Source organism: Cornus florida, unplaced genomic scaffold, assembly GCF_030987335.1.
Source record: "Cornus florida cultivar Cherokee Brave unplaced genomic scaffold, ASM3098733v1 CherokeeBrave_3.0.0_Hap2_Chr07, whole genome shotgun sequence".
Taxonomy (NCBI): domain Eukaryota; kingdom Viridiplantae; phylum Streptophyta; class Magnoliopsida; order Cornales; family Cornaceae; genus Cornus; species Cornus florida.
In genome coordinates this window covers 25681308-25753396 of record NW_026775577.1, presented here as the reverse complement: position 1 = coordinate 25753396, position 72089 = coordinate 25681308, and the positions used below count along the sequence as shown (strand labels likewise).

The 72089-nt window shown below is 33.6% G+C and overlaps 6 protein-coding genes across 6 annotated transcripts; all 6 read left to right on the top strand.

Annotated features, from left to right (window-relative positions):
• The first annotated feature begins 3920 nt into the window (after positions 1-3920).
• LOC132266850 (patatin-like protein 2) lies at positions 3921-6112 on the top strand. The gene is made up of 6 exons (XM_059767850.1): positions 3921-4259; positions 4351-4532; positions 4656-4848; positions 4945-5106; positions 5268-5570; positions 5799-6112. Exons 1-6 carry the CDS (start codon positions 4080-4082, stop codon positions 6018-6020), a joined length of 1242 nt encoding a protein of 413 aa, XP_059623833.1. The 5' UTR covers positions 3921-4079; the 3' UTR covers positions 6021-6112.
• Positions 6113-21668: 15556 nt separating this feature from the next.
• Positions 21669-23890, top strand: LOC132266848 (patatin-like protein 2). Its single transcript, XM_059767849.1, has 6 exons — positions 21669-22007; positions 22099-22280; positions 22406-22598; positions 22695-22856; positions 23018-23320; positions 23549-23890. The coding sequence occupies exons 1-6, from the start codon at positions 21828-21830 to the stop codon at positions 23768-23770; spliced, it is 1242 nt and encodes a 413-aa protein (XP_059623832.1). The 5' UTR covers positions 21669-21827; the 3' UTR covers positions 23771-23890.
• Positions 23891-29733: 5843 nt separating this feature from the next.
• LOC132266847 (patatin-like protein 2) lies at positions 29734-31819 on the top strand. Its single transcript, XM_059767848.1, has 6 exons — positions 29734-29948; positions 30040-30221; positions 30486-30678; positions 30775-30936; positions 31096-31362; positions 31591-31819. Exons 1-6 carry the CDS (start codon positions 29835-29837, stop codon positions 31810-31812), a joined length of 1140 nt encoding a protein of 379 aa, XP_059623831.1. The 5' UTR covers positions 29734-29834; the 3' UTR covers positions 31813-31819.
• A 3193-nt stretch (positions 31820-35012) lies between these two features.
• Positions 35013-42108, top strand: LOC132316464 (uncharacterized). The gene is made up of 3 exons (XM_059814938.1): positions 35013-35730; positions 41495-41623; positions 41987-42108. Exons 1-3 carry the CDS (start codon positions 35013-35015, stop codon positions 42106-42108), a joined length of 969 nt encoding a protein of 322 aa, XP_059670921.1.
• Positions 42109-46065: 3957 nt separating this feature from the next.
• Positions 46066-48408, top strand: LOC132266846 (patatin-like protein 2). The gene is made up of 7 exons (XM_059767847.1): positions 46066-46410; positions 46502-46683; positions 46791-46868; positions 46948-47140; positions 47237-47398; positions 47558-47860; positions 48089-48408. Exons 1-7 carry the CDS (start codon positions 46297-46299, stop codon positions 48308-48310), a joined length of 1254 nt encoding a protein of 417 aa, XP_059623830.1. The 5' UTR covers positions 46066-46296; the 3' UTR covers positions 48311-48408.
• A 20891-nt stretch (positions 48409-69299) lies between these two features.
• Positions 69300-70127, top strand: LOC132316463 (protein BYPASS1-LIKE-like). The gene has a single exon (XM_059814937.1). It carries the CDS (start codon positions 69300-69302, stop codon positions 70125-70127), a length of 828 nt encoding a protein of 275 aa, XP_059670920.1.
• The last annotated feature ends 1962 nt before the right edge of the window (positions 70128-72089 follow it).

Here is a 72089-nt window from a genome sequence, read left to right as displayed (position 1 = left end):
GTATGCACTGGTTTTCGAAATTTGGAAAAATTTTATTTTCTTTAGTTTGCACTTTATTTTTGTTTTTTATTTTCTATTTTTATTTTTACTTTTCTTTTATACTTTTATTTTTATTTCATATTTTTATCTTTACTTATCTATCGCTGGCGTCCTTTAATAGTGTCATTTTTTATCATTTTATAAAATTATTTATTTTTATATATTTTTAAAAAATAGTTTAGTAAGGGTAATTTAGTCAACTTAAGGTTTAAATTTATCAAATGGACCTATTTGCACCAAATTAAAATTTTAAAGGTATTTTTTGCATATGAGGAGTGTAATATGTACTGTAAGCATATTTTAAGAGTGTTTTCTACACTTGCTCCTAAATAATACACATGATTTTCAATCAATTTTATGCATTGGGAGTTTGCACATAGTGGTTAATGAGTTCATAGTGGCTAATGGATGGTTTGATTTTTCGTAAAAACTAAATAAAAAATAAAATTCAGTAAGTTAGATAGGTGTGGGGCAGTCGTTGCATTGCTGCAGAAAACTAGTATTTTAAAGGGTAAAATGCAACACCCTCGTGGTCCTCATCACCGCTGGTGCTAGAGGTGGTCGGCGTCCTCATCGCCGCTAATGCTAATTTTCTTTAAAAAAAAACCCTAACCCACTTTCCTTTCCCCCTCCTCTCTCTTTCAGCGATGTCGCCAGTTCACCCACATTCTCTCTCAATTTCACCACCTCCGAACTAGCCGTCATCCATGGTGAATGTCGGACTATGGATTTATGATTTGCGGTGGTATCACCGATTTGCCTGATCGCCAATTTTAAAGCTGATTCGCTGTCGTCCTGAACCGCTGTGCAAGTTCCGTCTCCTCCCCCGAGCTCAACCCCCGTAGTTGCCGCCACAACACAACCACCTATCATCACCTTCACAATATCTTCTCGCCGGATTCGCACGCAATCTCACCGCCGAATAGTCTTCACCAGCTATGCTCACACATGATAACACGGTAAGAAAAAGCCGACCAATCAATACCCAACTCTCCCCAACGTGCGCTCACGCGCCATGTTTTTATGATTAATGTCTTCACAGAATTGTTCATGATGGTAGCTCTGTTCTTGGATTTGTCTCCGATTTTGTTTCTTTGGTCTGTTTTGGATTGATTTGATCTTAATTGGTGCATCGGATTGACTACATGAGTCGCCATCGGTCATGGATTTGCGCGAACTGGCAGAGAAGAGACTAGAAAAGGCGGACGCATTATGTCTAAAGTCTAGACCAGAGACTTGTCGGCGTCGGTGGCGAGATGAGGTTGTCGTTGCCCTTGGTGGCAGTGAAGAAATTAGATGTAGCCTGGACCTCCGAGGCTGGAATTTATGCATACTTTTCTAGCGATAGTTTAACTGTGAGTGTGCTGGTGATTGCGCTGGTGTTGTTGCCTGGAGTTGTCGGTGTAGTGGAGTCGGCTCAATTATGTTGCCCAGAAAACTGATTTAACATGACAACGCCAGCGCGTAGAAATGGGCATAAGAGATTACAAGCCCTCATCAACAACTAAGTTGGGTATTAGATAAAACGATGCAGTTTCTCGAAAGTCTCCGAGCTTTTATGTCTTTCTATCTTTCCTGGCCGCCTTCCACGGCAGCATTTGTGTCATACGACTTCCCGATCGTTGAATCTCAACTCTGAATTCGATTTGAAGTCTAAAATTTTCGACTTTGGCCTCATCGATTATTTGGGGTTTTGATTCGAATTCAAAGAAATAATTTTTAATAAATATATGTCTGTGTGTGTATATATAGATATATATGTGTCTGTATCTGTATATATAAAATATATATGTGTCTGTACGTTTGATTATTTGGAGAAGATGAACAGTATTCTATAAAACGGTGCCGTTCAATTAGAGGGTAATTTTGTAATTTTGGTTTTTCAGTGTCAAAGTCTTGCCTGATGCCCTTAAATGTAACTTTTTAGTAGTTCAAGAGGACATTTATTAATTCAGAGAATTTTTGTGTAATTGATTGATAATTCAGAGTGCATTTTACCCTATTTTAAAATAAGTTGGTCAAGTGGGTAATATTTCTCCCTTTCCACTAAAACTACCAGATTCAATTATCCACTTTGCCCCCTTCACTTTTTAATAAAAAAAACCCTGTTTTATTTGAAAGCGATGTTAAGTGCAGTCGCAACTTTGACAGTTGCGACCCACTCATATGATACTGATAGAATGAAAATGACATTAATATCACAATATTAAATTAGATTATTGAACGGACAAAATTTTATAATATTTTTCTTGTATTTACATTGACATGATGGTTAATACTCTTCCCTTTTGGTTAGGCGGCTAAAATGAAAGAAAAGAAGAAGTTGTATGATCAAAAGACGCCTGCGCTGACTGTGCAAACACGAAATTTCAAACATGATGTCGTGGGTGGGTAAAAATGAAATCTTTTAATAATTTTAGAGGTAATAATAATATTTTATAGGTATAAAATTAAAAAAGAATAGCAAGGCATATTAGTTAAAAAAAAATATCCAGGGAGGCAATTTCCCATATGCATGTAGGTCCGCTAGATGATGTGATGGCTGTTCAAGCCTTCTAATAAACCAACCATCATGAGTTGGTCTGTGACCATATGAATATAACTTTCCGTGTTGATTTAACTGCGTCATTTTTTCAAGTGAATATTTATTTATTTTTATTTTAAAATTGTAAGTGGGAGAGTTGAATAAAAATTGAATAAAAGGATGACGTGATTAAATATGAATTACAGAATTAAATCCTGTATAATTTAGAAATTTTTAAGAAAAAACCATTTTTCACGTACTCACGCATCCATTCATGATATACAGTCAAATCAAAATATTTTCTTTAACCAACCAATGTTATTTAGTCTTTCAATAATACATAGTCAAAGCAAAATATTTTCTTTAACTAACCAATCCTGTTTAGTCTTTTCTAGGTATTTGAATAATAGAAATTACATTGGATAATAGCATTTTTAGTCATTCATACCTGTTTGAATAATATAAAGTCACATCAAAATATTTTCTTTAACCAACAAACCCTGTTTTGTGTTTTCTAGGTATTTGAATAATAGGAGTTGCATTGGATAATAACATTTTAATATGATCATCAACAGCTTAAAGTATAATATGTTAATATTTGTAAGCAACACAATATATGAGATACATTATTATACGTGACTCTCACACTCATAATAGTCTCATAAATGATACTCTAGAATTTATTAGTTTTGGCATGAAGCTCATTAATTCTGATGAAATAGTATGCAGCTTAAATGTGTTTAATTTTTGTCCGGTTAACTTCAAATTTTTGTTGTTTAGTTTGTAATTTTAAAAATAATTTTTAAGAATTTAAAAAATATATATATAAGAGAATTATAAAAGTCTAAATATGCCTTTATATAATTAAAATTAAAAAAAAATTAAATAAAACATGATTTTTATACGATTTTTCAATTTTTAATTTTCAATTATAACCATTCAAAAAAAAAATTCAATTATATCTATTTTTAAGGTTACAAACCAATCAAACCTTTTTAATTTCTAGGTAATGATTTGGAATAAATACTGCATACAAACGGTAATCCTAAACCAATTAATTTATGGTGCGATATATATATATATATATATATTTATATTTCCGGTAAAATGTTAATTTAAACAGCTTCTCATCATCAAGTCTTCGTCAATGCCCTTCTTTTTTTTTTTTTGATAAGGTAAGTCTTCGTCAATGTCAATCCCATAGCCATCAAACTGGAGAGCTACTAAGAGAGACTAAAAAAAGGAAAAATGGAAATTAAGGTCTAGTTGATGACAAAGAAGCATGGACACATACCGATAATCTTCCTAAAGATTTCCAATGCACTTCAAAAAGGTGAGAATAGTTGACAAAATCAATAATGGTGTCTCTACAAAATGATCAAAGTTAGCTACACTCACATATATAAACAAAGACATCACAGTTGATGCATATGCGATTAATTGAAAGCTTTGTTTCTTCCATCAATTTTTCGTTATAAATATCCTCTTAGAGTACACCACAATCCTCATATATAATATGGAAAGAACAACTCTCTTCATTGCAGTCTGTTTCCTAACAACACTTCACTTTCTACAACCTCAAATGGCTTTTGGATTGACCAAAAGAAAGATGGTGACGGTGCTGAGCATCGATGGAGGTGGCATTAGAGGCATCATTCCCGGTACCCTCCTCGCTAATCTTGAATCAAAGCTTCAGGTGGTACTTCATCAAACATGTATTGTTTACACTTTCCAGTTTTGTCACTGTATTAATACTTATTTTTGTTCTTGTATAATTTGATTGTCAGGAACTTGATGGACCTGGTGCGAGAATTGCAGATTATTTCGACGTAATTGCTGGGACTAGCACTGGTGGGCTTGTCACTACCATGCTTGCAGCTCCCAACAAGAACAACCGCCCTATGTATGCTGCAAAGGACATCAACAATTTCTACTTACAACACACCCCCAAGATCTTCCCTCAGACCAGGTGGGTAAATTAGTATATAAGCTTAAATTATATACTTATGTCAATGTGTGTGTACTATATATATAATTATATATATATATATATGTTGGATGAATATTCATTGATGGGTGTTTCTCTGATCAGTCGAAGGAGCTTCATGGACACGGTGACAGGTTTGATTGGCGCGGTCTCAGGGCCAAAATATGATGGGAAGTACCTAAGGTCATTAACAAAGGAGCTACTAGGTGACCTTACTATAAAGCAGACACTAACAAATGTGGTCATACCGGCTTTTGATATCAAGTACCTCCAGCCAGTTATCTTCTCTACCAGTGATGTATGAAACTTGTGGATATTAATTTGGTCATTTGAATTTCTAGCTACAAATGTGAAGTGACATTAATTGTATGAACAAATTTTATACAATGTATAGGGAAAAATGAATGTTTCCAAGAATGCTCTGCTATCAGATATCTGCCTCAGCACCTCTGCAGCCCCTACCTATCTCCCAGCACACTACTTTGAGACTAAGGATGCTGACGGAAAGACACGCACTTTTGATCTCATCGATGGTGGAGTTGCTGCAAATAATCCTGTGAGTAGCTAATTTGGAGATTTGGATATCAAACTATAATTAATTTTTATGGTCTTTCTAAATTTACATTGAATATATATATGCATAACAAGTTGACACTATATTGGTTAGTGGGTACTATGTGAAAGCTAGGAAATAACCTTTGATGAGTGAATTTGCAGACTCTAATGGCCATAAGCCACATTACAAAAGAAATTATAATGGGCAACTATGAGTTCATTGAGATGGAGCCGGCGGAAAGCAAAAGGATGCTAGTCCTTTCACTGGGCACTGGTGCAGCCAAGCGAGAAGAGAAGTACAGCGCAGCCACAGCCTCCCAGTGGGGATTGCTCAATTGGGTGTATGACAATGGTGCAACACCATTGCTTGACGTGTACGGCGACGCGAGCTCTGATATGGTTGATATCCATGTCTCAACTCTCTTTCAAGCCTTGTATGCTGAGAAGAACTACCTTCGCATTCAGGTATATATCAAGAATTACATAAAGGGCTAGACAGTATGCTCCCGTTATGGCGGGATGTGAGGAGGTAAGATTTAACAGTCTTACCTCCACATAGAAAGAGGTGGCCAGTTTTCTATTTGAAACTTGTAACTTTCAAATCACAATAGAACAACTCTACGATTGAGCCAAGACTGCCTTGTATTTTATGACTATCATATGCTAATAATTTCTTATAATATGGATGGACAGGATGATACGTTGACCGGTGACTTAGCCTCAGTCGATATTGCAACAAAGGAGAATCTGGAAGGGCTTGTGAAAATTGCAGAGAAGTTGTTAAAGAAGCCAGTTTCAAGGGTAAATATGGAAACTGGACAGTTTGAGACAGTTGAGGGAGAGGGTACTAATGAAGAAGCTCTTGGGCGCTTTGCTAAGCAGCTTGCAGATGAAAGAAAGCTTCGTACCACTTAAATATCGATTGGGGAGATGTATGTCAAAGAGGTTTTGAGAAATTCCTCTAAATTAATTGTTCCATTTTTTTTCAATTACAATAGAGAATAATAAATTCTTATTCATTAATTTGTTTACAGTTATACAGATTATTTAAACTCACGTATTTATTTAAGGGTGAGGGTAGAAAACATCCTTAAAGTACGTTTAAAAAGAACATCACGGCTCAAACGTGCAAAAAACACTCTTTAAGTTTCAATTTGGTGCAAATAGATCCCTCTGACAAATTTAAACCCTAAATTAACTAAATTACCCTTACTGAACCATTTTATAAAATATATAAAAATAAATAATTTTGTAAAATGACTGAAAATGATACTATTGGAGGATGTCCCTCTCGTGCAATAGGCCCCTCTGATAAATTTAAAGCATAAATTAACAAAATTACCTTACTGAACAATTTTATAAAATATATAGAAAATGACAGTATTGAAGGACACCAGCAATGGAAAATAAAATATAAAAATAAGGGCAATTTAGAAAATAAAAATAGAAAGTGCAAACTAAAGAAAACAAATTTTTTTCCAAAAACCGAAAACTAGTGCACATTGATATTAGGATTTTTTTTTTTTTTTTTTTTTTGTTTAACAGTGTTGGTACGGAAAAAAATAATAATAATAATAATAGTAGGAAAGAGTGAACTGGAATCTCAGAAAATTCAAATTCTTATTCTACAAATTCTCAAAAAAAATTTAAAAAAATGTTTAAAGATATGCATAGAGAAAAAAGTTTTACAAAAAATATATATATATATATATATATATATATATATATATATATATATATAAAGTAATATGCACATAACACCCCTATACTATGAAGTTAGTAGTATATATACCCATTCGGCATTTTCAGAAAAGTAAAAAGGTAAAATTGATATTACAACACTAATTTATGTAGATAGGTATTTTTGAATGTGAAAAGATTATGAGTGTTTTTTGCACATTTTTTCAAATAGGAGGTAAAAATGCTACATAAAATATACTTTAGAAGTATTTTCTGCACTTGCCCTATTTTTTTATATTATGTAAAAATCAAACTTAGAATGCGGAAATTTACAGACTTAGTACAATAGTTAGAAATTCTACAGGTACAAATCCCGGAACACAAATGACTAGTAGAATTTTTGTCTTTTAATAGTATTCAATTCGACCACTGGCATGTTTGGCCTTTAGGTGCGAAAACAATTTTAATTCTTGTGAGACGACTTATACTTTTCAGGTCTTCGTTCCTGCAAATACAATAGAATCTTTTTAAGAATACCAAAAAAGTATTCTTATCCATTTCGTATATTCTTCAAGATTTTTTTCATATAGACCTAATCTTGTTGGGAGGAGCAATCTATGAATCACAGTACTGTTTGGACCGATGAAAAAATGGATGGAAGAGTAAGGTCAAGTAGGGATGGATGAGAAATATTTGGAGGGAAGGAAATGTGTTTTATTGCTTTTTATTTGGTTAAATAAAATAAATAGTAAAAATGATAGATGTAATGGAAGGATAATTTTTATATATAATTTTATTAATATACCCTCATTATGTTTGACATAATTTTAATAGGTTTAGCAAATTATTTAGTAAATAACTAACTATTAAATTTTAAAATATATTTTTTATTTTTGGGTGATTATTCTTTCCTATGTGACCCGAAAAGATTTTCACCTCTCACATTTAAAATTCGAAATGTGACGTTCCATTCTATCATTGAATCACATTAGTGGTTCATGGATCGATCACCTTAGCTTGAATCCAAGCTTCAGTTAGTCAGAGACCATGCCTTGATGGTTGGGTCGTTGGTCAAACACTTGGGCTTGTTTCTCAATTGCTGTTTGTTTTATTGGGCCACTTTAGTCAGGTCCAACTAAAATTTGTTCTTGCTCTAGCAAGCTGTTTGGGCCTCTAAAATATGGTCACTCTGTAAATATTTTACATATACTAGCAAAACATACGTGGCTCAGGGAAAATATGTGTATAATTGTAAATTAAAAAAATATATGTATATAGGAGAAAAAATTTGCATTATTATTTATTATATATAAATAATATTAATTAAGAAAATTAAAAATTAATAATAATTATTAGTAGGTAATTTGTGTTAGAGTTTTATAATAATTCTTTTAAAAACTCTTTTTATGTTAATAGATAATTTGTGTTAATATTTTATAGAAGATGTTTTAAAATTTATTTTATATTAATTAATAAAATCACTTTGAACTTTGCTCATTGGTATTCTTATTTTATTTTGGTTGGGGACCTTGCTTATTGATATTTTAGTATTTTATTTTAGTTAGACTTTGCATATTGATATTCAACTAAAATTAATTTACTTAACCTTTGGAACCCAAAAAAAAAAAAAAGACTTCGTTACTCATTCTGTCTTTACATCTATTAATTATTTGTGAATTCTCACACATTATACTTCCCTATTTTTTTTCCTAGGAACTAATTCCAACTATTTCTAAATCAAAATTACAAATCTATATCACCAGAGTAAACCAGATTGTATATAATTCTAACAGTGTTACGTATATATAATTGAATGGGGTCCACAATGAATCATGTCATCCATGACATCAAGGTTTAAAGCTTACAATGGAAGATTGCATCTGTGCCGTACCAGGGAAGCTTCAATGTAAGTCTATATAAGGCCATGTATGTGTACTGATTGTTGGATATATAAAATACAAGATTTTCATTCTCTTTCTCTGTCTCTTTTCGCTCTATCTCTCTGTCTCTCTAAAAGTTTTCCTTTTATTTCTCTAAATAAGTATTGTATTATATATATATATATACACACACATATATTTATTACACGTTATCGGCACGACGCTCTATCCATCTGAGATTTGAAGAAGAAGTTTTCTCTCCCTCTTTCTATCCCAACTATATATCTATTTTGTGATATTAGTTTTGATAAATTGTTGGATTAGTTTGCTTTATCGAAAAAAATAGTATTTCTAACTCCAAAGGGTAAGAAAATTTTAATTAGAGATTATTGTTCATAAAATAAATTGGTTCACTGAAATGATATATGTGCTTACACTATGGTCGGTTTTACCACATTTATTATTTAATAATTTAGGGCCGGTTTTACCGCCTTTATTGTTTAATAATTTATTCACTATGACTGGCTTTACCACATTTGTTATTTAAATAAATCATATTATGTTATTATTTCATTTAAAGCCATTTTATTTATTTATATACTATGCTAAATTATATTTTTATATTGTTGTCACATTTAGTAATTCTGAAAATGTCAAATTTGACAAAGCTAGAATTCGTGGCCCTGGATATTTCTGGCAAAAATTATTTATCTTGGATTCTGAATACTCGGATCCATTTAGATGCCATGGGTCTTGGAGACACAATTAAAAAAGATAATGATGCATCATTACAAGATAAAGCAAAGGCCGTGATTTTTCTCCGACGCCATATTAGTGAGGAACTGAAAACTGAATACCTCACTGAAAGAGATCCACTTTGTTTGTGGAACAATTTGAAAGAAAGATATGATCATCAAAAAACAGTTATCCTCCCAAAGGCCAGGGCTGATTGGCAGCTACTGAGATTGCAAGATTTTAAAACTGTGGCTGAATATAACTCTGCCTTATTCAAAATCAGTTCTACCTTGAAATTATGTGGTGATACTATTACTGATGAACTTTTGCTGGAAAAAACATTCACCATATTTCACGCCTCGAATGTACTCTTGCAACAACAATATCGTGAGCGTAGATTTAAAAAATATTCAGAGCTGATATCATGTTTGCTTGTGGCAGAGCAAAATAATGAGCTTTTGTTAAGAAACCACCAGTCCCGTCCAACTAGATCGATACCGATCTCTGAAACATATGTTGCCTCATCCCGTAGTCGTGGACGCGGACATGGACGTGGTCGTGGTGGTAGAAATGGCCACAATAATGAATATGGTCGTAGTAAAAATAACTACCACAATAATGACTATGCTTGTGGTAGAAATCATTCTTATTACCGTGAAGGATATCAATCCTCACATTTTCGCAATCATAGATCCACACCATATCCTAAAAGGAGATATTATAATGAAATGAAACAGGTAAAATGGAAGGATGTGGCTCAACCTTCCAAGGCTCATGATAATACTTGTTACCGATGTGGAATGACGGGGCATTGGCAAAGCATTTGTCATACACCTAAACATCTGGCTGACCTTTACCAAGCCTCAATGAAAGAAAAAGGGAAATAAAAGGAAATGAATTTCCTTGATCATGATGAGCCAGTTGACATCACAAATTTGGAAATAAATTTCATTGATCATAATGAACCAGTTAACATCACAAATCTAGATGTATCAGATTTCTTTTAGGACGGTGATGAAAAGATAGACTTCCTGATTGGTGATGGAAATGTCCACACCAATTAATCTTATTTTCTTTTCATATTCTGTGTACTATGTTTGTATTTTCTTTGTGTTAAAGTTTTTATTTTCTAGTTTGTATTAAAGTTTCTTTTGTTATAAAAGTTTCTTTTTTGATAAAGAAATTTGCATAAATAGGAATGGATCTGACTAGTTCCAAAGTAAATGGAGAACATATATGTCTTGCAGATAGTGGAACAACACATACAATCCTTTGAGATCAAAAATATTTTTCTCACCTAACTCTGACAGACACTAGTGTTAGTACAATATTAAGTCCCACCAACTTGATTGAAGGCTCCGGACGAGCCAACCTCATTTTACCACATGGAACAAGATTACAAATCAATGATGCCTTATATTCTACAAGATCTCGGAGAAATCTGTTGAGTTTTAAAGATTTACGTCGTAATGGGTATCATATTGAGACTGTAAATGAAAGAAATGTGAATATCTCTACATTACTTTCATTACCTTAGGCAAAAAGCTGATATTAGAAAAACTCCTTATTTTTTTCTTTTGGGTTATACTATACAACCATTAGGACAATTGAGTCAAATGCTGTGATCCATAAAAAATCTTGTGACCCAAAACTTTTTATGCTTTGGCATAATCGACTTGGTCACCCGGGGAGTACAATGATGCATCGAATTATTGAAAATTTGCATGGACACCCACTAAAGGATCAAAAAATCATCTTACCAAATAATCATTTATGCACCGCCTGCTCAAAAGGTAAGTTGATTATCAGACCATCCCCTTCAAAAGTCATTGTTGAGTCTCCCCCATTTTTACAACGAATTCACGGAGATATATGTGGGCCGATTCATCCACCCTGTGGACCATTTCGCTATTTTATGGTACTAATTGATACTTCAACACGATGGTCACATGTTTGTCTATTTTCTACTTGTACTGTTGCATTTGCTAAATTTCTTGCTCAAATCATCAAATTACGAGCACACTTTCCTGATTACCTAATCAAGACAATCCGTCTTGATAATGCCGCTGAATTTTCTTCTCAAACTTTTGATGATTTTTGCATGTCAATTAGAATTGATGTTGAACATCCTGTTGCACACACTCATACTCAAAATGGTCTGACTGAATCTTTTATTAAAAGATTTCAGTTGATTGGTCGTCCTTTGCTTATGCGAACAAAATTACCTGTTTCTGCCTGGGGTCATGCCATATTACATGCTGCATCATTAGTTCGTATATGACCAACTGCTTATCATAAGTACTCACCATTGCAACTTGTTTTTGGTCAACAATCAAATATCTCCCACATACGAGTTTTTGGTTGTGCTGTATATGTTCTAATTGCACCACCCCAGCGCACTAAAATGGTTTTTCAACGTAGACTTGGAATTTATATTGGTTTTGATTCTCCATCTATTATTAGATATCTTGAACCTCTGACAAGTGATGTCTTTAAAGCACGATTTGCTAACTGTCATTTTGATGAGATTATTTTCCCACCATTAGGGGGAGAAAAGGCACAGCAGTAACGTGATCTTACTTGGAATGCCCTGGAATTGTCTCATTTTGATCCTCACATAAATCAATGTGAACGAGAAGTTCAGGGGATCATTCACTTGCAAAATGTTGCAAATCAATTACCTAATGTATTTACTGATACAAAGAAAGTAACAAAATCACATATACCAGCTGCAAATGTGCTAGCACGAATTGTTGTCCCTGAGGGACCGTCTGTCAGTAATGCAGCAAATGCATCTAAAACACGCTTGAAGCGTGGTAGACCAATTGGTGCAAAATATATTGTTCCTCGTAAGAGGAAATCACAAAGAAAAGCGGTCATTCCTAAAGAGGCCATAAAGGAGCAACAGATATTATTGATCAATCTGAGATAATAACCTTTGATAAGGTAGAAGCTCTTGATGAGTCTCAGGTACCTAAAAATTATGAAATAATAAATGTTGATGAGGCAAAAGCAACAGGTAATGTGTAATACCCCTAGATTTAAAAGGATATTCCTGGTATTTAATGTATTGTTTAAATAGTATTTTAATTTAATTAATTGTTTAAATTGTGCTTTTATTTGATTAATTGATTGATTGCTGTTAATTTAAATTATTTGTGTGCATTTTTATTAAATTAATTGTTTAATTGCTTATTTTGTTTGATTTATTTGACCTAATTGGATTTTGTTATTTTAGTTGATTTATTTGGTAAATTATTTTTTTTATGATATGTATTTTCTGTCTTTAATTATTTAGTTGTATTTTTATTTGGCTTTTATTTATTTAAGGAAGTTAAGTTAAAGATTTTAGTTATTAAATTAGGATATAGTTTTAATTGTATAATGGAATTCACGTATGTAGCCGACACTGTTTTAAAACGTAGGTGTTGTTATGGGCCGACTACATTAGGGCTCTGTCTATAATTATACACGGATTAGGGTTTTAATGGTAAGCCTATAAATACTCTGTTGTGTCTTAGCCTAGGGTTTTAAAATTACCAAAAGCTCTGTCACGTCTCAAAATTACAAAGTGAAAACAGAGAGGGATTTTGTAAGGACAGAGCATTGTAAGGTTTGTCAAGGGAAGAATTGGGAGGACCAAGGAGGTGTAGTGGTGGTGGACTACCTAGAACCAGAAGAAGGTTGGATAGAGGGTTGTGTTGCCGGAACAAGCAAGGGCTAAACAGGCAAGTTCTTCTCTTTCTCCTTCCCTTTGGCTTGTGTTCTGTGCACCTAGATATTCTCTAGGGTTCAATCAATTAATAATTGGAAGCTACGTGATTAATATATGTTATTGACGATTTGTTTGTTTTAAAATCAAATCTATTTAAAATTCGTGCATGTCTGCTTCCAGTTTTTATTCCTTTAAACATGATACGTTCTGTTGTGATTTAGATTACTGTACTTGCTTTTCATCACTGTAAATAAATCGTGGGGATGTTAATGGGATGTTCTAATACCTTAGGTACAGTATTGAAGAGGAACCGAGGGGTTGGAATAAAACTGGTACTGCAAATTAGTTCAGTGTTATTCTTCAACAATGCTAGTTTAAATGGCTTTGTTTGAATTTCTGTAATTGATTTTGATTTATTTTGGACAAGCTATGGGAATGATTCTAGGCTTAAATAAGGCTCCTAAATTAAGGTAAAGACCCAACACAAAGGTTGCAACTGGTCGGAGTTGAAGCAGAAGTTAGAAACGGGCTGAAACGGAGCAGAAGAAGGCCGGAAGCTCTCAGAATGAGTGAGAGTCGGCTCCATAGAAGTGGGAGCCGGCTCCCACCCATTATAGAGCCGGCTCCTGAGCAATTGAGCCTGCTCCCAAAGTTATGGAGCAGGTTCTCTTCAATATTAGGCATTCTGATATATTTTTGTTACGAAGTATTGCTACTGTTGGAGCATTGGAATTGTTTTGAAACCTCTGGGAATTTACAGAGGGATTAGATAGTTTATTTTGGGTTTCATTAAGACCTTAAATTGATTAAAATTGACCTCTAAGTCTATGGGACAAACAGTAGAAAATTAGTGAACTTTCTATGCGGTTGACGGCCGGAAGGTAATAAATTGTCTGGTTTTAATTTGACAATTTAGGGTGCTAAAGCATGATTCTAAATTAAGTTTTAGATGAACGAAGAAGTATTTTAGTTAACAAATTAGACTTATGGATCAGTGTATGGCCCTGTGTTAAAAGGAATAAAACAGGGTACAAGTATACAACTTAGTACGCTGTTACCGAATGGAAGGAACTAAATTGCTTAAAATAATTTTAACAATTTATTGGACTATAATATGATTATAGAATGGATTTTAAATGCGTGATAGAGTCAATGCTATATTAGATTTGATCTATGCATATCTGGATGTTAATTGTTGAGTTATGAAATCACAATCTGCAACTATATGGTTTAATGCTTGAATTTAATTGCTGAAACTTTAAATGTTTTCCTGCAATTACTTGGATATTGGTTTTGGATTATATATATGTGGAATTTTAATTATTGAATTAATATATTTTGTCAATTATATGGTTATGGAGGATTGTATGCACCAGTATGGGACGGTGGCATACTAGCGACGGTTTAGCTCAAAATGCTAATACCTAACCTATCGGATGAAAGGGATGGATTGTAAAATATTGAATCCTAAACCTTGTTTAGTCAGATCGATTGATTAAGTTGAAAGACTATCTGGATTAATTGTGTTTGTGTGTAGTCGGATTGACTGATTAAGTTGAATGACTACCTGGATTAAATGTTGGTTGTGTTTAAGTCAGATCGACTGATTAAGTTGAATGACTAAACTGGATTAAAATTCTTATGTCAATTCAATAAACAATAAAATGGCATACCTTGGGTTAGACGGACTTTATATATATGTTATGGCACCACGATATGGGCATGAGTCTCAGAGTCGTTGGTTAGGGAGCGTATATGCATTGGGATGCATAGCTGGATATGATGGTTGAGGTGTACCCTGTTAGGTCTAGGTATTCATGCCCACCTTTGGGTGCGTTTTTGCATGTTGCCTTCTACTCAGGTTGAGACCCCATTATAGTCCAATGAAGGTCCTCTAGTGTGGATATATTTATGTATGGACTAGATAGATATTGTGAGGTATTTAGGTGTATTTGCGTATTGGGTCACTGTATGGATTGCAGTTAGATTAGAACTTGTTCGTAGGCCTGACCCACTGTTATTTTTCAGGTATTGGACAGTTCCAGTCTTAGGCTTGATCGTGTTGTGCAGGGATTATCAATCATTCCACTGACGACATAGGATGTCCTTCCATATTTTAGTATTTGGTTTTATGTCAGTTGTTTACGTTTTAGTTGAGATTTTTATTTAAGGGTCCACTAGATGGATTCCCGAGTTGTAATTCATGGAAGTTTTGGAAGTTGGATTTTATTAAGTTTTATCAGGCTATTGAGGATTTTATATTAGTATTCTGTTCAGCTTTTAATAGTTATTCTTATTTCATTTTTTTTTTTTCATCTGTGTTCGTTTTAAAATACTTTAATTGTTTGATGTCCCTCGGGTTTGGGCCTGGGCCTGATCAACCCATGTCTCAGATCCTAGGGGTATCACATAATGATATGGCCCTTGATGAGGCACATACTCTTGATGAGGCAAAGGTACCTGAAAATGATGAGATCTCATAAAATTATGAAACGAGATGGAATAAAAATGAAATTGTTGTCGACAACATATTCTCATATTTCGTTACTTTTGATATTAATAATGAGGATCCGGAACCTCAAAACGTCGAAGAATGTCGACGAAGAAATGATTGACCGAAATGAAAAAATGCAATACAAGCAGAGCTAAATTCATTAGCTAAACGTGAAGTATTTGGAACAGTAGTCCAGACACCTGAAGGTGTTAATCCTGTTGGGTACAAATGGGTATTTGCACGAAAACGTAATGAGAAAAATGAAATTGTGAGATACAAAGCTCGACTAGTGGCTCAAGGTTTCTCACAGAGACCTGGTATTGATTATGAGGAAACATACTCCCCGGTGATTGATGCACCTACTTTTAGATTCATAATACATTTAGCAGTCACAGAAAGATTGCATATGCATCTAATAGACGTGGTTACAACATATTTATATGGATCACTAGATAGTGATATTTATATGAAAATTCTAGAATGATTTAAAATGCGTGAAACAAAACCACGTAATATGTACTCGATAAAATTACAACAATCCTTGTATGGATTGAAGCAAACTGGACGAATGTGGTATAATCGCCTTAGCGATTACTTGCTCAAAGAAGGGTATGTGAACAATCATATTTGTCCATGCATTTTTATTAACAAATCAGAATCTGTTTTTGTTATTGTTGCAGTATATGTTGATGATCTGAATTTTGTGGGAACATTGGACAAGATCGAAAAGTCGACCACTTATTTAAAGAAAGAATTCGAAATGAAAGATCTCAAAAAGACAAAATTATGCCTTGGGCTGTAGATTGAACATTTTTCGAGTGGTATTCTCATCATCAAGCAATATATATAGCAAAGATTCTGAAACACTTTCATATGGATAAAACCTATCCATTGAGCTCTCCAATGATTGTCTGATCACTTGATATCAAGAAAGATCATTTTCGTCCTCGAGAGGATGATAAAGAATTTCTTGGTCCTGAAGTGTCCTATCTCAGTGCAATTGGTGCTCTTTTGTATCTTGCAAATTACACAAGACCTGATATAATTTTTCTAGTTAATTTATTAGCACGGTACAATTCTGCACCAACCACAGACATTGGAATGAAATCAAACACATATTACGATATCTTCGTAGCACAACTGATATGGGATTGTTTTATTCAAAAGTATCAAATTCTCAATTAATTCTTTGAGATGATAATCTTTGAATCAATAAACTCTTTTGCCAGGTTGGAGTAGCAAGGCGTACTCTCCTTAAGTGCTAGTTCTCAATCTCACCGAAGTTGAGTTCCGGACATAATTACATAAATAATAGGGACAAAAGCAAAAAAATATTTCTAAAGTATATTCATGTAGTACTTTTATTCCTTATTTTAAAAAGTGTGCAAAAAATATTCATAATCTTTTCACATTATGTAAAAAATACTCAATCTGACATAAATTAGTGTCGTAATACCCATTTTCTCATTTTACTCTTCCAAAAATACCTAAGGGGGTATATTTGCTACTAATCTCATAGTATAGGGATGTTATGTGTACATTACCTTATATATATTTTTTCAAACATTTTTCTCTATATATATCTTTAACATTTTTTTAAAAAAACTTTAAGAATTTGTAGAACTAGGATTTGAATTTTTTGAGATTCTACTTTACTCTTTTCTATTAATTTTTAAACCAAAAAATAAAAATAAAAAATAAAAAAATTCCCAATATCAGTATGCACTGGTTTTCGGAATTTGGAAAAATTTTATTTTCTTTAGTTTGCACTTTATTTTTGTTTTTTATTTTCTATTTTTATTTTTACTTTTCTTTTATACTTTTATTTTTATTTCATATTTTTGTCTTTACTTATCTATCGCTGGCGTCCTCTAATAGTGTCATTTTTTGTCATTTTATAAAATTATTTATTTTTATATATTTTTAAAAAATAGTTTAGTAAGGGTAATTTAGTCAACTTAAGGTTTAAATTTATCAAATGGACCTATTTGCACCAAATTAAAATTTTAAAGGTATTTTTTGCATATGAGGAGTGTAATATGCACTGTAAGCATATTTTAAGAGTGTTTTCTACACTTGCCCCTAAATAATACACATGATTTTCAATCAATTTCATGCATCGGGAGTTTGCACATAGTGGTTAATGAGTTCATAGTGGCTAATGGATGGTTTGATTTTTCGTAAAAACTAAATAAAAAATAAAATTCAGTAAGTTAGATAGGTGTGGGGCAGTCATTGCATTGCTGCAGAAAACTAGTATTTTAAAGGGTAAAATGCAACACCCCACAACCCCCCGAACTTTACTCCCCCCCCCCCCCCCCCCCCCCCCCGGCGACCGGAATTATTTTTTGTACAATTAACTCTTTGAACTATCAATTTTTTTGCAAATATTACACACCGGCGAATTTCCTTTGATTTCTCCGGCCAATTAGGCCCGTGATGAATACATGCCAATAATATATTTTGAAAATGACAAATCTACCCTTATACTATTAAGTGTATAAAATAAAAATAAAAAAAAAATAAAAAAATTCCAAATTAAAGCCCTAAAAAAATCACAGGCGTCGGTGCAGTGAGGGATGGATTTGAGAAAGAAATGGTCGTGGTCCTCATCACCGCTGGTGCTAGAGGTGGTCGGCGTCCTCATCGCCGCTAATGCTAATTTTCTTTTAAAAAAAACCCTAACCCACTTTCCTTTCCCCCTCCTCTCTCTTTCAGCGATGTCGCCAGTTCACCCACATTCTCTCTCAATTTCACCACCTCCGAACTAGCCGTCATCCATGGTGAATGTCGGACTATGGATTTATGATTTGCGGTGGTATCACCGATTTGCCGGATCGCCAATTTTAAAGCTGATTCGCTGTCGTCCTGAACCGCTGTGCAAGTTCCGTCTCCTCCCCCGAGCTCAACCCCCGTAGTTGCCGCCACAACACAACCACCTATCATCACCTTCACAATATCTTCTCGCCGGATTCGCACGCAATCTCACCGCCGAATAGTCTTCACCAGCTATGCTCACACATGATAACACGGTAAGAAAAAGCCGACCAATCAATACCCAACTCTCCCCAACGTGCGCTCACGCGCCATGTTTTTATGATTAATTTCTTCACAGAATTGTTCATGATGGTAGCTCTGTTCTTGGATATGTCTCCGATTTTGTTTCTTTGGTCTGTTTTGGATTGATTTGATCTTAATTGGTGCATCGGATTGACTACATGAGTCGCCATCGGTCATGGATTTGCGGAGTTCGCGATGTGAGCTTTGGCAGAGAAGAGACCAGAAAAGGCGGACGCATTATGTCTAAAGTCTAGACCAGAGACTTGTCGGCGTCGGTGGCGAGATGAGGTTGTCGTTGCCCTTGGTGGCAGTGAAGAAATTGGATGTAGCCTGGACCTCCGAGGCTGGAATTTATGCATACTTTTCTAGCGATAGTTTAACTGTGAGTGTGCTGGTGATTGCGCTGGTGTTGTTGCCTGGAGTTGTCGGTGTAGTGGAGTCGGCTCAATTATGTTGCCCAGAAAACTGATTTAACATGACAACGCCAGCGCGTAGAAATGGGCATAAGAGATTACAAGCCCTCATCAACAACTAAGTTGGGTATTAGATAAAACGATGCAGTTTCTCGAAAGTCTCCGAGCTTTTATGTCTTTCTATCTTTCCTGGCCGCCTTCCACGGCAGCATTTGTGTCATACGACTTCCCGATCGTTGAATCTCAACTCTGAATTCGATTTGAAGTCTAAAATTTTCGACTTTGGCCTCATCGATTATTTGGGGTTTTGATTCGAATTCAAAGAAATAATTTTTAATAAATATATGTCTGTGTGTGTATATATAGATATATATGTGTCTGTATCTGTATATATAAAATATATATGTGTCTGTACGTTTGATTATTTGGAGAAGATGAACAGTATTCTATAAAAGGGTGCCGTTCAATTAGAGGGTAATTTTGTAATTTTGGTTTTTCAGTGCCAAAGTCTTGCCTGATGTCCTTAAATGCAACTTTTTAGTAGTTCAAGAGGGCATTTATTAATTCAGGTGTGCAATTGACTGATAATTCAGGAGAATTTTGTGCATTTTACCCTATTTTAAAATAAGTTGGTCAAGTGGGTAATACTTCTCCCTTTCCACTAAAACTACCAGATTCAATTATCCACTTTGCCCCCCTTCACTTTTTAATAAAAAAAACCCTGTTTTATTTTAAAGCAGCCAAACCACGTGTTCCAGAGTGTTCGAATTCGGGTTTTGTGAATTAACGTGAGATGTTAAGTGCAGTCGCAACTTTGACAGTTGCGACCCACTCATATGATACTGATAGAATGAAAATGACATAAATATCACAATATTAAATTAGATTATTGAACGGACAAAATTTTATAGTATTTTTCTTGTATTTACATTGACATGATGGTTAATACTCTTCCCTTTTGGTTAGGCGGCTAAAATGAAAGAAAAGAAGAAGTTGTATGATCAAAAGACGCCTGCGCTGACTGTGCAAACACGAAATTTCAAACATGATGTCAATGGAATGGATGATGCAGGACGTTCCTAGAACATTAGGTGGGTGGGTAAAAATGAAATCTTTTAATAATTTTAGAGGTAATAATAATATTTTATAGGTATAAAATTAAAAAAGAATAGCAAGGCATATTAGTTTAAAAAAAATATCCAGGGAGGCAATTTCCCATATGCATGTAGGTCCGCTGGATGATGTGATGGCTGTTCAAGCCTTCTAATAAACCAACCATCATGAGTTGGTCTGTGACCATATGAATATGACTTTCCGTGTTGATTTAACTGCGTCATTTTTTCAAGTGAATATTTATTTATTTTTATTTTAAAATTGTAAGTGGGAGAGTTGAATAAAAATTGAATAAAAGAATGACGTGACTGAATATGAATCACAGAATTAAACCCTGTATAATTTGGAGATTTTTAAGAAAAGACCATTTTTCACATACTCACGCATCCATCCATGATATACAGTCAAATCAAAATATTTTCTTTAACCAACCAATTTTATTTAGTCTTTCAATAATACATAGTCAAAGCAAAATATTTTCTTTAACTAACCAATCCTGTTTAGTCTTTTCTAGGTATTTGAATAATAGAAATTACATTGGATAATAGCATTTTTAGTCATTCATACCTGTTTGAATAATATAAAGTCACATCAAAATATTTTCTTTAACCAACAAACCCTGTTTTGTGTCTTCTAGGTATTTGAATAATAGGAGTTGCATTGGATAATAACATTTTTATATGATCATCAACAGCTTAAAGTATAATATGTTAATACTTGTAAGCAACACAATATATGAGATACATTATTATACGTGACTGTCTCACTCATAATAGTCTCATAAATGATACTCTAGAATTTATTAGTTTTGGCATGAAGCTCATTAATTCTGATGAAATAATATGCAGCTTAAATGTGTTTAATTTTTGTCCGGTTAACTTCAAATTTTTGTTGTTTAGTTTGTAATTTTAAAAATAATTTTTAAGAATTTAAAAAATATATATATAAGAGAATTATAAAAGTCTAAATATGCCTTTATATAATTAAAATTAAAAAAAAAATTAAATAAAACATGATTTTTATACGATTTTTCAATTTTTAATTTTCAATTATAACCATTCAAAAAAAAAATTCAATTATATCTATTTTTAAGGTTACAAACCAATCAAACCTTTTTAATTTCTAGGTAATGATTTGGAATAAATACTGCATACAAACGGTAATCCTAAACCAATTAATTTATGGTGCGATATATATATATATATATTTATATTTCCGGTAAAATGTTAATTTAAACAGCTTCTCATCATCAAGTCTTCGTCAATGCCCTTCTTTTTTTTTTTTTGATAAGGTAAGTCTTCGTCAATGTCAATCCCATAGCCATCAAACTGGAGAGCTACTAAGAGAGACTAAAAAAAGGAAAAATGGAAATTAAGGTCTAGTTGATGACAAAGAAGCATGGACACATACCGATAATCTTCCTAAAGATTTCCAATGCACTTCAAAAAGGTGAGAATAGTTGACAAAATCAATAATGGTGTCTCTACAAAATGATCAAAGTTAGCTACACTCACATATATAAACAAAGACATCACAGTTGATGCATATGCGATTAATTGAAAGCTTTGTTTCTTCCATCAATTTTTCGTTATAAATATCCTCTTAGAGTACACCACAATCCTCATATATAATATGGAAAGAACAACTCTCTTCATTGCAGTCTGTTTCCTAACAACACTTCACTTTCTACAACCTCAAATGGCTTTTGGATTGACCAAAAGAAAGATGGTGACGGTGCTGAGCATCGATGGAGGTGGCATTAGAGGCATCATTCCCGGTACCCTCCTCGCTAATCTTGAATCAAAGCTTCAGGTGGTACTTCATCAAACATGTATTGTTTACACTTTCCAGTTTTGTCACTGTATTAATACTTATTTTTGTTCTTGTATAATTTGATTGTCAGGAACTTGATGGACCTGGTGCGAGAATTGCAGATTATTTCGACGTAATTGCTGGGACTAGCACTGGTGGGCTTGTCACTACCATGCTTGCAGCTCCCAACAAGAACAACCGCCCTATGTATGCTGCAAAGGACATCAACAATTTCTACTTACAACACACCCCCAAGATCTTCCCTCAGACCAGGTGGGTAAATTAGTATATAAGCTTAAATTATATACTTATGTCAATGTGTGTGTACTATATATATAATTATATATATATATATATATGTTGGATGAATATTCATTGATGGGTGTTTCTCTGATCAGTCGAAGGAGCTTCATGGACACGGTGACAGGTTTGATTGGCGCGGTCTCAGGGCCAAAATATGATGGGAAGTACCTAAGGTCATTAACAAAGGAGCTACTAGGTGACCTTACTATAAAGCAGACACTAACAAATGTGGTCATACCGGCTTTTGATATCAAGTACCTCCAGCCAGTTATCTTCTCTACCAGTGATGTATGAAACTTGTGGATATTAATTTGGTCATTTGAATTTCTAGCTACAAATGTGAAGTGACATTAATTGTATGAACAAATTTTATACAATGTATAGGGAAAAATGAATGTTTCCAAGAATGCTCTGCTATCAGATATCTGCCTCAGCACCTCTGCAGCCCCTACCTATCTCCCAGCACACTACTTTGAGACTAAGGATGCTGACGGAAAGACACGCACTTTTGATCTCATCGATGGTGGAGTTGCTGCAAATAATCCTGTGAGTAGCTAATTTGGAGATTTGGATATCAAACTATAATTAATTTTTATGGTCTTTCTAAATTTACATTGAATATATATATGCATAACAAGTTGACACTATATTGGTTAGTGGGTACTATGTGAAAGCTAGGAAATAACCTTTGATGAGTGAATTTGCAGACTCTAATGGCCATAAGCCACATTACAAAAGAAATTATAATGGGCAACTATGAGTTCATTGAGATGGAGCCGGCGGAAAGCAAAAGGATGCTAGTCCTTTCACTGGGCACTGGTGCAGCCAAGCGAGAAGAGAAGTACAGCGCAGCCACAGCCTCCCAGTGGGGATTGCTCAATTGGGTGTATGACAATGGTGCAACACCATTGCTTGACGTGTACGGCGACGCGAGCTCTGATATGGTTGATATCCATGTCTCAACTCTCTTTCAAGCCTTGTATGCTGAGAAGAACTACCTTCGCATTCAGGTATATATCAAGAATTACATAAAGGGCTAGACAGTATGCTCCCGTTATGGCGGGATGTGAGGAGGTAAGATTTAACAGTCTTACCTCCACATAGAAAGAGGTGGCCAGTTTTCTATTTGAAACTTGTAACTTTCAAATCACAATAGAACAACTCTACGATTGAGCCAAGACTGCCTTGTATTTTATGACTATCATATGCTAATAATTTCTTATAATATGGATGGACAGGATGATACGTTGACCGGTGACTTAGCCTCAGTCGATATTGCAACAAAGGAGAATCTGGAAGGGCTTGTGAAAATTGCAGAGAAGTTGTTAAAGAAGCCAGTTTCAAGGGTAAATATGGAAACTGGACAGTTTGAGACAGTTGAGGGAGAGGGTACTAATGAAGAAGCTCTTGGGCGCTTTGCTAAGCAGCTTGCAGATGAAAGAAAGCTTCGTACCACTTAAATATCAATTGGGGAGATGTATGTCAAAGAGGTTTTGAGAAATTCCTCTAAATTAATTGTTCCATTTTTTTTCAATTACAATAGAGAATAATAAATTCTTATTCATTAATTTGTTTACAGTTATACAGATTATTTAAACTCACGTATTTATTTAAGGGTGAGTGTAGAAAACATTCCTAAAGTACGTTTAAAAAGCACATCACACCTCAAACGTGCAAAAAACACCCTTTAAGTTTCAATTTGGTGCAAATAGATCCCTCTGACAAATTTAAACCCTAAATTAACTAAATTACCCTTACTGAACCATTTTATAAAATATATAAAAATAAATAATTTTGTAAAATGACTGAAAATGATACTATTGGAGGATGTCCCTCTCGTGCAAAAAACACCCCTATAGTTTCAATCTGGTGCAAATAGGCCCCTCTGATAAATTTAAAGCATAAATTAACTAAATTACCTTACTGAACAATTTTATAAAATATATAGAAAATGACAGTATTGAAGGACACCAGCAATGGAAAATAAAATATAAAAATAAGGGCAATTTAGAAAATAAAAATAGAAAGTGCAAACTAAAGAAAACAAATTTTTTTCCAAACACCGAAAACTAGTGCACATTGATATTGGGATTTTTTTTTTTTTTTTTGTTTCACAGTGTTGGTACGGAAAAAATAATAATAATAATAATAGTAGGAAAGAGTGAACTGGAATCTCAGAAAATTCAAATTCTTATTCTACAATTCTCAAAAAAAATTTTAAAAAATGTTTAAAGATATGCATAGAGAAAAAAGTTTTACAAAAAAAAAAATATATATATATATATATATATATATATATATATATATATAAAGTAATATGCACATAACACCCCTATACTATAAAATTAGTAGTATATATACCCATTCGGCATTTTCAGAAGAGTAAAAAGGTAAAATTGATATTACAACACTAATTTATGTAGATAGGTATTTTTGAATCTGAAAAGATTATGAGTGTTTTTTGCACATTTTTTCAAATAGGAGGTAAAAATGCTACATAAAATATACTTTAGAAGTATTTTCTGCACTTGCCCTATTTTTTTATATTATGTAAAAATCAAACTTAGAATGCAGAAATTTACAGACTTAGTACAATAGTTAGAAATTCTACAGGTACAAATCCCGGAACACAAATGACTAGTAGAATTTTTGTCTTTTAATAGTATTCAATTCGACCACTGGCATGTTTGGCCTTTAGGTGCGAAAACAATTTTAATTCTTGTGAGACGACTTATACTTTTCAGGTCTTCGTTCCTGCAAATACAATAGAATCTTTTTAAGAATACCAAAAAAATATTCTTATCCATTTCGTATATTCTTCAAGATTTTTTTCATATACACCTAATCTTGTTGGGAGGAGCAATCTATGAATCACAGTACTGTTTGGACCGATGAAAAAATGGATGGAAGAGTAAGGTCAAGTAGGGATGGATGAGAAATATTTGGAGGGAAGGAAATGTGTTTTATTGCTTTTTATTTGGTTAAATAAAATAAATAGTAAAAATGATAGATGTAATGGAAGGATAATTTTTATATATAATTTTATTAATATACCCTCATTATGTTTGACATAATTTTAATAGGTTTAGCAAATTATTTAGTAAATAACTAACTATTAAATTTTAAAATATATTTTTTATTTTTGGGTGATTATTCTTTCCTCTGTGACCCGAAAAGATTTTCACCTCTCACATTTAAAATTCGAAATGTGACGTTCTATCATTGAATCACATTAGTGGTTCATGGATCGATCACCTTAGCCTGAATCCAAGCTTCAGTTAGTCAGAGACCATGCCTTGATGGTTGGGTCGTTGGTCAAACACTTGGGCTTGTTTCTCAATTGCTGTTTGTTTTATTGGGCCACTTTAGTCAGGTCCAACTAAAATTTGTTCTTGCTCTAGCAAGCTGTTTGGGCCTCTAAAATATGGTCACTCTGTAAATATTTTACATATACTAGCAAAACATACGTGGCTCAGGGAAAATATGTGTATAATTGTAAATTAAAAAAATATATGTATATAGGAGAAAAAATTTGCATTATTATTTATTATATATAAATAATATTAATTAAGAAAATTAAAAATTAATAATAATTATTAGTAGGTAATTTGTGTTAGAGTTTTATAAAAATTCTTTTAAAAACTCTTTTTATGTTAATAGATAATTTGTGTTAATGTTTTATAGAAGATGTTTTAAAATTTATTTTATATTAATTAATAAAATCACTTTGAACTTTGCTCATTGGTATTCTTATTTTATTTTGGTTGGGGACCTTGCTTATTGATATTTTAGTATTTTATTTTAGTTAGACTTTGCATATTGATATTCAACTAAAATTAATTTACTTAACCTTTGGAACCCAAAAAAAAAAAAAAAGACTTCGTTACTCATTCTGTCTTTACATCTATTAATTATTTGTGAATTCTCACACATTATACTTCCCTATTTTTTTTTCTAGGAACTAATTCCAACTATTTCTAAATCAAAATTACAAATCTATATCACCAGAGTAAACCAGATTGTATATAATTCTAACAGTGTTACGTATATATAATTGAATGGGGTCCACAATGAATCATGTCATCCATGACATCAAGGTTTAAAGCTTACAATGGAAGATTGCATCTGTGCCGTACCAGGGAAGCTTCAATGTAAGTCTATATAAGGCCATGTATGTGTACTGATTGTTGGATATATAAAATACAAGATTTTCATTCTCTTTCTCTGTCTCTTTTCGCTCTATCTCTCTGTCTCTCTAAAAGTTTTCCTTTTATTTCTCTAAATAAGTATTGTATTATATATATATATATATATACACACACATATATTTATTACACGTTATCGGCATGACGCTCTATCCATCTGAAATTTGAAGAAGAAGTTTTCTCTCCCTCTTTCTATCCCAACTATATATCTATTTTGTGATATTAGTTTTGATAAATTGTTGGATTAGTTTGCTTTATCGAAGAAAATAACTCCAAAGGGTAAGAAAATTTTAATTAGAGATTATTGTTCATAAAATAAATTGGTTCACTGAAATGATATATGTGCTTACACTATGGTCGGTTTTACCACATTTATTATTTAATAATTTAGGGCCGGTTTTACCGCCTTTATTGTTTAATAATTTATTCACTATGACTGGCTTTACCACATTTGTTATTTAAATAAATCATATTATGTTATTATTTCATTTAAAGCCATTTTATTTATTTATATACTATGCTAATGGATGGTTTGATTTTTCGTAAAAACTAAATAAAAAATAAAATTCAGTAAGTTAGATAGGTGTGGGGCAGTCATTGCATTGCTGCAGAAAACTAGTATTTTAAAGGGTAAAATGCAACCCCCCCCCCCCCCCCTCCACCCCCAATTAACCCTTTGAACTATCAATTTTTTTGCAAATATTACACACCGGCGAAATTCCTTTGATTTCTCCGGCCAATTAGGCCCGTGATGAATACATGCCAACAATATATTTTGAAAATGAAAAATCTACCCTTATACTATTAAATGTATAAAATAAAAATAAAAAAAAATAAAAAAATTCCAAATTAAAGCCCTAAAAAAATCACAGGCGTCGGTGCAGTGAGGGATGGATTTGAGAAAGAGATGGTCGTGGTCCTCATCACCGCTGGTGCTAGAGGTGGTCGGCGTCCTCATCGCCGCTAATGCTAATTTTCTTTAAAAAAAAACCCTAACCCACTTTCCTTTCCCCCTCCTCTCTCTTTCAGCGATGTCGCCAGTTCACCCACATTCTCTCTCAATTTCACCACCTCCGAACTAGCCGTCATCCATGGTGAATGTCGGACTATGGATTTATGATTTGCGGTGGTATCACCGATTTGCCTGATCGCCAATTTTAAAGCTGATTCGCTGTCGTCCTGAACCGCCGTGCAAGTTCCGTCTCCTCCCCCGAGCTCAACCCCCGTAGTTGCCGCCACAACACAACCACCTATCATCACCTTCACAATATCTTCTCGCCGGATTCGCACGCAATCTCACCGCCGAATAGTCTTCACCAGCTATGCTCACACATGATAACACGGTAAGAAAAAGCCGACCAATCAATACCCAACTCTCCCCAACGTGCGCTCACGCGCCATGTTTTTATGATTAATTTCTTCACAGAATTGTTCATGATGGTAGCTCTGTTCTTGGATTTGTCTCCGATTTTGTTTCTTTGGTCTGTTTTGGATTGATTTGATCTTAATTGGTGCATCGGATTGACTACATGAGTCGCCATCGGTCATGGATTTGCGGAGTTCGCGATGTGAGCTTTGGCAGAGAAGAGACCAGAAAAGGCGGACGCATTATGTCTAAAGTCTAGACCAGAGACTTGTCGGCGTCGGTGGCGAGATGAGGTTGTCGTTGCCCTTGGTGGCAGTGAAGAAATTGGATGTAGCCTGGACCTCCGAGGCTGGAATTTATGCATACTTTTCTAGCGATAGTTTAACTGTGAGTGTGCTGGTGATTGCGCTGGTGTTGTTGCCTGGAGTTGTCGGTGTAGTGGAGTCGGCTCAATTATGTTGCCCAGAAAACTGATTTAACATGACAACGCCAGCGCGTAGAAATGGGCATAAGAGATTACAAGCCCTCATCAACAACTAAGTTGGGTATTAGATAAAACGATGCAGTTTCTCGAAAGTCTCCGAGCTTTTATGTCTTTCTATCTTTCCTGGCCGCCTTCCACGGCAGCATTTGTGTCATACGACTTCCCGATCGTTGAATCTCAACTCTGAATTCGATTTGAAGTCTAAAATTTTCGACTTTGGCCTCATCGATTATTTGGGGTTTTGATTCGAATTCAAAGAAATAATTTTTAATAAATATATGTCTGTGTGTGTATATATAGATATATATGTGTCTGTATCTGTATATATAAAATATATATGTGTCTGTACGTTTGATTATTTGGAGAAGATGAACAGTATTCTATAAAAGGGTGCCGTTCAATTAGAGGGTAATTTTGTAATTTTGGTTTTTCAGTGCCAAAGTCTTGCCTGATGTCCTTAAATGCAACTTTTTAGTAGTTCAAGAGGGCATTTATTAATTCAGGTGTGCAATTGACTGATAATTCAGGAGAATTTTGTGCATTTTACCCTATTTTAAAATAAGTTGGTCAAGTGGGTAATACTTCTCCCTTTCCACTAAAACTACCAGATTCAATTATCCACTTTGCCCCCCTTCACTTTTTAATAAAAAAAACCCTGTTTTATTTGAAAGCAGCCAAACCACGTGTTCCAGAGTGTTCGAATTCGGGTTTTGTGAACTAACGTGAGATGTTAAGTGCAGTCGCAACTTTGACAGTTGCGACCCACTCATATGATACTGATAGAATGAAAATGACATAAATATCACAATATTAAATTAGATTATTGAACGGACAAAATTTTATAGTATTTTTCTTGTATTTACATTGACATGATGGTTAATACTCTTCCCTTTTGGTTAGGCGGCTAAAATGAAAGAAAAGAAGAAGTTGTATGATCAAAAGACGCCTGCGCTGACTGTGCAAACACGAAATTTCAAACATGATGTCAATGGAATGGATGATGCAGGGACGTTCCTAGAACATTAGGTGGGTGGGTAAAAATGAAATCTTTTAATAATTTTAGAGGTAATAATAATATTTTATAGGTATAAAATTAAAAAAGAATAGCAAGGCATATTAGTTTAAAAAAAATATCCAGGGAGGCAATTTCCCATATGCATGTAGGTCCGCTGGATGATGTGATGGCTGTTCAAGCCTTCTAATAAACCAACCATCATGAGTTGGTCATCATCAAGCCTTCGTCAATGCCCTTCTTCTTTTGTTTTTTTTGATAAGGTAAGTCTTCGTCAATGTCAATTCTCATCATCAAGTCTTCGTCAATGCCCTTCTTTTTTTTTTTTTTGATAAGGTAAGTCTTCGTCAACGTCAATCCCATAGCCATCAATACAATCCTCATATATAATATAGAAAGAACAACTCTCTTCATTGCAATCTGTTTCCTAACAACACTTCACTTTCTACAACCTCAAATGGCTTTTGGATTGACCAAAAGAAAGATGGTGACGGTGCTGAGCATCGATGGAGGTGGCATTAGAGGCATCATTCCCGGTACCCTCCTCGCTAATCTTGAATCAAAGCTTCAGGTAGTACTTCATCAAACATGTATTGTTTACACTTTTCAGTTTTGTCATTGTGTTAGTACTTATTTTTGTTCTTGTATAATTTGATTGTCAGGAACTTGATGGACCTGGTGCGAGAATTGCAGATTATTTCGACGTAATTGCTGGGACTAGCACTGGTGGGCTTGTCACTACCATGCTTGCAGCTCCCAACAAGAACAACCGCCCTATGTATGCTGCAAAGGACATCAACAATTTCTACTTACAACACACCCCCAAGATCTTCCCTCAGACCAGGTGGGTAAATTAGTATATAAGCTTAAATTATATACTTATGTCAATGTGTGTCTACTATATATATATATGTTGGATGAATATTCATTGATGGGTGTTTCTCTGATCAGTCGATGGAGCTTCAGGGACACGGTGACACGTTTGATTGGCGCGGTCTCATGGCCAAAATATGATGGGAAGTACCTAAGGTCATTAACATGTCAATGTGTGTGTACTATATATATATATGTTGGATGAATATTCATTGATGGGTGTTTCTCTGATCAGTCGAAGGTGCTGCATGGACACGGTGACACGTTTCATTGGTGCGTTCTCAGGGCCAAAATATGATGGGAAGTACCTAAGGTCATTAACAAAGGAGCTACTAGGTGACCTTACTATAAAGCAGACACTAACAAATGTGGTCATACCGGCTTTTGATATCAAGTACCTCCAGCCAGTTATCTTCTCTACCAGTGATGTATGAAACTTGTGGATATTAATTTGGTCATTTGAATTTCTAGCTACAAATGTGAAGTGACATTAATTGTATGAACAAATTTTATACAATGTATAGGGAAAAATGAATGTTTCCAAGAATGCTCTGCTATCAGATATCTGCCTCAGCACCTCTGCAGCCCCTGCCTATCTCCCAGCACACTACTTTGAGACCAAGGATGCTGATGGAAAGACGCGCACTTTTGATCTCATTGATGGTGGAGTTGCTGCAAATAATCCTGTGAGTAGCTAATTTGGAGATTTGGATCAAACTATAATTAATTTTTATGGTCTTTCTAAATTTACATTGAATATATATATGCATAACAAGGTGACACTATATTGGTTAGTGGGTACTATGTGAAAGCTAGGAACTAACCTTTGATGAGTGAATTTGCAGACTCTAATGGCCATAAGCCACATTACAAAAGAAATTATAATGGGCAAAAGGATGCTAGTCCTTTCACTGGGCACCGGTGCAGCCAAGCGAGAAGAGAAGTACAGCGCAGCCACAGCCTCCCAGTGGGGATCGCTCAATTGGATGTATGACAATGGTGCAAAACCATTGCTTGACGTGTACGGCGACGCGAGCTCGGATATGGTTGATATCCATGTCTCAACTCTCTTTCAAGCCTTGTATGCTGAGAAGAACTACCTTCGCATTCAGGTATATATCAAGAATTACATAAAGGGCTAGACAGTATGCTCCCGTTATGGCGGGATGTGAGGAGGTAAGATTTAACAGTCTTACCTCCACATAGAAAGAGGTGGCCAGTTTTCTATTTGAAACTTGTAACTTTCAAATCACAATAGAACAACTCTACGATTGAGTCAAGACTGCCTTGTATTTTATGACTATCATATGTTAATAATTTCTTATAATATGGATGGACAGGATGATACGTTGACCGGTGACTTAGCCTCAGTCGATATTGCAACAAAGGAGAATCTGGAAGGGCTTGTGAAAATTGCAGAGAAGTTGTTAAAGAAGCCAGTTTCAAGGGTAAATATGGAAACTGGACAGTTTGAGACAGTTGAGGGAGAGGGTACTAATGAAGAAGCTCTTGGGCGCTTTGCTAAGCAGCTTGCAGATGAAAGAAAGCTTCGTACCACTTAAATATCAATTGGGTTATACAGATTATTTAAACTCACGTATTTATTTAAGGGTGAGTGTAGAAAACATCCCTAAAGTACGTTTAAAAAGCACATCACACCTCAAACGTGCAAAAAACACCCTTTAAGTTTCAATTTGGTGCAAATAGATCCCTCTGACAAATTTAAACCCTAAATTAACTAAATTACCCTTACTGAACCATTTTATAAAATATATAAAAATAAATAATTTTGTAAAATGACTGAAAATGATACTATTGGAGGATGTCCCTCTCGTGCAAAAAACACCTCTATAGTTTCAATCTGGTGCAAATAAGCCCCTCTGATAAATTTAAAGCATAAATTAACTAAATTACCTTACTGAACAATTTTATAAAATATATAGAAAATGACAGTATTGAAGGACACCAGCAATGGAAAATAAAATATAAAAATAAGGGCAATTTAGAAAATAAAAATAGAAAGTGCAAACTAAAGAAAACAAATTTTTTTCCAAACACCGAAAACTAGTGCACATTGATTGGGATTTTTTTTTTTTTTTTTGTTTAACAGTGTTGGTACGGAAAAAATAATAATAATAATAATAGTAGGAAAGAGTGAACTGGAATCTCAGAAAATTCAAATTCTTATTCTACAATTCTCAAAAAAAATTTTAAAAAATGTTTAAAGATATGCATAGAGAAAAAAGTTTTACAAAAAAAAAAAAAAATATATATATATATATATATATATAAAGTAATATGCACATAACACCCCTATACTATGAAGTTAGTAGTATATATACCCATTCGGCATTTTCAGAAGAGTAAAAAGGTAAAATTGATATTACAACACTAATTTATGTAGATAGGTATTTTTGAATGTGAAAAGATTATGAGTGTTTTTTGCATATTTTTTCAAATAGGAGGTAAAAATGCTACATAAAATATACTTTAGAAGTATTTTCTGCACTTGCCCTATTTTTTTATATTATGTAAAAATCAAACTTAGAATGCGGAAATTTACAGACTTAGTACAATAGTTAGAAATTCTACAGGTACAAATCCCGGAACACAAATGACTAGTAGAATTTTTGTCTTTTAATAGTATTCAATTCGACCACTGGCATGTTTGGCCTTTAGGTGCGAAAACAATTTTAATTCTTGTGAGACGACTTATACTTTTCAGGTCTTCGTTCCTGCAAATACAATAGAATCTTTTTAAGAATACCAAAAAAATATTCTTATCCATTTCGTATATTCTTCAAGATTTTTTTCATATAGACCTAATCTTGTTGGGAGGAGCAATCTATGAATCACAGTATTGTTTGGACCGATGAAAAAATGGATGGAAGAGTAAGGTCAAGTAGGGATGGATGAGAAATATTTGGAGGGAAGGAAATGTGTTTTATTGCTTTTTATTTGGTTAAATAAAATAAATAGTAAAAATGATAGATGTAATGGAAGGATAATTTTTATATATAATTTTATTAATATACCCTCATTATGTTTGACATAATTTTAATAGGTTTAGCAAATTATTTAGTAAATAACTAACTATTAAATTTTAAAATATATTTTTTATTTTTGGGTGATTATTCTTTCCTCTGTGACCCGAAAAGATTTTCACCTCTCACATTTAAAATTCGAAATGTGACGTTCCATTCTATCATTGAATCACATTAGTGGTTCATGGATCGATCACCTTAGCTTGAATCCAAGCTTCAGTTAGTCAGAGACCATGCCTTGATGGTTGGGTCGTTGGTCAAACACTTGGGCTTGTTTCTCAATTGCTGTTTGTTTTATTGGGCCACTTTAGTCAGGTCCAACTAAAATTTGTTCTTGCTCTAGCAAGCTGTTTGGGCCTCTAAAATATGGTCACTCTGTAAATATTTTACATATACTAGCAAAACATACGTGGCTCAGGGAAAATATGTGTATAATTGTAAATTAAAAAAATATATGTATATAGGAGAAAAAATTTGCATTATTATTTATTATATATAAATAATATTAATTAAGAAAATTAAAAATTAATAATAATTATTAGTAGGTAATTTGTGTTAGAGTTTTATAAAAATTCTTTTAAAAACTCTTTTTATGTTAATAGATAATTTGTGTTAATGTTTTATAGAAGATGTTTTAAAATTTATTTTATATTAATTAATAAAATCACTTTGAACTTTGCTCATTGGTATTCTTATTTTATTTTGGTTGGGGACCTTGCTTATTGATATTTTAGTATTTTATTTTAGTTAGACTTTGCATATTGATATTCAACTAAAATTAATTTACTTAACCTTTGGAACCCAAAAAAAAAAAAAAGACTTCCTTACTCATTCTGTCTTTACATCTATTAATTATTTGTGAATTCTCACACATTATACTTCCCTATTTTTTTTTCTAGGAACTAATTCCACCTATTTCTAAATCAAAATTACAAATCTATATCACCAGAGTAAACCAGATTGTATATAATTCTAACAGTGTTACGTATATATAATTGAATGGGGTCCACAATGAATCATGTCATCCATGACATCAAGGTTTAAAGCTTACAATGGAAGATTGCATCTGTGCCGTACCAGGGAAGCTTCAATGTAAGTCTATATAAGGCCATGTATGTGTACTGATTGTTGGATATATAAAATACAAGATTTTCATTATCTTTCTCTGTCTCTTTTCGTTCTATCTCTCTGTCTCTCTAAAAGTTTTCCTTTTATTTCTCTAAATAAGTATTGTATTATATATATATATATATACACACACATATATTTATTACACGTTATCGGCATGACGCTCTATCCATCTGAGATTTGAAGAAGAAGTTTTCTCTCCCTCTTTCTATCCCAACTATATATCTATTTTGTGATATTAGTTTTGATAAATTGTTGGATTAGTTTGCTTTATCGAAGAAAATAGTATTTCTAACTCCAAAGGGTAAGAAAATTTTAATTAGAGATTATTGTTCATAAAATAAATTGGTTCACTGAAATGATATATGTGCTTACACTATGGTCGGTTTTACCACATTTATTATTTAATAATTTAGGGCCGGTTTTACCACCTTTATTGTTTAATAATTTATTCACTATGACTGGCTTTACCACATTTGTTATTTAAATAAATCATATTATGTTATTATTTCATTTAAAGCCATTTTATTTATTTATATACTATGCTAAATTATATTTTTATATTGTTGTCACATTTAGTAATTCTGAAAATGTCAAATTTGACAAAGCTAGAATTCGTGGCCCTGGATATTTCTGGCAAAAATTATTTATCTTGGATTCTGAATACTCGGATCCATTTAGATGCCATGGGTCTTGGAGACACAATTAAAGAAGACAATGATGCATCATTACAAGATAAAGCAAAGGCCATGATTTTTCTCCGACGCCATATTAGTGAGGAACTGAAAACTGAATACCTCACTGAAAGAGATCCACTTTGTTTGTGGAACAATTTGAAAGAAAGATATGATCATCAAAAAACAGTTATCCTCCCAAAGGCCAGGGCTTATTGGCAGCTACTGAGATTGCAAGATTTTAAAACTGTGGCTGAATATAACTCTGCCCTATTCAAAATCAGTTCTACCTTGAAATTATGTGGTGATACTATTACTGATGAACTTTTGCTGGAAAAAACATTCACCATATTTCACGCCTCGAATGTACTCTTGCAACAACAATATCGTGAGCGTAGATTTAAAAAATATTCAGAGCTGATATCATGTTTGCTTGTGGCAGAGCAAAATAATGAGCTTTTGTTAAGAAACCACCAGTCCCGTCCAACTAGATCGACACCGATCTTTGAAACATATGTTGCCTCATCCCGTAGTCGTGGACGCGGACATGGACGTGGTCGTGGTGGTAGAAATGGCCACAATAATGAATATGGTCGTAGTAAAAATAACTACCACAATAATGACTATGCTTGTGGTAGAAATCATTCTTATTACCGTGAAGGATATCAATCCTCACATTTTCGCAATCATAGATCCACACCATATCCTAAAAGGAGATATTATAATGAAATGAAATAGGTAAAATGGAAGGATGTGGCTCAACCTTCCAAGGCTCATGATAATACTTGTTACCGATGTGGAATGACGGGGCATTGGCAAAGCATTTGTCATACACCTAAGCATCTGGCTGACCTTTACCAAGCCTCAATGAAAGAAAAAGGGAAATAAAAGGAAATGAATTTCCTTAATCATGATGAGCCAGTTGACATCACAAATTTGGAAATAAATTTCATTGATCATAATGAACCAGTTAACATCAAAAATCTAGATGTATCAGATTTCTTTGAGGACGGTGATGAAAAGATAGACTTCCTGATTGGTGATGGAAATGTCCACACCAATTAATCTTATTTTCTTTTCATATTCTGTGTACTATGTTTGTATTTTCTTTGTGTTAAAGTTTTTATTTTCTAGTTTGTATTAAAGTTTCTTTTGTTATAAAAGTTTCTTTTTTGATAAAGAAATTTGCATAAATAGGAATGGATCTGACTAGTTCCAAAGTAAATGGAGAACATATATGTCTTGCAGATAGTGGAACAACACATACAATCCTTTGAGATCAAAAATATTTTTCTCACCTAACTCTGACAGACACTAGTGTTAGTACAATATTAAGTCCCACCAACTTGATTGAAGGCTCCGGACGAGCCAACCTCATTTTACCACATGGAACAAGATTACAAATCAATGATGCCTTATATTCTACAAGATCTTGGAGAAATCTGTTGAGTTTTAAAGATTTACGTCGTAATGGGTATCATATTGAGACTGTAAATGAAAGAAATGTGAATATCTCTACATTACTTCCATTACCTTAGGCAAAAAGCTGATATTAGAAAAACTCCTTATTTTTTTCTTTTGGGTTATACTATACAACCATTAGGACAATTGAGTCAAATGCTGTGATCCATAAAAAATCTTGTGACCCAAAACTTTTTATGCTTTGGCATAATCGACTTGGTCACCCGGGGAGTACAATGATGCATCGAATTATTGAAAATTCGCATGGACACCCACTAAAGGATCAAAAAATCATCTTACCAAATAATCATTTATGCACCGCCTGCTCAAAAGGTAAGTTGATTATCAGACCATCCCCTTCAAAAGTCATTGTTGAGTCTCCCCCATTTTTACAACGAATTCACGGAGATATATGTGGGCCGATTCATCCACCCTGTGGACCATTTCGCTATTTTATGGTACTAATTGATACCTCAACACGATGGTCACATGTTTGTCTATTTTCTACTTGTACTGTTGCATTTGCTAAATTTCTTGCTCAAATCATCAAATTACGGGCACACTTTCCTGATTACCTAATCAAGACAATCCGTCTTGATAATGCCGCTGAATTTTCTTCTCAAACTTTTGATGATTTTTGCATGTCAATTAGAATTAATGTTGAACATCCTGTTGCACACACTCATACTCAAAATGGTATGACTGAATCTTTTATTAAAAGATTTCAGTTGATTGGTCGTCCTTTGCTTATGCGAACAAAATTACCTGTTTCTGCCTGGGGTCATGCCATATTACATGCTGCATCATTAGTTCGTATATGACCAACTGCTTATCATAAGTACTCACCATTGCAACTTGTTTTTGGTCAACAATCAAATATCTCCCACATACGAGTTTTTGGTTGTGCTGTATATGTTCTAATTGCACCACCCCAGCGCACTAAAATGGTTTTTCAACGTAGACTTGGAATTTATATTGGTTTTGATTCTCCATCTATTATTAGATATCTTGAACCTCTGACAAGTGATGTCTTTAAAGCACGATTTGCTAACTGTCATTTTGATGAGATTGTTTTCCCACCATTAGGGGGAGAAAAGGCACAGCAGTAACGTGATCTTACTTGGAATGCCCTGGAATTGTCTCATTTTGATCCTCACATAAATCAATGTGAACGAGAAGTTCAGGGGATCATTCACTTGCAAAATGTTGCAAATCAATTACCTAATGTATTTACTAATACAAAGAAAGTAACAAAATCACATATACCAGCTGCAAATGTGCTAGCACGAATTATTGTCCCTGAGGGACCGTCTGTCAGTAATGCAGCAAATGCATCTAAAACACGCTTGAAGCGTGGTAGACCAATTGGTGCAAAATATATTGTTCCTCGTAAGAGGAAATCACAAAGAAAAGCGGTCATTCCTAAAGAGGCCATAAAGGAGCAACAGATATTATTGATCAATCTTAGATAATAACCTTTGATAAGGTAGAAGCTCTTGAAGAGTCTCAGGTACCTAAAAATTATGAAATAATAAATGTTGATGAGGCAAAAGCAACAGGTAATGTGTAATACCCCTAGATTTAAAAGGATATTCCTGGTATTTAATGTATTGTTTAAATAGTATTTTAATTTAATTAATTGTTTAAATTGTGCTTTTATTTGATTAATTGATTGATTGCTGTTAATTTAAATTATTTGTGTGCATTTTTATTAAATTAATTGTTTAATTGCTTATTTTGTTTGATTTATTTGACCTAATTGGATTTTGTTATTTTAGTTGATTTATTTGGTAAATTATTTTTTTTATGATATGTATTTTCTGTCTTTAATTATTTAGTTGTATTTTTATTTGGCTTTTATTTATTTAAGGAAGTTAAGTTAAAGATTTTAGTTATTAAATTAGGATATAGTTTTAATTGTATAATGGAATTCACGTATGTAGCCGACACTATTTTAAAACGTAGGTGTTGTTATGGGCCGACTACATTAGGGCTCTGTCTATAATTATACACGGATTAGGGTTTTAATGGTAAGCCTATAAATACTCTGTTGTGTCTTAGCCTAGGGTTTTAAAATTACCAAAAGCTCTGTCACGTCTCAAAATTACAAAGTGAAAACAGAGAGGGATTTTGTAAGGACAGAGAATTGTAAGGTTTGTCAAGGGAAGAATTGGGAGGACCAAGGAGGTGTAGTGGTGGTGGACTACCTAGAACCAGAAGAAGGTTGGATAGAGGGTTGTGTTGCCGGAACAAGCAAGGGCTAAACAGGCAAGTTCTTCTCTTTCTCCTTCCCTTTGGCTTGTGTTCTGTGCACCTAGATAGTCTCTAGGGTTCAATCAATTAATAATTGGAAGCTACGTGATTAATATATGTTATTGACGATTTGTTTGTTTTAAAATCAAATCTATTTAAAATTCGTGCATGTCTGCTTCCAGTTTTTATTCCTTTAAACATGATACGTTCTGTTGTGATTTAGATTACTGTACTTGCTTTTCATCACTGTAAATAAATCGTGGGGATGTTAATGGGATGTTCTAATACCTTAGGTACAGTATTGAAGAGGAACCGAGGGGTTGGAATAAAACTGGTACTGCAAATTAGTTCAGTGTTATTCTTCAACAATGCTAGTTTAAATGGCTTTGTTTGAATTTCTGTAATTGATTTTGATTTATTTTGGACAAGCTATGGGAATGATTCTAGGCTTAAATAAGGCTCCTAAATTAAGTTAAAGACCCAACACAAAGGTTGCAACTGGTCGGAGTTGAAGCAGAAGTTAGAAACGGGCTGAAACGGAGCAGAAGAAGGCCGGAAGCTCTCAGAATGAGTGAGAGTCGGCTCCATAGAAGTGGGAGCCGGCTCCCACCCATTATAGAGCCAGCTCCTGAGCAATTGAGCCTGCTCCCAAAGTTATGGAGCAGGCTTTCTTCAATATTAGGCATTCTGATATATTTTTGTTACGAAGTATTGCTACTGTTGGAGCATTGGAATTGTTTTGAAACCTCTGGGAATTTACAGAGGGATTAGATAGTTTATTTTGGGTTTCATTAAGACCTTAAATTGATTAAAATTGACCTCTAAGTCTATGGGACAAACAGTAGAAAATTAGTGAACTTTCTATGCGGTTGACGGCCGGAAGGTAATAAATTGTCTGGTTTTAATTTGACAATTTAGGGTGCTAAAGCATGATTCTAAATTAAGTTTTAGATGTACGAAGAAGTATTTTAGTTAACAAATTAGACTTATGGATCAGTGTATGGCCCTGTGTTAAAAGGAATAAAACAGGGTACAAGTATACAACTTAGTACGCTGTTACCGAATGGAAGGAACTAAATTGCTTAAAATAATTTTAACAATTTATTGGACTATAATATGATTATAGAATGGATTTTAAATGCGTGATAGAGTCAATGCTATATTAGATTTGATCTATGCATACCTGGATGTTAATTGTTGAGTTATGAAATCACAATCTGCAACTATATGGTTTAATGCTTGAATTTAATTGCTGAAACTTTAAATGTTTTCCTGCAATTACTTGGATATTGGTTTTTGATTATATATATGTGGAATTTTAATTATTGAATTAATATATTTTGTCAATTATATGGTTATGGAGGATTGTATGCACCAGTATGGGACGGTGGCATACTAGCGACGGTTTAGCTCAAAATGCTAATACCTAACCTATCGGATGAAAGGGATGGATTGTAAAATATTGAATCCTAAACCTTGTTTAGTCAGATCGATTGATTAAGTTGAAAGACTATCTGGATTAATTGTGTTTGTGTGTAGTCGGATTGACTGATTAAGTTGAATGACTACCTGGATTAAATGTTGGTTGTGTTTAAGTCAGATCGACTGATTAAGTTGAATGACTAAACTGGATTAAAATTCTTATGTCAATTCAATAAACAATAAAATGGCATACCTTGGGTTAGACGGACTTTATATATATGTTATGGCACCACGATATGGGCATGAGTCTCAGAGTCGTTGGTTAGGGAGCGTATATGCATTGGGATGCATAGCTGGATATGATGGTTGAGGTGTACCTTGTTAGGTCTAGGTATTCATGCCCACCTTTGGGTGCGTTTTTGCATGTTGCCTTCTACTCAGGTTGAGACCCCATTATAGTCCAATGAAGGTCCTCTAGTGTGGATATATTTATGTATGGACTAGATAGATATTGTGAGGTATTTAGGTGTATTTGCGTATCGGGTCACTGTATGGATTGCAGTTAGATTAGAACTTGTTCGTGGGCCTGACCCACTCTTATTTTTCAGGTATTGGACAGTTCCAGTCTTAGGCTTGATCGTGTTGTGCAGGGATTATCAATCATTCCACTGACGACATAGGATGTCCTTCCATATTTTAGTATTTGGTTTTATGTCAGTTGTTTACGTTTTAGTTGAGATTTTTATTTAAGGGTCCACTAGATGGATTCCCGAGTTGTAATTCATGGAAGTTTTGGAAGTTGGATTTTATTAAGTTTTATCAAGCTATTGAGGATTTTATATTAGTATTCTGTTCAGCTTTTAATAGTTATTCTTATTTCATTTTTTTTTTTTCATCTGTGTTCGTTTTAAAATACTTTAATTGTTTGATGTCCCTCGGGTTTGGGCCTGGGCCTGATCAACCCATGTCTCAGATCCTAGGGGTATCACATAATGATATGGCCCCTGATGAGGCACATACTCTTGATGAGGCAAAGGTACCTGAAAATGATGAGATCTCATAAAATTATGAAACGAGATGGAATAAAAATGAAATTGTTGTCGACAACATATTCTCATATCTCGTTACTTTTGATATTAATAATGAGGATCCGGAACCTCAAAACGTCGAAGAATGTCGACGAAGAAATGATTGACCGAAATGAAAAAATGCAATACAAGCAGAGCTAAATTCATTAGTTAAACGTGAAGTATTTGGAACAGTAGTCCAGACACCTGAAGGTGTTAATCCTGTTGGGTACAAATGGGTATTTGTACGAAAACGTAATGAGAAAAATGAAATTGTGAGATACAAAGCTCGACTAGTGGCTCAAGGTTTCTCACAGAGACCTGGTATTGATTATGAGGAAACATACTCCCCGGTGATTGATGCACCTACTTTTAGATTCATAATACATTTAGCAGTCACAGAAAGATTGCATATGCATCTAATGGACGTGGTTACAACATATTTATATGGATCACTAGATAGTGATATTTATATGAAAATTCTAGAATGATTTAAAATGCGTGAAACAAAACCACGTAATATGTACTCGATAAAATTACAACAATCCTTGTATGGATTGAAGCAAACTGGACGAATGTGGTATAATCGCCTTAGCGATTACTTGCTCAAAGAAGGGTATGTGAACAATCATATTTGTCCATGCATTTTTATTAACAAATCAGAATCTGTTTTTGTTATTGTTGCAGTATATGTTGATGATCTGAATTTTGTGGGAACATTGGACAAGATCGAAAAGTCGACCACTTATTTAAAGAAAGAATTCGAAATGAAAGATCTCAGAAAGACAAAATTATGCCTTGGGCTGTAGATTGAACATTTTTCGAGTGGTATTCTCATCATCAAGCAACATATATAGCAAAGATTATGAAACACTTTCATATGGATAAAACCTATCCATTGAGCTCTCCAATGATTGTCTGATCACTTGATATCAAGAAAGATCATTTTCGTCCTCGAGAGGATGATAAAGAATTTCTTGGTCCTGAAGTGTCCTATCTCAGTGCAATTGGTGCTCTTTTGTATCTTGCAAATTACACAAGACCTGATATAATTTTTCTAGTTAATTTATTAGCACGGTACAATTCTGCACCAACCACAGACATTGGAATGAAATCAAACACATATTACGATATCTTCGTAGCACAACTGATATGGGATTGTTTTATTCAAAAGTATCAAATTCTCAATTAATTCTTTGAGATGATAATCTTTGAATCAATAAACTCTTTTGCCAGGTTGGAGTAGCAAGGCGTACTCTCCTTAAGTGCTAGTTCTCAATCTCACCGAAGTTGAGTTCCGGACATAATTACATAAATAATAGGGACAAAAGCAAAAAAATATTTCTAAAGTATATTCATGTAGTACTTTTATTCCTTATTTAAAAAAGTGTGCAAAAAATATTCATAATCTTTTCACATTATGTAAAAAATACTCAATCTGACATAAATTAGTGTCGTAATACCCATTTTCTCATTTTACTCTTCCAAAAATACCTAAGGGGGTATATTTGCTACTAATCTCATAGTATAGGGATATTATGTGTACATTACCTTATATATATATTTTCAAACATTTTTCTCTATATATATCTTTAAACATTTTTTTAAAAAAACTTTAAGAATTTGTAGAACTAGGATTTGAATTTTTTAAGATTCTACTTTACTCTTTTCTATTAATTTTTAAACCAAAAAATAAAAATAAAAAATAAAAAAATTCCCAATATCAGTATGCACTGGTTTTCGGAATTTGGAAAAATTTTATTTTCTTTAGTTTGCACTTTATTTTTGTTTTTTATTTTCTATTTTTATTTTTACTTTTCTTTTATACTTTTATTTTTATTTCATATTTTTATCTTTACTTATCTATCGCTGGCGTCCTCTAATAGTGTCATTTTTTGTCATTTTATAAAATTATTTATTTTTATATATTTTTAAAAAATAGTTTAGTAAGGGTAATTTAGTCAACTTAAGGTTTAAATTTATCAAATGGACCTATTTGCACCAAATTAAAATTTTAAAGGTATTTTTTGCATACGAGGAGTGTAATATGCACTGTAAGCATATTTTAAGAGTGTTTTCTACACTTGCTCCTAAATAATACACATGATTTTCAATCAATTTCATGCATCGGGAGTTTGCACATAGTGGTTAATGAGTTCATAGTGGCTAATGGATGGTTTGATTTTTCGTAAAAACTAAATAAAAAATAAAATTCAGTAAGTTAGATAGGTGTGGGGCAGTCATTGCATTGCTGCAGAAAACTAGTATTTTAAAGGGTAAAATGCAACACCCCCACCCCCCCGGGCGGAACTTTACTCTCCCCCCGCCCGGAACTATTTTTTGTACAATCAACCCTTTGAACTATCAATTTTTTTGCAAATATTACACATAAATTCCTTTGATTTCTCCGGCCAATTAGGTTGGCCCGTGATGAATACATGCCAACAATATATTTTGAAAATGACAAATCTACCCTTATACTATTAAATGTATAAAATAAAAATAAATAAAAATAAAAAAATTCCAAATTAAAGCCCTAAAAAAATCACAGGCGTCGGTGCAGTGAGGGATGGATTTGAGAAAGAGATGGTCGTGGTCCTCATCACCGCTGGTGCTAGAGGTGGTCGGCGTCCTCATCGCCGCTAATGCTAATTTTCTTTAAAAAAAAACCCTAACCCACTTTCCTTTCCCCCTCCTCTCTCTTTCAGCGATGTCGCCAGTTCACCCACATTCTCTCTCAATTTCACCACCTCCTAACTAGCCGTCATCCATGGTGAATGTCGGACTATGGATTTATGATTTGCGGTGGTATCACCGATTTGCCTGATCGCCAATTTTAAAGCTGATTCGCTGTCGTCCTGAACCGCTGTGCAAGTTCCGTCTCCTCCCCCGAGCTCAACCCCCGTAGTTGCCGCCACAACACAACCACCTATCATCACCTTCACAATATCTTCTCGCCGGATTCGCACGCAATCTCACCGCCGAATAGTCTTCACCAGCTATGCTCACACATGATAACACGGTAAGAAAAAGCCGACCAATCAATACCCAACTCTCCCCAACGTGCGCTCACGCGCCATGTTTTTATGATTAATTTCTTCACAGAATTGTTCATGATGGTAGCTCTGTTCTTGGATTTGTCTCCGATTTTGTTTCTTTGGTCTGTTTTGGATTGATTTGATCTTAATTGGTGCATCGGATTGACTACATGAGTCGCCATCGGTCATGGATTTGCGGAGTTCGCGATGTGAGCTTTGGCAGAGAAGAGACCAGAAAAGGCGGACGCATTATGTCTAAAGTCTAGACCAGAGACTTGTCGGCGTCGGTGGCGAGATGAGGTTGTCGTTCCCCTTGGTGGCAGTGAAGAAATTGGATGTAGCCTGGACCTCCGAGGCTGGAATTTATGCATACTTTTCTAGCGATAGTTTAACTGTGAGTGTGCTGGTGATTGCGCTGGTGTTGTTGCCTGGAGTTGTCGGTGTAGTGGAGTCGGCTCAACTATGTTGCCCAGAAAACTGATTTAACATGACAACGCCAGCGCGTAGAAATGGGCATAAGAGATTACAAGCCCTCATCAACAACTAAGTTGGGTATTAGATAAAACGATGCAGTTTCTCGAAAGTCTCCGAGCTTTTATGTCTTTCTATCTTTCCTGGCCGCCTTCCACGGCAGCATTTGTGTCATACGACTTCCCGATCGTTGAATCTCAACTCTGAATTCGATTTGAAGTCTAAAATTTTCGACTTTGGCCTCATCGATTATTTGGGGTTTTGATTCGAATTCAAAGAAATAATTTTTAATAAATATATGTCTGTGTGTGTATATATAGATATATATGTGTCTGTATCTGTATATATAAAATATATATGTGTCTGTACGTTTGATTATTTGGAGAAGATGAACAGTATTCTATAAAAGGGTGCCGTTCAATTAGAGGGTAATTTTGTAATTTTGGTTTTTCAGTGCCAAAGTCTTGCCTGATGTCCTTAAATGCAACTTTTTAGTAGTTCAAGAGGGCATTTATTAATTCAGGTGTGCAATTGACTGATAATTCAGGAGAATTTTGTGCATTTAACCTATTTTAAAATAAGTTGGTCAAGTGGGTAATACTTCTCCCTTTCCACTAAAACTACCAGATTCAATTATCCACTTTGCCCTCCTTCACTTTTTAATAAAAAAAACCCTGTTTTATTTGAAAGCAGCCAAATCACGTGTTCCAGAGTGTTCGAATTCGGGTTTTGTGAACTAACGTGAGATGTTAAGTGCAGTCGCAACTTTGACAGTTGCGACCCACTCAGATGATACTGATAGAATGAAAATGACATAAATATCACAATATTAAATTAGATTATTGAACGGACAAAATTTTATAGTATTTTTCTTGTATTTACATTGACATGATGGTTAATACTCTTCCCTTTTGGTTAGGCGGCTAAAATGAAAGAAAAGAAGAAGTTGTATGATCAAAAGACGCCTGCGCTGACTGTGCAAACACGAAATTTCAAACATGATGTCAATGGAATGGATGATGCAGGGACGTTCCTAGAACATTAGGTGGGTGGGTAAAAATGAAATCTTTTAATAATTTTAGAGGTAATAATAATATTTTATAGGTATAAAATTAAAAAAGAATAGCAAGGCATATTAGTTTAAAAAAAATATCCAGGGAGGCAATTTCCCATATGCATGTAGGTCCGCTGGATGATGTGATGGCTGTTCAAGCCTTCTAATAAACCAACCATCATGAGTTGGTCATCATCAAGCCTTCGTCAATGCCCTTCTTCTTTTGTTTTTTTTGATAAGGTAAGTCTTCGTCAATGTCAATTCTCATCATCAAGTCTTCGTCAATGCCCTTCTTTTTTTTTTTTTTGATAAGGTAAGTCTTCGTCAACGTCAATCCCATAGCCATCAATACAATCCTCATATATAATATAGAAAGAACAACTCTCTTCATTGCAATCTGTTTCCTAACAACACTTCACTTTCTACAACCTCAAATGGCTTTTGGATTGACCAAAAGAAAGATGGTGACGGTGCTGAGCATCGATGGAGGTGGCATTAGAGGCATCATTCCCGGTACCCTCCTCGCTAATCTTGAATCAAAGCTTCAGGTAGTACTTCATCAAACATGTATTGTTTACACTTTTCAGTTTTGTCATTGTGTTAATACTTATTTTTGTTCTTGTATAATTTGATTGTCAGGAACTTGATGGACCTGGTGCGAGAATTGCAGATTATTTCGACGTAATTGCTGGGACTAGCACTGGTGGGCTTGTCACTACCATGCTTGCAGCTCCCAACAAGAACAACCGCCCTATGTATGCTGCAAAGGACATCAACAATTTCTACTTACAACACACCCCCAAGATCTTCCCTCAGACCAGGTGGGTAAATTAGTATATAAGCTTAAATTATATACTTATGTCAATGTGTGTGTACTATATATATATATGTTGGATGAATATTCATTGATGGGTGTTTCTCTGATCAGTCGATGGAGCTTCAGGGACACGGTGACACGTTTGATTGGCGCGGTCTCATGGCCAAAATATGATGGGAAGTACCTAAGGTCATTAACATGTCAATGTGTGTGTACTATATATATATATGTTGGATGAATATTCATTGATGGGTGTTTCTCTGATCAGTCGAAGGTGCTGCATGGACACGGTGACACGTTTCATTGGTGCGTTCTCAGGGCCAAAATATGATGGGAAGTACCTAAGGTCATTAACAAAGGAGCTACTAGGTGACCTTACTATAAAGCAGACACTAACAAATGTGGTCATACCGGCTTTTGATATCAAGTACCTCCAGCCAGTTATCTTCTCTACCAGTGATGTATGAAACTTGTGGATATTAATTTGGTCATTTGAATTTCTAGCTACAAATGTGAAGTGACATTAATTGTATGAACAAATTTTATACAATGTATAGGGAAAAATGAATGTTTCCAAGAATGCTCTGCTATCAGATATCTGCCTCAGCACCTCTGCAGCCCCTACCTATCTCCCAGCACACTACTTTGAGACCAAGGATGCTGATGGAAAGACGCGCACTTTTGATCTCATTGATGGTGGAGTTGCTGCAAATAATCCTGTGAGTAGCTAATTTGGAGATTTGGATCAAACTATAATTAATTTTTATGGTCTTTCTAAATTTACATTGAATATATATATACATAACAAGTTAAAACTATGTTGGTTAGTGGGTACCATATGAAAGCTTGGAAATAACCTTTGCTGAGTGAATTTGCAGACTCTAATGGCCATAAGCCACATTACAAAAGAAATTATAATGGGCAACTGTGAGTTCATTGAGATGGAGCCGGCGGAAAGCAAAAGGATGCTAGTCCTTTCACTGGGCACTGGTGCAGCCAAGCGAGAAGAGGAGTACAACGCAGCCACAGCCTCCCAGTGGGGATCGCTCAATTGGGTGTATTACAATGGTGCAAAACCATTGCTTGACGTGTACGCCGACGCGAGCTCGGATATGGTTGATATCCATGTCTCAACTCTCTTTCAAGCCTTGTATGCTGAGAAGAACTACCTTCGCATTCAGGTATATATCAAGAATTACATAAAGGGCTAGACAGTATGCTCCCGTTATGGCGGGATGTGAGGAGGTAAGATTTAACAGTCTTACCTCCACATAGAAAGAGGTGGCCAGTTTTCTATTTGAAACTTGTAACTTTCAAATCACAATAGAACAACTCTACGATTGAGTCAAGACTGCCTCGTATTTTATGACTATCATATGCTAATAATTTCTTATAATATGGATGGACAGGATGATACGTTGACCGGTGACTTAGCCTCAGTCGATATTGCAACAAAGGAGAATCTGGAAGGGCTTGTGAAAATTGCAGAGAAGTTGTTAAAGAAGCCAGTTTCAAGGGTAAATATGGAAACTGGACAGTTTGAGACAGTTGAGGGAGAGGGTACTAATGAAGAAGCTCTTGGGCGCTTTGCTAAGCAGCTTGCAGATGAAAGAAAGCTTCGTACCACTTAAATATCAATTGGGGAGATGTATGTCAAAGAGGTTTTGAGAAATTCCTCTAAATTAATTGTTCCATTTTTTTTCAATAACAATAGAGAATAATAAATTCTTATTCATTAATTTGTTTACAGTTATACAGATTATTTAAACTCACGTATTTATTTAAGGGTGAGTGTAGAAAACATCCCTAAAGTACGTTTAAAAAGCACATCACACCTCAAACGTGCAAAAAACACCCTTTAAGTTTCAATTTGGTGCAAATAGATCCCTCTGACAAATTTAAACCCTAAATTAACTAAATTACCCTTACTGAACCATTTTATAAAATATATAAAAATAAATAATTTTGTAAAATGACTGAAAATGATACTATTGGAGAATGTCCCTCTCGTGCAAAAAACACCCCTATAGTTTCAATCTGGTGCAAATAGGCCCCTCTGATAAATTTAAAGCATAAATTAACTAAATTACCTTACTGAACAATTTTATAAAATATATAGAAAATGACAGTATTAAAGGACACCAGCAATGGAAAATAAAATATAAAAATAAGGGCAATTTAGAAAATAAAAATAGAAAGTGCAAACTAAAGAAAACAAATTTTTTTCCAAACACCGAAAACTAGTGCACACTGATATTGAGATTTTTTTTTTTTTTTTTTTTGTTTAACAGTGTTGGTACGAAAAAAAATAATAATAATAATAGTAGGAAAGAGTGAACTGGAATCTCAGAAAATTCAAATTCTTGTTCTACAAATTCTCAAAGTTTTTTTAAAAAATGTTTAAAGATATACATAGAGAAAAAAGTTTTACAAAAAAAAAATATATATATATATATATATATATATATATATATTTTATATATAAAGTAATATGCACATAATACCCCTATATTATGAAGTTAGTAGTATATATACCCATTCGGCATTTTCAGAAGAGTAAAAAGGTAAAATTGATATTACAACACTAATTTATGTAGATAGGTATTTTTGAATGTGAAAGATTATGAGTATTTTTTACACATTTTTTCAAATAGGAAGTAAAAATGTTACATAAAATATACTTTAAAAGTATTTTCTGTACTTGCCTCATTTTTTTTATATTATGTAAAAATCATACTTAGAATGCGGAAATTTACAGACTTAGTACAATAGCTAGAAATTCTACAGGTACAAGTCCCGGAACACAAATGACAAGTAGTAGAATTTTTGTCTTTTAATAGTATTCAATTCGACCACTGGCATGTTTGGCCTTTAGGTGCGAAAACAATTTTAATTCTTGTGAGACGACTTATACTTTTCAGGTCTTCGTTCCTGCAAATACAATAGAATCTTTTTAAGAATACCAAAAAAATATTCTTATCCATTTCGTATATTCTTCAAGATTTTTTTCATATAGACCTAATCTTGTTGGGAGGAGCAATCTATGAATCACAGTACTGTTTGGACCGATGAAAAAATGGATGGAAGAGTAAGGTCAAGTAGGGATGGATGAGAAATATTTGGAGGGAAGGAAATGTGTTTTTTTGCTTTTTATTTGATTAAATAAAATAAATAGTAAAAATGATAGATGTAATGGAAGGATAATTTATATATATATTTTTATTAATATACCATCATTATGTTTGACATAATTTTAATAGGTTTAGCAAATTATTTAGTAAATAACTAAATATTAAATTTTAAAATATATTTTTTATTTTTGGGTGATTATTCTTTCCTCTGTGACCCAAAAAGATTTTCACCTCTCACATTTAAAATTCGAAATGTGACGTTCCATTCTATCATTGAATCACATTAGTGGTTCATGGATCGATCACCTTAGCTTGAATCTATGAAGCACGGACACTCCTCCTAGGGACCCCCGTACCAGTGTCGGATATTTTTTGGACACCGACACCCGTGTTCGAGGCTCGGACACGTGTCCGACACTTCTGTAAAGTGTCCAAATATTATTTTTTATTGGACACGTGTGTCCGAGGCTCGGACACATAGTCCGACACTTCTGTGAGACAAAATTTATTTTCTCTCACTCCTCTCAGTCTCTCATCTTCTTCAATTATCTCTCCTCATGAACAAGATATATATATATATGTAAGTTACATGAACAAAACTTTATGAAAGACTGAAAGTATATATGTTTATTCATATACATATTTAGTTCATTATAGCTATGTCTCTTCTACACATCTTCGTTTGGAATTTGGATCAACTTTATTTTTCATTTATTTTCTGTTTTGTCTTCTCTATATTTTTCTTATAACAGAGATGAAATTATTGAAATTGATTCTATTCTTTGTTGTTGTTTTATTTATCTGTACAAGATTCTAGTAATTTATATTTTGAATATATAATTATATATATATATATATATATATATAATTTTATAGCCGTATCCCCTCCGTGTCCGTGTCCTATTTTATTGAAATTTGTCGTGTCGCCGTATCCGTATCGTGCCGTACCCGTATCCCGTATCCGTGTCCGTGCTTCATAAGCCTGAATCCAAGCTTCATTTAGTCAGAGACCATGCCTTGATGGTTGGGTCGTTGGTCAAACACTTGGGCTTGTTTCTCAATTGTTGTTTGTTTTATTGGGCCACTTTAGTCAGGTCCAACTAAAATTTGTTCTTGCTCTAGCAAGCTGTTTGGGCCTCTATAATATGGTCACTCTGTAAATATTTTACATATACTAGCAAAAGATACGTGGCTCAGGGAAAATATGTGTATAATTGTAAATTAAAAAAATATATGTATATAGGAGAAAAAATTTGTATTATTATTTATTATATATAAAAAATATTAATTAAGAAAATTAAAAATTAATAATAATTATTAGTAGGTAATTTGTGTTAGAGTTTTATAGAAATTCTTTTAAAAACTCTTTTTTATTAATAGATAATTTGTGTTAATGTTTTATAGAAAATGTTTTAAAATTTATTTTATATTAATTAATAAAATCACTTTGAACTTTGCTCATTGGTATTCTTATTTTATTTTAGTTGGGGACCTTGCTTATTGATATTTTAGTATTTTATTTTAGTTAGACTTTGCATATTGATATTTAACTGAAATTAATTTACTTAACCTTTGGAACCAAAAAAAAAAAAAAAAAGACTTCGTTACTCATTCTGTCTTTACATCTATTAATTATTTGTGAATTCTCACACATTATAATTCCCTATTTTTTTTGTCTAGGAACTAATTCCAACTATTTCTAAATCAAAATTACAAATCTATATCACCAGAGTAAACCAGATTGTATATAATTCTAACAGTTTATAATTGTTCTTAAAAATTTTTGGGTAACTCTCAAGATTGTTATATGAGCCTGATTGGATTTTGAATTCTATGGGCTTGTTCAGTTCCATAACAAATCTTTTTCGCGATTTGATGAAGCCAAAGTTCAACGACAACTACCTGCACTCCATAGTGCAAACAATGCTTGGTGAGACCACTCTGGATCAAGCCCTAACAAACATTGTAATTCCAGCATTTGACATCGAGCTTCTTCAGCCTACCATATTTTCTACCAATGAGGTACTATATATATATAAATTGGCGTGAGTGGCCATACTTTAATTTTATTAATTATGACCTTATGTTTAATTTAGTCTAATATTAAAAAAATTATCATTTGCTATATAGGCAAATGTTAATGCCTTAAAGAATGCTAGATTATCAGACATATGCCTCAGCTGTTCCAACATTTCTCCCACCTCACTACTTCCAAACAAAAGATGCCAAGGGAAAAACCCGAAACTTCAACATCATTGGTGGCGCTCTTGTTGCAAATAATAATGTAAGCATTTAAAAAATTATATATATATATATATATATATATATATGTATATATATGTTGAAAGGAGAGATTATACTATCTGAATTAACGTGTCATTTGAAAAAAAAAAAGAGAACATATATACTATCTTGATTAATATCCATTAGTGAAATTAGATCGACCAAATTCTTCTTCACTTGGTATTGAGTTTTTGCAGACACAACTTGCAGTAAGCCATATATTCGCCATTATTCCTCTGTGGAGAGCTGCCAAGAAGAAAGGAGTCTCACTGTCAAGGTTGTGAGCACCTGCTTGCCCCAATGATGTTACAAAATGAAGAGGGGTATTCACTAGCTGTTCAACAATATCTTCTTCCCCTTTCGAGACGAGTATGCTTGTTCAAGGCAGTGTCTAGTAGGGGCGCAGTCAATGTATGCTGGAATTTTTCCTTTTTTATTTCTTGTTTTTCTTCAAAGGCTGGATTTTTTGCTGTACTCTTGAACAACTATTGAGTAAAATTTTAATTGATGGAAATATTGCTAAAAATTCAAAAAAAATATTTATTTTTAATTACACTTAAAATTACAGTACTTTAAATTTCAATTCTTTAACATTTTTAGTATTTAGTTTTTAATTTTATATTGTGCAATTTTAACCACTGCATTATTATTTTTCTTTTGTTCACCCTTTGACTATTTTAAACCATTCTATTTTCCCAATCTCCTTTTATAAATATGCTTTTACTCATAAACCCTTCACCCGAATCACCCTGTATCATATATATACGTGCTTTTTTACTTGACATTCCAATGTATCTAATCAAATAGATGTACTTTGACATTTTGACCTCAAATATATATATATATATATATAGAGAGAGAGAGAGAGAGAGAGACAGATACATACATATATTCATATATAAATGTTAATTTAACTAACCCACATTATTCTTTCTTTCTTTCTATTAAACAGATTATGTTAGCTACATAAAAATGATGTAGTCTTAGAATTGAAATTAAAATTTGGTAAAATTAAAAAAGTAATAATAATTTAATTTTCTAAGTTACTTTTCACTAATTATATTGATATCAATTCTAAAACTCAAATTAATATATCCATATATCCTTCTCAATCAATTTTTTCTGAAAAATCATAATCAATATAATTAGTTGCCAACACATAACGCTAATAATAAATTAGAATGTTCATGAATAATACATAATGCTAACAATAAATTATAAAGTAACAATAATAATAATAATAATAATAATAATAATAATAATAAAAAGAGAGTTGAAATACATAATAAAAAATAACAATAAAACAACATAGATGTGCATGTAAATAATGAGGTCGTGGCACATTTTCATATCAAGCACCTCCATGAATATTAATTTTCTCATTTTGAATTTCTAGTTACAAATGTCATGTTACATTAATTATGCCTGAACAATTTTGAAACAATGTACAAGGAAAAATGAATGTTCCCAAGAATGCTATGCAGGCTAGAAAAATCCCATCATTACTCCCTCCCCCAATCTCTGACCATTGTGGTGGGACCGGAACCGACTAGAACCAACAGTGTTTAACTAGAACCAACAATGTTTATCCATGGTCTATAATGGAAAAAAAAAAAAAAAAAAGAAGAAAATCATTAGTATTTCATCATATACTACATGAGATATTTTGGAATTTGGACAGTTCAAAATTGTAGAAATTTCTCATCGAAAGTTGCTTTTATAGTGACACGTGTCCTAAATGAAAATATGAGAAATTCTCCTTTCAAGCGAGCCTCAGTTCCCTAACTTTTTCCTCTCTCTCTCTCAAATATATTACATACATATTAGGACACGCGTCATAGCATTATTGGTTCCCAATAATTGTTCTCCGTTTGCTTTTAGTTGAGTAGCCTCCAAAATTCCCTCCTCCAGCTTGAGATTCTTCTTAATCTCGCGTTCTCCTCCTCCTCCTTCTCCTTTCTATTTTTTTTTACTAACCCATGCTCCAAGAGTCAATGAAAGGCATCTTACCAACTAAATTATAAAACTTTTGCAATATCAGGAAGTCACATAATATACTTATTTTTCTTCTTGTTTTCAACAATTGAATCGTTTTTTTTCTCAGATTTTGAGTTCCGTTTTGTTGAAATTTTCAGATTTTTACACCTAGGGGTACTCAATCGAAGAACTACGATAACGTAAGTGCATTTTCTCTAAATTTCTTTTCTAGGTTTCAAATAGTATTATAGTTTTCATAATTTAATCTCACTGTTCTATAAATTTTTTTGTGTGTGTGTGTGTGTTAAAACAACAACAACTTCCCTTGACGGTGGTAGGAAATGATTTTCAATATCATAATCTAATTAAGACCGCCAATATTTAGCACCATTTACTCGGACCTTCTCACCTCAAATTCTCCATTAATTTTACTTTCTGACATGTTCTTGACTAGCTAAATTCTAAATTAATTTTCACCATAGTCATGCTCAAATGAGCATTTTCGGTTGGTTATGGATATAATTATGTGACATGTATTTTCTGAGCAGGAGCTTGTTGAGTTCCATATCAGATCATAGTGCAAAAAATGTTTGGTGAAGACATTGATCATTAATGTGGTTATCATAATTAAATAGTGAAGACATCGATCATTAATGTTTGAAAGAGACTTAAATTCTCAATCTTCCATTAAGTGTTTAAATTTTGCAAACTCAACTTGAAGGGACCATATATCAAAGGAGATTGTGTCTAACAAAGACCAAACCAGAAAGAGACTTGAATTCTCGATCCTTCATTAGGTACGTTGAATTTTTGCATACTCAAATTGAAAAAGCCATATAATAAAGGAGATTCTGTCTAAGACAGACCAAACCAGTTTCCTAGTGTTCTCCCTTGGAATCGGTATGGCAAAAAATAAAAACCGGTATAGCTCAACAGATAAGGGAGGTTTGCTAGAATGGCTTTGCATTAATGTTGCCACCCCTATAATTGATGCCCTCACATAAGTTAGCTCTGATGTGGTTGAAATCCATGTTTCCGAATAAGAATGTTCAATGAGTAAGGACACGAACTCACATAAGCTTCAACAAGGTTAAATCATTTTTTATTAATGACTCATTTTATCTTTATTTGAAATTATTAGTCCGACGAATTGGGAGTAAAAAGCACCCTAAATTTACCAATTGCGCAAATTCAATTCTAGAATCCACAACTTGCCCGCAATCCAAGTTTGTGATGTTCAGTTTGCACAAATTATGTAGCAGTAATTGCATGGGGGTAGGGATTGAAGTTTGAACCCATCACCTAGACTAACAAAGAACCACTATTTCTTTGTAACATAATTGGCACAAATAAAGAACTACTACTACATAAATTTAATTAATAAAAAAATGATATATACATATATCATTACTTTTAAATAGTTTTATATTAAAAAATTCAACAAAAAAACAGTATTTAATAAACTAAAATGATAATGCTGCGTGGAATAACCACATTTAAGTTAATGTACAATAAAGCTAAAATGATAATGCTATATGTGCTCACTTCCAAATATTTTTTAGACTTTGGCATTTCCACACTCCTCTTTCGGTGAGGAGTTTGACTTTTCTAACAGGCAATTTGTGAAATACGATGTTCAGATAATATTACCCTTTTTTTTATTGGGAAGAAATTAACACGCCTATTTTACTCTCACGGGGTTCAAACCGTCACATTCTATACTGGGAGGCAGAGTAGCTAAGACAAGGTCACACCCTTTAGTGATAAATAAAATGAAATATGATCTAAATTGTTTAGTTTAATTTAGAAATGAAACATGCCTCATTTAAGATGTTTTTGTACAAAAATCTATTTTGTTGACTGTTTATGAACTTCTCATTTAAAAATTTAATTAACAAAATATTTATTTTTAGAAAATTGTTTTATATAATTCTTAATATATATATATATATATATATATATATATAATTGTTTTATATAATTCTTAATATATATATATATATATTGAGTTTTCTTAAATTTCTTGATTATTGTTCTTAAACATCTGAAGGTGACTGTCCATTCTTTTGCTGATGGGACTCTTTATCCCCAATTAGGGCAAGATTTTATAAGAAGACAAAATAGTGTTCAAACAAATCAAACATTGCCAAACGTGGAATAGGAACTTCAAATTTCCAAGGAAAAAAGAACTAAAGAAGTACTCCTCTGGCCAATCAAAATGTTGGCTTTAATCAATATAAATAAATAGAAAAATTGAGTTAATTGAAAAAAATTCAAATAGACAAATTGTTTCCTAAAATGGCATGCATGGTTTGTCAGTTATGTTTTTTGGTTTTGTATAGTGGTTGATCCATTAGCATGTTCCTCGTCAACACTCTTTGGGTTCTCTGTGAGTTCACTAATTTCACCTCAACATTCTCTTTGAGCATCTCCGATGCTCTCTCATTTGAGCTCTCAAAATCAAAATATTAGAGGTGACTAAAAAGTGAGCTTTCCAATAGGCTCTCATTTGAGCTCTCAAAATTTGAAATTCCCAAATTCACACTCAAATCTAGCAACTGCCAAAAAATTTTGGCAAGTCTCTTAATTCTTTGTCGTCTCTCTCCCTTTCATCTGCAACGGACAAATTTGTTGCCATTTGCAAAATCTGACCTCAGTCTCTCTCTCTCTCTCTCTCGCTATATATATATATATTTGTATATCTAACTCTCTAGAAAAAACAGAGCACCAAACCCAAAAGACGTGGCCAGGAAATCTGCATCATCACAACCTTCAACCAAGTCTTCAACAGCTATCCACAAAACTCAGTCCTCTCACAATGCTTGTAAGAATGATGCATCTTCTGTAAGCACTACAAATCAGAGCACCAAACCCAAATGGTTTCCTCAATCCTCCAATTTCCCATTTCTTGAAACCCTCAATTTGAAATCAGTCATGTAAGTGTTGTTATATATACAATATATATATATGTGTGTGTGTATATATATATATATGTATGTATGTATCTTAATGATTCACAATTTTCAAAACCCATACATACAAGTTAGCAGTTGCAGAAAGAGAGAGGGGCAAGCTTGAGAGTTGAGAAGCAGCAGCTGAAGCTTGCGAACGGCAAACTTGGACTGGAACAGCGGGTGATTGAAATTGAACGATATGGGTTTTGATTTTTTGAACAATCTGAAATGACATGCCAATATGGGTTTTGATTTTTTGAACAATCTGAAATGATATGCCGATATGGGTTTTGATCTTTTGATTCTTGAAAACAGATAAGATAAACTGAAATGTATGGGTTTTGAACTTTTGATTCTTGTAGATTTTGTAGTTTGCAGTTGTAGAGAGAGAGAAAGGGTAAGCTCAAAGTCAAGAACGAGAATAAAGATGGAGGCGATTGGGGAGGCTGAAATGATTTGCCCTAAAAATACTATGTGGGACATAATGCAACGAATGGTTAAGATGGGAAGGTAATTTGGAAATCTAACGGTCAGAGTTAAAGTAGGATTAGGAAGCTAGAAGTTGGACTTAGTTCAATGGAGGTTGAGAATTGCTAAAATATAGCATTTTGGATTAAATGCACCATTGGAGCAGAATTTCTAAAATATAGTATTTTGACACTGTAGCTGCTCTCAAAATATAGATTTGGTAGCCCCAAATGACATTTAGCATTGGAGATGCTCTAAACTATACATTTTCTCTCTAAAGTGAATGGTTACACACTGTGTTGAGCATTGATGGAGGTGGTGTAAGAGACATAATTCCTGCTTCATTCTGGCATGCCTCGAAACCAAGCTTCAGGTACTCATTGACCAAGCTTTATATTGTTTTTTTTTTCTTTTTTTTGATTAACCGGGGTGTGGTGGGCCAGACTAATTTACGAAACTCGTACGAATGACCTCAATACGGATAGATAAAGATCAAAATATCTCCACGATTCATGACCCTTAAATTTATCATATTCAAGTAAGGAAGCTAAACATTGTGATTTTCTATTGATTCCTGCATGAAATTGATGGAACAGATTCAAGAATTGCCGATTATTTTGATGTGATCGCTGGAACAAGCACAGGAGGGCTTGTTACTACTATGCTTACAGCTCCAAATACAAATAATCGACCATTGTGGATTGCCCAAGACATTGTTGACTTCTACATAGAGCACTGTCCCAAGATTTTTCCTCAGAAAAAGTGAGAAGATTCAAAAAAATTAGCATCTTTAGTAAAGAAAAAGTTGCCGGATGGAAAAATCAATTTCCTTATGCTAGATATATTCATATAGGAATGGTTCAAATCAAGATCACCTCTTTGTTTAGAAAAGGAACTAATATATCTTTTTTTAGATATATCATGAGTTTTACTCTGATGATGACATTGGGATCCTTGAGCTTTTTCCTGCAAAAACGAGGGCTACGTTTCTAGAGCGTTAAAGGATTGTCAAAGAAATTTTGCCTCAAAATAACATATAACTAATGTTTTTCAGTTAAAGCTAAAAGTGGACTGTAATGTCATTTGGTCTCAATACTGCACCTCAAATATACCAAAAATGGATGGATAAGCTCTTTAATAACCTTAAAAAAATTTCATAGTATACATTCTTTTCTAAAACAAGAGAAGATCATAAGAAGCATTTAAAACTACTATCTGCTAAATTCCAAAAATATGGAGTTATCTTGTCACCAAATAAAATAGTAGTTGAAAAAGAAATTATTGATTTCTTAGGTCTAGTTTTAACCCAAAAATGGATAAAACTACAGGATCACATCATTATAAAAATTCGTGATTTTCCTGATGTTATTTAAGATAAAAAACAACTTCAAAGTTTTTTTGGCATCTTGAATTATGGACTTTTATTAAAGGTTTGTCTCAAAAAGAAATTCCTTTAATAAAAAAGCTCCAAAAAGATAACATCTTTGAATGGACAGAAGACGACAAAATTCTTAAAGAAGAACTACGCAATCACACCGGAGAAACCCTCCTATCAGAAGATGCAAATTTCGCATTATCAAAAATTGAATTATGTGATATTTGTCATTTTCCTAAATATGTAAATTTATTTACCAAATATTTTTTACTTTTACCCATTACTAATATAGATCACTGGTTACCCCCAGTTTTTTTATAAAACTTCCAAGTCCATGGGATGAACTAGCCACAAAAGGTTAGTAAATAAAACCGATCACCTTGGTCTACGCATTGGTTTTATTTAAAGACTCATAAACGAAAAATGTTTAGAAGTCAAAGCCAAAAAACAGTTAAAGAATCAAATCAGCAACACACCTTTTGGTCAACACTATTGTGAAAAGATTCTCAAAGAAACCTGAAAGATCGGATGCTCAACAAGAAAATCCTATCCCTAACACTCTTTTCGCAAGAAAAGATTCAAATTAAAGAAAGGTAAGAAGCCTGTTCAGAAGAAGAAGAACTATATCAAACGCAATAATTCAAAGTCCAATGCAAAAGCGCCTGCAAAAAAGAAAGAATGCAAATGCTACATCTGCGATGAAGAAGGCCACATCGCTCCCAATTGCCCAAAAAAGGGTAAACGAACATCAAAGATGATTAAAAGGATCGAAATAGAAGATCTTTATGTCATCTATGGTCGTGATCTCTCTAATTCAGATAATATTCTCTACGAAATATCTAGTGAATCAGAATCCAACGATAGTGATGAAGAAGTTTATATGTTAAATTTTACTTCTCATCCTGAAGAATTCTCTAACATTAAACTTAGCAATGTTATTGGAGAAGAAGTCCAGTTTATGAACGAACAACTCATTCAGTTCGCTAAACTTCAAAAACTGAAAAAAGAAGATCTCTATAAGACTTCTAAGTTGTTGCAAATCTTTTCAAAAAGGGTTTTTGAACAAGTGGAAATACCACAGTTGATTACACTTCTTCCAATGGTATGCCAGATTTTAACATCTTTGGCAAAGAAAAAGTTGCTAGATGGAAAAATCAATTTCCTCATGCTAGATATATTCATATAGGAATGGTCCAAATTAAGATCACCTTTTTGTTCAAAAAATGAACTGATCAACCCATTCTTGTTCTTGTTATGGATAACAGACTCCATAACCCAGTTGACGCCTGAATCGGAGGTGTTTAATTGAATCTTGTTAACAATGTTATTTGGTTTAAATTAATGCCAAATTATTTTGTTTCCATCGATGATCCAAACATTGAAAAAGTTTTGAAAGTCAAAATAAAACTTTTAAATCTTCAAATGGATCATAACTCTCCAAGTTTAGGAATTCAATGGAAAGTTCTCTACGAACTAACCAAAGAACCTGAAACTTCTACCCTTCCGATTGACCCTAAACTGGTCACTCTCTTTGAACCTAGACTCTTCGATTCAATAATTGAACCGAAATTATTGAAATGGACAGATCTAGAAATACTAAGAAATTGGCTATTCGAAGGAATCAACACCGAAAAGACAATTAGAACAGAGGAACCTATAGTTACCACTATTCAAGCTTCTGGTTCTAATCTCTATATTAAAAATATAGAGAAACCTAATGTTCAACGCTGTCTCTGCAAGTCATCCTCATGAACCAACTAGATAGGATAAACTGTTCCCTCCTAGACTATTAAACGTTTAACCTTCAGATCTACCTCCCAGAAAAAGGTTTACTAAAGAAGAAAAGGGAAAACGCCTCCTTTCAGAAAAAGGAATGCCTATCCTTCCTGGATCAAATCATTCGGTTAACTCGACTAGATTTTTTCATTTCAAACAAGGAAAGGAAGAAATTTTCTTTGCTCCTTCACAAGGGAAAAAGAAGAAATATGGTATTTTCAATTTTAAAGGTTATAAACCATATAATCTTTGTGTTCTCATTGACACTGGAGCCACAACCAGCTGCTGCTAATACAATGCAATACCAGTAGACAAATGGAGAACAGTGAAACAACTCATAGGCGTTTAAAGTATAGATGCTGATGCACCACATACTGTCATCCAATTAAAAGCAAAAGATATTGCTATTTGGCTTAATGATAAAAAATTCATTATTCCAAAATTACTTTGCTTTCCATTCATGTATGGAGACTTTATTTTAGGCTGAATTTCATTTATACTTATTTATTTTTATAGCTAAAAGAAAAAATAATTTCTTTAACTGCAAAAGATAATACAGTAGTTGAGATCCTTATCCAGGAAAATCTTGCCTCAATATGCAACAAAAAATTTTCTCCACCTAAAAGAGAAAACGATATTTTAGCTTTAACTGAAAAACGTTGGTTATATGCTATTTTGATGACAATCCTTTAACGTACTGGAAATGTAGCCTTCGTTTTTACAGGATAAAGCTCAAGAACCCCAACATCATCATTAGAGTAAAACCCATGATATATTTGAAAAAAGATATAGAAGAGTTTGATAATCAGGTTCAAGAACTTCTAGAGTTTTCTTGGCATCTTGAATTATGGTCGCACTTTTATTAAAGGTTTGTCTCAAAAAGAAATTCCTTTAATAAAGAAGCTCCAAAAAGATAATATCTTTGAATGGACAGAAGATGACAAAAGAATTGTTGAATAGATCAAAAGAGATCTTGTGAACATTCCTGAAGTTTATTTTCCTCAAACAGGAGATAAACTTATTCTTAAAATCGACACCTCAGATTTATGTTGGCGATGTGTTTTAAAAGCTATTCCACAAGAAAAATGGGAAGAAGCTATTTTCACAGATCACCAGATGAGAGCTCGAAAAACTCCTATCTCGAAAGAGCTACAAAAAGAAGAGTTGATTTGTGGAATGGTATCCTTAAATGCAAAGTTGGATATGTTAACACTGCTTATCCAGCAAGTTGATAATCAGGACATAAAAGGTTCAAATCAATTAAATGATTCTTGATTTAGAAAAATTGAAGAAATCAAAATTATCTGATCTTTATCCCCCAAAAAGTCTGGGTAACCTTTTGTGGTTAGTTCATCCCATGGACTTGGAAGTTTTATAAAAAACTGGGGTAACTAGTGATCTATACTAGTAACGGGTAAAAGTCAAAAATATTTGATAAATAAATTGACATATTTAGGAAAACGACAAATATCACATAATTCAATTTTTGATAATGCAAAATTTGCATCTTCTGATAATTTTTCGGAGTTTCTCAACATAAAACTCAATTTAACCCAAGTAAACCACACAATTTCTGCAAAAATAAAACACTTTCTTTGGCAATGTTGCCAAGGTGTATTACCCACTCATGTGGCGCTTGCCAAACGTGGTTTATGTGTGGAGGATATTTGCCTTTGTTGAGAATCGGTGGAGCATATAATATTTCAATGTCCTTTTGTTGCGCAGGTGTGAAAAATGTCCCCTCTGCCCTTTGATTTTGTATCATTACAGATACTATCATTTGCTGATTGGTGGTGTGCACTTGGAAAGGGGTTGATCGGGAAAATTCTCAAAGGCAAGTGCAGTGCTTAGCATCCTTTTGTGCCTAGGCCATTTGGAAAATGCTTAATCGTTTTGTCTTTGATGGTGAGAGGCCATTTCCACAAATGGTTATCCAGTTGGCAACTGCTGCTTATTGGGAATTTATTGATGCCGTTGAAAACAACTTGGAGTGTTGTGCTTCTTACATGCCAAAAAGGGTTGTGTCAAGAGAGAGATCATGGAGTCTTCCTCCTGCCTGTGTGTTAAAATGTAATGTAGATGCAGCTTTTTGGGATTCTGATTATTTTGCAGGATTGAGAGAGGGGGGGGGGGGGGGGGTTGTATTTAGAGATCATCATGGGAACATTGTGTAGATAGTGGTATTGACACAATTCCCTGCTGCATCATCGCTTATGGCTGAGGCATATGTTTTGAGGGCAGCCATTTTATTGGCTAGGAGAATTCTTTTTCAGAGAATATGTTTTGAAACTGATTCGTCTACGGTTCGTGAGGCTGTGATGGGAGCTCGAGTTTATCCGGTTGAAATTTCTTCAATTGTCTTTGATATCCAAACTGCTTTGAGGTGTTTCCCAGAGGCAAAGATAGCTCATGTTAATAAGGAAGCAAATAGCCTTGCTCATGAAACAACAAAACTTTCAAAACCTTTTTTGCAAGAGGATCAAATTCTGACTTGCATCCCGGCGATGTTGCTATTGAAAGCTCGGCAGGATTGCCTGTTTGTTTCTTTATAATTAGGGTGCTGTTTTTGTTGTTATTTGCCTTGCCAAAAAAAAAAAAAAAAAAAAAAAAAAAAAAACCACACAATTCAGTAAATTTGACAATATTATATATAATTCCAACCGTTAATAATTGTGCTTAAAATTTTATGAGCAACTCTCAAGAATGTAATATGAGTGAAATTCAATATCATAATCTAATTAAGCGCACTAATAATTTGCTTTTTGATGTGATCTTGCCTAGCTAAATTCTAAATTAATTTTCTCGAAGCAGGGGCTTGTTCGTTCCATAACAAATCTTTTCCACAGTTTGATGAAGCTAAAGTACACCGGCAAGCACTTGCACTAGCATTGGTGAGACCACTCTGGATCAAACCCTAACAAACATTGTAATTCTAGCATTTGACATCGAGCTTCTTCATCCTACCATATTTTCTACCAATGAGGTACTACATATATAGAAATTGGCGTGAGTGGTCATAGTTTAATTTTATTAATTATGATCTTACTTTTAATTTAGTCTAACATTTAAAAAATTATCATTTACTATATAGGCAAAGGTTAATGATTTCATTTGCTGTACTCTTGAACAACTATTGAGTAAAATTTTAATTGATAGAGATATTGCTAAAAATTCAAAAAAAATATTTATTTTTAATTACACTTAAAAATTTCAATCCTTAAAATTTCATCTTTAAAATTTTTAGTACATAATTTTAATTTTATATTGCGCAATTTTAACCACTGCATTTTTATTTTTCTTTTGTTCACCTTTTGACTATTTTAAACTGTCCTATTTTCTCAATCTCCTTTTATAAATATACTTTTACTCATAAACCCTTCACCCGAATCATCCTGTATCTAACCAAGCACGATATATACGTGCTTTTTTGCTGAACATTCCAATGTATAGATACATACATACATATATTCATTCGTATATAAATGTTAATTTAACTAACCCACGTTATTCTGACTTTCTTTCTATCAAACAGATTATGTTAGCTACATAAAAATGATGGTGCACGTCTTAGAATTGAAATTAGAATTGGTAAAATTAAAAAAATAATAATAATTCAATTTTTTAAGTTCTCTTCTCTAATTCTATTAATTTAAATTCTAAAACTCAAATTAATATGTCCATATATTCCTTCTCAATCAAAATTTTCTGAAAATTCATAATCAATACAATTAGTTGCTAACACATAAAAGCTAATAATAAATTAAAATGTACATGAAAATTCATAATCAATACAATTAGTTGCTAACACATAAAGCTAATAATAAATTAAAATGTACACGAATAATACATAATGCTAATAATAAATTATAAAGTAACAATAATAATATATAAAAAAAAGAGAGTTGGAATACATAATAAAAATAACAATAGAACAAAATAGATTTGCATGTAGTAATGCGGTCGTAGTACATGAATATTAATTTGCTCATTTTGAATTTCTACTTACAAATGTCATGTTACATTAATTATGCCTGAATAATTTTGAAACAATGTACAAGAAAAAATGAATGTTTCCAAGAATGCTACGCAGGCTAGGATCTAGTGATTTTTTTTTTTTTTGGCTATCATATATGTAGTACCTATTATTTTCTTTTTTCTGAATTATATATCTACAAAATTTTTAAATAATCCCTAAGTAATCATTAAGAAAATCCCATCATTACCAATTGACCATTGTGGTGGGACCCAACACTAACTAGAAGCAACAGTGTTTATCTATTGTCTATAATGAAAAAAAAAAAAAATTCATTAGTATTTTATCATATAAATGAGATATTTTGCAATTTGGACAGTTCAAAATTGTAAAAATTTCTCATCGAAAGTTGATTTTACAATGACACGTGTCCTAAATGAAAATATGAGAAATTCTCTCTCCTCTCTCTCTCAAATATACTGTGTATACGTACTTATTAGACACGCGTCATAGCATTATTGGTTTCCAAGAATTGTCCTTCTCCGTTTGCTTTTTGTTGAGTAGCCTCTCCCTCTCTCTCTCTCTCTCCCCCCCCCCCGGGTAGCATTCAAAATTCCCTCCATCATCTCTCATAATACTAAGTGGTACGAGTAGAAAATTTTGTCTCTTTAGACAAACTCAGATAAAAAATCTCTTTTCAAATAATACTGTTTAGTTCTATAAATTTTTTTAAATGATTTTTGAGTTTTTAAAAATTGAAGGAAAGAGTGTTACAAGTTTTCCATGTTAATGGTTAATGGATGATTAGATTTCATGTTTTAAAAAAAATATATATTTCCTCCGTTTCAAATTGAAAATTTTTTTTTTTAGTTGAGACTCATACATACTGTCTCCATTGAGATTCGAATCACTGACCTTCCTTAGAGAAGTAGAAGTCGCATACCGCTAGACCACATGTCTTTTGCTAAATTAAAGTTTTCTTTTGAGGCAACTTTTCTCAAAGACAGACACAATAAAATTAACAAAAGAATCAGAAAAAGAGAGCCCTAAAGTCTCTCAAGCTTTATAAAGATTGCCAGTGTAACAAATCCTTGTTTCGCGTCTAATTTGGATATGAAAGGTCTTAGACATGTATGGGTAGTATGTAACACCATTTAATAGCTTAAATTTTTTCTTTTTTCTTTTTCTTTTTTGTTCGGAAGAATGGTAATTGCATAACTTGTTACAAGTGTTATCAGAACGTGCTCAACCTTTGATCTCATGGCACTCCAAATTTGGCCTTCTCGACATTAAAGTGAATATGTAGATGGTCTAATTGCAACGAAAATTTTATGAGTTTACATCACAAGGGTAAGATTTTAGATTGGATGGCAAATACCTTTGACCCGTTACACCTAACCTCTTGACCAAATTGCCCTCTCATTAGTAATTAAGTTTTAAAATTAATCACTATTTATTTTTTCTTGATTTGAAGGTTGTATTTTTTAAATTTTTATTTAACTTTGATCACCAAAATCTAATTTTTTTTTAAGAGAAATAGAGTGTGATATGGCCACCAGGTAATAATAACAAAATGCTAAATTATGTAATGCACTAATTTTGAATTAACTCATTGTGAAAATAGAAGATAAATTTATAATAGTGTCATTTATGGTAACCAATATATTTTATCTGAAAAAGATAAAAATGATTTTAGTTTTATAATAAATAAATAAAAATTGAAAAAAAAAAAAAAAATTGCATCAAAAGCACAGAGGTCAAGAAAATCCGTTGTGTCCAAAAAAACCCGTACACCTGCAAGCCTGCTACAAGCCTACTGCCACCAAAACGCTCACACAACTCTCACACAACTCTCACGCACTTGTTTCTTAACCAAATTGCATAAATATTTGGAGTCCGGACTTTTGCTTCCCAACTACGTGTTCTCTCTGTGTCTCTCTCTACAATCTCTCTGTCTCTCTCTACAATCCACGGGGAGTTCGCCGGAAAACTTACCATTTTCAGGCGATTACTGGTTGGAATCAGGTAAGACTACAATTGTTTTCTTTTTGTCTGTCTCTTTCTCTTCAAACATCTATATCTATATCTATATCTATATACATAATCGGTTCGTTTCTGAGCTTCTCTCTTCTGCATTTTCTCTTGTTTGTAGTATACATACATAATCGGTTCGTTTCTGTGCTTCTCTCTTCTGCATTTGCTCTTGTTTGCGCTATATTATATATATATCTTCATTAAGCATATTGACGTACTGTGTGTTTAGATTTCTTCTCTGTAAATGTATATCTCTCTTTAAATTGCTTCTATGTCTTCTTTCTACACCTCTCCTTGTATTATGGTCCTCTGATGTCCTTTCCCTAATTTCTCTCTCCATGTATACGTGTTGTTTATAAGTAATTCTTCTCTCTTCAAACACACCCACACAAACATAAATAATCGGTTCGTATATGTGGTTTTATCTACTCCATTTTCTATTGTTTGTGCATAGTGACTGCGTGTTTGTGTGGATTTTATCTCTGTAAATATCTATTTCTTATTTTCTTTACATTGTTTCTATGTCTTTCTACCTCCTCTGATGTCGTTTCCCTAATTTCTCTCTCTCTCTCTCTCTCTCTCTCTCTATATATATATATATATGTATGTATATTATGTATATCCACTCAATATATACTCTTCCTCGATCTCTCTGCCTACTTTCCTGACTTCTATTTGTGTTTCTTTTACAGGGCTTTTTAGGTAATATCTCATACTCATTTCTGATGCAGATCACATTTTTGTGTTTCTATTTGTGTTTGTTTGTTTGAGTGAAAGTCTGTTTTATTTGTGTTTCTGTTAGTATGGAGACATTGATTGATTTTGTGGAGTTTTATTAAATGGAGATTTAGACTTACTTCACTGCCTATTTGATTCAGTAAGTTGTTTGAGAAATTCCATTTACAATTATGAATTTATAATCACTATATTTTGTGCTTCTATGGCGGTTCGGAGGAGTTGAAGCCTCCCCCATGTACGTACAATTGCAATCTGTCCTCGCAGGTGAAAAACCAATGTACAACTCAAACCCTAGCTTGAGACCTCATATGCCATTTCTTCTTCTTCTTTTTATTGCTGCTGCTTTTGTTAACATTTTTATAATAGGGATTTGTTTTTATTTTTGTTGGGAAAAGGCTTTTGAGATGATTTTTGGGAGTTCTAGCCAACCACATATTCCATTTCTTCTTCTTTTTATTGCTGTTGTTTTTGTTATCATTTTTATATTAGGGATTTATGTATTTTTTTTGCTGGGAAAAGGCTTTTGAGTTGATTTTTGGGAGTTCTAGCCAACCACATGTGCCATTTCTTCTTCTTGGTCTTCTTCTTCTTCTTTTTATTGCTGTTTTTGTTTTCATTTTTATGCATTTATTTAATTTTTGATTCACCCTGAGAAAGATGAATTGGGAGGGGAGCCTGAGTCTTGCTAACCGCAATTTGAAGGGGGTATAAATTACAAATTGTGAAAATTGCAGTTTTGTATTTCTTATGGTAAATTCTTTAGATTTCTGAATAAGTTACATGTCAAATGAAACCGATGTTTCTTGAATCGCTCACATACATTGATGTTTTTTGTGTTAGTTGCAATTTTCAAGTTATATATGCAGTTTCCTTTATTAAATTAATTTTGTCATTATGTATTCAGTGGTCCTTTTGATTCACAAGACCATAGAACACCTTGTTCTGAATATCTTATATCTAATTTTACCAGATATTTTTATGCCTATATATTGACACGCTGTTGGGATTCTTCCTTTGGATAGTCTCACTGATAAGGCAGAATTCTGGTTTTGTTTCTTTGAACATCAAGTCTAATCTTCATTTCAAGTGCCAACTGAATTTTCATTTAAAACAATGACCATATGACAGATTCTACAATGAATTCGAGAAAAGGGGTCTGGACTTTTGCTTCCTCAGTATTCTCTCTGTGTCTCTCTCTACAATCGACGGAGAGTTTGCCAGAAAACTTGCCATTTGCAGGCGATTACTGGTTGGAATCAGGTAATACTACTAATGTTTTCTTTGTTTCCTTTTTGTCTCCAGAGATCAAGTACTAGATCTGTGTATGTTTTACCTAGTTTTTCTATATATCTATATATATATATATAGTATACAGACATAATCTGTTCATTTCTGTGGTCCTATCTTCTGCTTTGTCTCTTGTTTGTAGTATACATACATAATCGGTTCGTTTCTGTGCTTCTCTCTTCTGCATTTTCTTTTGTTTGCGCTATATTATATATATATATATATTCTTCATTAAGCATATTGACATACTGTATGTTTAGATTTCTTCTCTGGAAATGTATCTCTCTCTTTACATTGTTTCTATGTCTTCCTACTACACCTCTCCTAGTTCAGTTTTGGGTTGATTTATCTACCCTTTTTGTTAGTTAAGCTTCACCATACTCCTTCCGTCTTAGCCATGTCTCGATTGATTGTGAAACCAATGCCTCAAATGGTCTAGGAATATTAAAAATTGAAGAAACTCCAAGTAAAAATAGGATTTTTTTATTTTTCTTGCTCATGTCAAAGTGATTAAATAATGGATAACCATACTTGTCTTTCTATTTCTGTTATTATTTTTTAATGATTTTCAGTTTCTCATACTTGTCTTTGAATCCCATAATTGCCAGCAGTCTCCAAGTTATAATGGAGGAAACAGACCTTGAACTTTTTGAGACCTATGTTGGTCTTTGTTTCGACAATTTGATTATTCGGGATGATTTCCCATCCATTTCATGGGTTCAGAATCTACTGGAAAATTTCATTTCTTGCGGGAAGAAATTCGAGACTCTTATATATGAGAATGGGATGCACCTCAGTAGAGAGGTTATGAATCACTTGATCAGTCCTTATCTACACGTTTGTTTGAATTCCTTGGAATTGATCAATGGAATTCGGGAGGGAGTTGATTATCTCCTGGAGTGTCATATCAGGTTGAATATGGTTCGCATGATTCTGCAGGGTCAGAATGTTGGGAGGTCCGAATTGTATTCAGCAAGGGCATTTCTCAACGATTTGGAGGCTTTAATTGAGAATGAAAAGGAGTCAAACTACGCCCTTGCTGCTCGTATAATTGAAGACAATGAGGAAATTGACATGCACTTGGAGCCACCTAGATTGTTTCGGACGCGGGTTAGCCGTCTGTGGTCAGCTTCCAAGCAATTGGATTTGCTTAAAGCAAATTTGTCCCTTCCAACTGCAGTAGATAATCGTGAGACTAATCAGCTTGCAGATTCTGTATACACGATGGCATGTGCACACTATATGACGATGTGGTGCCTTGTTGCTGCCTTACCATGTCAAGGCCGGCCAATTGATATACGCTTTTACGTGAATTGTATGGAGGGTTTTAAGTGGTACGAAGATTTCACGTATATCTGGAGTAGGATTCATGATGAGTCAATAATGGAGGAGAATCGGCATTGCTCTGGGTTGCTGAGGGAGGCTTCTGTTATGGAGCAATTATCCTGGTAAACAACGATGGTGATTGATTCAGCTGCCGATCCGTTAACAGAAGAAAATGGAGAAGAGTTGGCTAATGTAACAAATAGGCTAGAAACCCATTTTCAAACCGTGGGTGCATTGGTGCCTCTTGATACAGAACTCGCGGCTGCTTCAAGTAGGATTGCTAGTTTGCGGTTACAGCTTGAGAATTGGAAGAATGGTCTTCCTAAGCCTCTTCCTTGACTATGATATGAAGATCTGAATTGAGAAAAATTTGGCAGAGGTATATTTCTTGACTATTACAGATTTCATAGAGTACCTATTAGCTGCAAGAGCCCTGCTTCTTGTTAGACATCTTAAGCTCTAATTGCTAGAGTGTGTTTTTTTATTTTTATTTTTTTTTTCATTTTTATTTTTTTATCTTTCTTCTTGTTGTTGTTGGAATGAATTTGAATTATATATATATATATATATATATATATATATTTTTTATATGCATAATATTTGTAGGTGGTGTCGAATCAGTGGTGTGTGTGTTAATTCTGTCTTGAATGAGTATTATTAACTGCAGTGATTATAGGAAATGAACCATGATATCATGACAACTAGCAAAACTGTTCCTAAATCAAGATGCAGTGATATAACATTTCTAAGACCAAGATATCATAGAGGTCCAGTTTAATGGCTGGAAGCTATTTGTCTTGCTATTTGCATGCTTGAATTATTATTATTTTTGCATTAAATGTAAGATAAGCCATGAAAGGTCCATTGTAAGACAAAATTGATATCTAACCACCAACTAGTTAGCTTGAGTGGTGCCTGCTGTCCTACTCCTACAAAAGGAGAGAGTATGGGGGGAGAACTTGGATGCAGGCATGTATGTGTATCTGGTACTTGACATTTATGCTATGTTTGGCTGGAGGGAAAATTTGAGAAGGGATGGAAGGAACTTTTCATGTTTGGTTGGAGAGAATGGAAGAGAGGGAGGAAGCATCCCTCATTCTTTCTTGTTTTTCTTTCAGCCCAATTTTAGGAGGGAAAAGAGAGAAAATGAATATCTACCTTTTATTATTTTTACGATGAGAGTATATTGATAAAAAATACTAATATTATATAAAAACTCTCTTTCTCTTCCTTCCAACCATAAAAAAATAATAATAATAATAAAAAATAAAAAATAATCCATCATTTTTACTCTCTATTCCGTTCAACCAAACAAAAAAGAAGTTTGTTGTCTTTTTTATACATCTCTCCGTATTTTCCTTCCAAAGAAGCAAAATCTCCCTGAATAAATGGAACTTTATTAATCAGCTATAGGAATTATAATTACTTTGCCTTATTAGCATAGGAAGAGGGCGTATTATCAAATAAACACCCAATGGTTTCCTTAGAAGCACTGAATACCTCTCCTTCTCCTCGAACTAAAACTTGCACAACCACGGTACACATCTCCATTCTCTTCCAAGGTGGTTTCCAAACTTGAGGTGAGTCAAATCGCTTGAATCCTTCAGCACCAAGCTTAACCTGGACATGAGTAGCAATAAATTCCCACCATACTATGCGAACGGTACCACCTTCCATAAGGTATCTTCAAATAAATCTGACATGCCATACCGTTCATATCATCCAAACATAGAACAAAGATGTATCAACAGAGCGCAATAAGAACAACAATGTTGCTTCAAGTGGGGTTTGCGGACGTTGCACATAAATGGCTGCATGGGCTAGGTTACTAAAACATTTTACCGCACAGGAATGTGTGGGACTCGCAATATACAACCCATAACCTAATGGGCCTTTTATTGGAGGAACCCAACTACAAATATAGGTGGTCCAACTGGGCTAATGAAAAGTTACAGTCCACAATAAGTATAGGTGTGGTACAAAACATTGCCCAAACCTGGAGGAGACACATAATGACGGGTCATCCTCTTTTATATAGAGAGAGTTCTACCAATGCTTTGCCTTCCCAATACAACATCAGGAAGACCT

Bases quoted from the DNA above. Each gene is read 5' to 3' on its own strand.
- LOC132316463 (XM_059814937.1), top strand. From the start codon at position 69,300: ATGGAGGAAACAGACCTTGAACTTTTTGAGACCTATGTTGGTCTTTGT.
- LOC132266846 (XM_059767847.1), top strand. From the start codon at position 46,297: ATGGCTTTTGGATTGACCAAAAGAAAGATGGTGACGGTGCTGAGCATC. The intron at 46,684-46,790 runs GTGGGTAAATTA...TTCTCTGATCAG, and splicing joins AAGATCTTCCCTCAGACCAG to TCGATGGAGCTTCAGGGACA. The intron at 47,141-47,236 runs GTATGAAACTTG...TACAATGTATAG, and splicing joins TTATCTTCTCTACCAGTGAT to GGAAAAATGAATGTTTCCAA.
- LOC132316464 (XM_059814938.1), top strand. From the start codon at position 35,013: ATGTCAAATTTGACAAAGCTAGAATTCGTGGCCCTGGATATTTCTGGC. The intron at 35,731-41,494 runs GTAGAAATCATT...TATTTGGAACAG, and splicing joins CAATAATGACTATGCTTGTG to TAGTCCAGACACCTGAAGGT. The intron at 41,624-41,986 runs GTATTGATTATG...TTATTGTTGCAG, and splicing joins AGGTTTCTCACAGAGACCTG to TATATGTTGATGATCTGAAT.
- LOC132266847 (XM_059767848.1), top strand. From the start codon at position 29,835: ATGGCTTTTGGATTGACCAAAAGAAAGATGGTGACGGTGCTGAGCATC. The intron at 30,937-31,095 runs GTGAGTAGCTAA...GTGAATTTGCAG, and splicing joins GAGTTGCTGCAAATAATCCT to ACTCTAATGGCCATAAGCCA. The intron at 31,363-31,590 runs GTATATATCAAG...ATGGATGGACAG, and splicing joins AGAACTACCTTCGCATTCAG to GATGATACGTTGACCGGTGA.
- LOC132266850 (XM_059767850.1), top strand. From the start codon at position 4,080: ATGGAAAGAACAACTCTCTTCATTGCAGTCTGTTTCCTAACAACACTT. The intron at 4,849-4,944 runs GTATGAAACTTG...TACAATGTATAG, and splicing joins TTATCTTCTCTACCAGTGAT to GGAAAAATGAATGTTTCCAA. The intron at 5,571-5,798 runs GTATATATCAAG...ATGGATGGACAG, and splicing joins AGAACTACCTTCGCATTCAG to GATGATACGTTGACCGGTGA.
- LOC132266848 (XM_059767849.1), top strand. From the start codon at position 21,828: ATGGAAAGAACAACTCTCTTCATTGCAGTCTGTTTCCTAACAACACTT. The intron at 22,857-23,017 runs GTGAGTAGCTAA...GTGAATTTGCAG, and splicing joins GAGTTGCTGCAAATAATCCT to ACTCTAATGGCCATAAGCCA. The intron at 23,321-23,548 runs GTATATATCAAG...ATGGATGGACAG, and splicing joins AGAACTACCTTCGCATTCAG to GATGATACGTTGACCGGTGA.